This window comes from Tasmannia lanceolata, unplaced genomic scaffold (assembly GCF_043159265.1).
Source record: "Tasmannia lanceolata isolate RefF3 unplaced genomic scaffold, GAP_Taslan_0.1 ptg000011l, whole genome shotgun sequence".
In the NCBI taxonomy this organism is placed as follows: domain Eukaryota; kingdom Viridiplantae; phylum Streptophyta; class Magnoliopsida; order Canellales; family Winteraceae; genus Tasmannia; species Tasmannia lanceolata.
In genome coordinates this window covers 14,016,134-14,077,081 of record NW_027518688.1, presented here as the reverse complement: position 1 = coordinate 14,077,081, position 60,948 = coordinate 14,016,134, and the positions used below count along the sequence as shown (strand labels likewise).

Below are 60,948 nucleotides of genomic sequence, written 5' to 3'. Positions count from 1 at the left end.
TTTTGATTACTAGGGACACCCAGCGCCAGTGTATCAAGGGGGCCTTATGTACTAGACGTCAGAAAAATCCAGTGGGTTTGATTGCCCTGCGCTGGGGTACCCGGTGATCAAAAGGGGCGTAAATATCACTACCCTTCTTACAATTACAATAATTTTAGAAATGATATTGTTAAAGGTGCCTCAGTGTCCCATTTGCATATCAGATTAAATTAGAATTATCTTATTTAGAAATAAGAGTCAGAAGTCTCTGATTTAGCACTCAGATAGAGAACAAATAACAAATAAAGTTCAGATCTTCACACAGGAATTGTATGGTTCAGTGACACTAAAGAAGCCTTTGCATTCCAAGAGCAATCCACAACAATAAATAGAACACAAAAATGTTGAAGCACACAAGCATGGGAAGTGAAATCTGTACACCATATTTGCATTAAATATTTTGTAGTCACACATTACATTTGCAGAAAAGACAACAGCAGCCCCATTGCGCCAAAGGATGTACAACATGGAAGGAAGATTGACCAGAACCCCTGTTCTTGTAAAGCTAAACTGATTGTTTATGAAGAACTTTCATAGTGTAATTGGTCTTCACAAGCCCGCGGATTTCTGATCGATGGAAAATTGCCTTCTCCTTCCCACACGGCCGTCTCAATCGAAGATGGAAATAAACAAAAATGGGGTTGCAGGATTTGTAATCCAGTATATATAGGATCACAAGATTAATATCAGCTTTATCTCACTCCCCCTCCCCCAATATCCTCTTCAATTTCTTTCTCTCTCTCTTTAAATCACCCATTTATGATCTACGACTTCCGAGAATTTCGAAAACCAGTGGGGCTGGGTACATTGCGTGAGCTCAGGCTTGCAGTTCTCAGAAGTCTACGGAATTCTGACAAGCTTATCTTCCCATCTTTGTCAATGTCCGCTTCCTCGAGAAGTGGGTCTATCGAGCCCTTCAACCCTGTATGCTGCAAATAATTACCAATAGACTGTAAGAACATAATTTATGAAACTAATGTTTTTCACAAAAAAAACAACTTATTTCAAAATGGGTGCCACATAATCATTCTGTACCCATTTTGCATCCAGATGCCATGTATTTTTAGTGACCATTAAAATTAAATGAATGAGCATAAATTCATAATCAGTTTCCAATACCATTTTTAATTCCTCGGGCGTGATAAATCCATCTCTATCCACATCAAATTTCTCAAAAGCTGCCTGAGAGCGCTGCTGCCACTTTTCAGAGTCATGCTCTTGCAACTGATGCACGTGTAAAGCTGCTGCAACAAATTCTTCGAAGTCCACAAGCCCATCTGTGTTGCTATCCATCTGCCTCGATCAAACAGGTAGTGCTAATGTCAATCCTTCAAGTCATGATGTAAAATATCTGTTCTACGGGTCACAAAGTGAGGCAATGACCAGTATGCAGTATGTAGTATGTACATTAAAATCCTCATAAATAATATGCACTTCAGATTGAGGACTGTTTGGAACATCTATTGTCAGTATACATTCCTTAAACATGAAACTATAGAATCTACGGCAGTGTTTGTTAGGCACACATGGCAGAAGAGAGTAAAAATATTTATTTTTTTCCAGTGAGGAAAATATTGAATTTTTTTTTACAGTGGGATGATATCCACAGGGTCTACTCCAGGATAGTAATGCTGAATATGCAATGATTGTGGTATAAAAGTAAGGGCAGATAGTAGGTTGTGAAAACAGGATAATGATCTGACAACCCAATCAATAAAGCTGCTGGTCTGTGGAAATTAGAAAGTGTTAAGAAATTAGGGACCTTTGCCTCAAGATTGCCCCCCGCCTTCAGCACCTTGTTCGCTCAGTAAGTGGACAGGCACCCTTGCAAAAGACGGAGTAGATATGGATACTGTGGTGGAAAATATTGGGTTGGATTTGTTGTAGAGGGAGAGGAGATGTCATTAATCAAGGATGGACTTCTTACGTCAGTTGTCACATTCCCTCGAGTTGGAAATCAAAATTGTAAAAGGACTTCGTTTCCTTTTTTCTTATTTACTGTAGAAGTGTAAATGCAAAAAGTTTGAGATTCCAAAAATTGTGAATGCAGTGTTAAATTTCTAGAGTGATTGAATACTTAATTCAATAAATAAGACAATGAAACTAAGACTTAAATTATATGACAAATAAATACAAATACATGAAATATAAATGAGATGAGGTTCAGGGATATTGGCGTACCGCATGAAGAATCTCCAGAACACGTGGCTCCTTCATTTTCCAAGGAAGATCTTTTGCTAGAGCCTGCACGGTGACCAACACAATTATGATGATGAGAAAAGCAATACACCAAGATAGAACTTGTAGACAACAGTAGGTCCAAGACCTAGTCACTACCAAAACTAAATAATTATGTTCTCAATTCATGCATGGTTAGAACACAGCATAAAAAACTAAACCTAATTGCAGGTGAAATGAAACAAAAGGAACAGTTTAATTATAAGTTAATGCAGAGAAGAGAGCTCCTATCAAAGCATTTTTAGTGCAGAAATTTCCTACTAGGTGATAAAATAGACCATCTTTTATTATGAGTAGTTATGTATTACTTTGATATAATAGTCCCTGGGAAATTCGACTGGCAACCAACTCTACAATTTCACCAAGACTGCATCTAAAAATATAAAAGAGAAAAGAAATAGATCATACAATACTCCATTCTAACTGAGAAAATTTCCTAATACTGATCTCATATGCAGAGAAAGACCATTACAACCTCGAGCTATAACAGGAATAAACTTTCCTGAGACTTTATTCCTTCATTTACTCGTCAAAGAGTCACAAAGGAGCAAAAAATCATATGGAGAGACCTTCCACTGAACAATTAGATTCCATCTCTTTTCGTAAGGTGCATTCATAACAATTTAGCTGTTTGATACCTAACATTCATTTAAAAGGTAACACTGAGAAATGAAATCGATTTTATGCTTTGAGTGTACATAAGGCTATACTTTACAAGCCTATTCATGCAGGCCAAGGTAGGTTGCTGAAACAATAATATAGGATCTTTAGTAAAGTAGAGGAATGTGAAGATGAACACAAGGTATCGAACTATATATGCTTGAAATTGGGATCATTGGTTCCACTATTTAGGAGAATTGGCAACCAGGGTCCAAGTTTCATGCATCCCATAATAGATAAATGATGCACAAACTACTTTTGGTCAGCTGGAAACTAAAGAACCGAAATTAAGCAGAAAAGGAGAATCAGTTGAACCAAAATTAGTCATGCTGTGATACACTAAACATAAAGTCACTGCCAATATCAACAAACAACATGGAATTAATAAAAAAAATGAAAACTAAAAGGAAAATCCCCCAAAGTCAATGCTAGAACAGTAATCCAGTTCGAAAGCGCCATAAAACAAATGAACTGTATGGAAGGACCAATATAACTTATTGATAAAAGTAAATCACAATGTTCCACGAGGAGATTGTGAAGACGACATACTTGTCTCATTTCTTCAAGACTGATAGTGCCACTTCTATCCACGTCAATTGCATGAAACTGATCTTTGAGATCAGCAATTTCCTCTTCATTAAGTGTAGTTGCTAATGCCTTCACAAAATGCAAGAAACACCCAAATTAGAATCCACCCGACCTACTAAAAGATAAGTCACAAGAGAACTATTTAAGAGAAGTAATGATAATCAGAACAATGTTAAGTGCTCCCAGAATGAACTACAATGAAACATAAATTGTATACCCTTAGTGCAAATTGCTTCAAACGGCTGTATTTCACAAATTGGCGCATGTTGGATAGAACAGATATATCGACAGGGATTTCTGATGCATCTCCACCTTCTCTCACCCATGGATGTGCTACAAAAATAAGCATCAATCAGAAGATATTCCATAACACTTAAATATCAAATTAAAAGAGATAAAGCATGACCATAAAGTGCTCCAACACTATTAAGTTGAGGCTCGAGTTTCACTTAAATAAAAATCTTAACAAGCATATGTTATTGAAAACAATCATGGTTGGTTAACATAATAGAGATTCAAGTGTATTCTATTTATAATCGAAAATTTATCTCGAATAATTAGTTTAAGTCATCCAACAACTCATAACATGTATTCCTTAGATCATTTTACATTTTTACTAGCCAATAACAAGTTGCTTTACAATGCTTAATCATTTAAAGACCTCATTTCAAAAAAAAAAATCCTTTACAGACCCAAATTAGACACTTACACAAGGCTTGTGCCGCAGTCAGTCTTGCACGAGGATCCTTCACCAATAATTTCTTAACAAAGTCTTTGGCGCTGTTACTTATGCTTGGCCAGGGCTTCCTGCGGAAATCGGGTTTGTTCCTTAATACCTGCAAACCAACAACAGAGGAAGGAGGTTAGAGGGTCTATAATGATATAAACGATACTTTAACAAAGTACAATGCATGAAAATGTGACCGATGACAAACTAGCAGAACACAGCAATGAAAAACCACTCAGATTACATCCATTGCACTACACTGTACTCCACACATCTCAAAGGTTGACTTCCACCTATGCACCCATATCTATCCTTAAATATTTAATAGAAATAAAAATACAAGACTGCTATAATGGTATAATAAAGAACTTAGCAAAGTAAGATACACACAAATGTCACTTGCTGCAAAACTATCAGACCCTAGAGTTGGACGACTGTTCCAACTACATCCACTGCACCACACTGTACTCCATGCATCTCACGGGATGATTGAAGATGAACATCCATCTTTGATTCACTACTTTCCTTTTATTAGTTAATATAAATGGAAAGTATAAGATCATAATCCTGCCTATCCATAGCCATCTGGTTCCCAGTCAGTTTCATCGACAATTCACAGTTCACTATGTTATTAGTTAATTTTTTGAATGGTAATTCACCGTGCTATTAGTTCCTGGTGTATAAAGATAGAAATTGCCAATTGGGGTGGTGGATGCAATGGAGGCCGAGGTTCGTGCAGCTCATCAGGGCATTAAAATTTTGGCATAAAATAGTGTGGATAGCATGGTGGTTGAAGGGGACTCCTTAAATGTCATAGAGTGGCTTAGAGGGGTCCAAAAGCACCCTTGGAGGTTCCACAGATTCTTTGATGAGATTGGCGATTGCAAGAGATCTACGTCACTAGTCTTCAAGCATTTGCGTAGATTAGAAATGAGGTGGCCGATAGCTTGGCTAGATTAGGGGTGTCGAAAGAGTCCTTGGCTTTATTTGACTCTCTCCGCCCGTGACTTTATATTGTTCCCTCACTGTATTTTTTCTATGTTTTTTTCGCTTCTGTATTTTGACCATCTCAGTCTCTTTTTCTATGAAATTGGCGATCATTAAAAAAAAAAGGATAGAAATTGCCAAAACTAACCAACGAGATAGGTAAATCAGTTAGCAGCTTATGAACGACTAGAAGGAACGATAAACCGTGAAAAAATCGTAAAATTTTAATCGTAAAAATTTCATATATTCATGATAGGTCCAAGTTAAATGTATAACATGTTGAAGTTATTCTGAAATACCCTAAAATGAAAAGCTAGAACGCATGCACACACATATCCAGATATGTATGTTCTTAACATGCTATAGAATATAAGGTGGCATACACCGTGCATGGCTGCACCATCACACCCTCTTTTTCTTTTTCTTTTTTGAAAAAGTAGATTCACACCTTCAAATCTCAACCAAATATCAGGGGAAAACCTTGGTAAATCCACTAAAATCAGGATGATCCAAAATGTATAGCATCTTGGTAAAAAACTTATGACCATACAGCTGCTGTCGTAAGTCGTACGGCTTCCCTAGTTCATTATTTTGTCAGAAGTGTTCGTATTACTTTGTGTTATGCTTTAATACCAAGTAGAGAATGTATATATAGAAGTAGGAGATTGAGAAGGGAGGACAAAAGGATAGAAGAAAAAGGAACAATGACGAGATTAGGAAGAAAGTTAGGGTTAGATTACCCTCCAATCTTATTCATATAGAAATAACCAAAAATAACCACTATGCCCTTCTAGAGGTTATAATTCCAACTATGTCCCACATAATACAATATCTCAACATAGTTCATGTAATAACTGGGGAAACTTGAAAGACAAGCAGACGAACAGGCAGTCAATACGCTCATTAGCGCAATAGAAGTCTAATCAATAACGCTAAAAAAATCTAATCAATAACGCTAAAATATCAAATCATAATTTTAGTTGCAGTAATTATCATTAAAAGCTAGAGGCAAAAAATGGTCAAAACGTTGTTTGAATCATGTTACAGACTACCACCCTAAATGAGCAAACAGGAATTCAATTCAGTGTGATTTTCATTTCAAATAAGCAGCATATGTATAGCAAGCATGAAAATATTACTACAGAGAACTGGCCCAAAAAAGTGGCATGTATTTGTTATCTCAGAGTCGGAATGAACCATACCTCCTTGAATATTCCATCCTCTGTTTTATCCCAAAATGGGCGCCTTCCACAGAGCAAAATATATGTAATCACACCTATACTCCAAACATCGGATTGAGGACCAGACTTGCGTTTCAGTACTTCTGGTGCAACATAATAGGCACTACCAACGATATCGTGGAACTTCTTCCCTGCATTACGCCAGCATTATTTCAATAGTCACACATACAAGTTGTGAAAAGTTGTTACATACCTAAAACCATTGTTTTATTTTATTTTATTTTTGAGATCGACAAAGAGAAAAATATAAGCGAAAAAACCAAAAGAAAAGGTTGGTCAGCTAACCTGGCTTTATAAAGTCTGACAGACCAAAATCTGTGGCCTTAAGGGGTGAGTCCTCTTTTGTTGATTTGAAAAGAAAGTTCTGCACATTAAAAGTTAAACATCATAATCTTATATAGTAAGCAATAAATGGGAAACATTCATCTGTCTGTATCGCTATGACAAAAGTTTAAACATCTTTTTGTGATCTGATAATTACCTCAGGTTTCATGTCACGGTGTACCAAACCATGTAAGTGACATTGAGCTGCAACTTTGAGCATTTGACGCACTATAATTGCCGCATCTTTCTCTGTATAACGACTGTCCTTTCTGAATAAAAGGAATCACTTTCAGAATCAGTATTTCTGGAGATCTTCATAAGCTAATACTCAAATGAAATTAATATGGCAGAGCCACAAATACTATTGAGCTCAATATCTAAATTGAGTAAAATAACAAAAATATCAAAGGAATAAATTTCAGAATCAGTATATCAGGAGATCTTCTTAAGCTAATAAGCAAAAAGAAAGGATGGGTCGAGCGATCTTACTTGGCCAATATACGGTCCAGTAGTTCGCCACCCTCACATAACCTGATAAGAAACACATAAAAAATGGATTACCACACTAACAACAGTATCACCCTATTTTTAACTACTTTGATCAAAGTAGGCATTAGAAAGCACAACAAACCCATAGAATTATAAGAAAAATGCCATGTAATTCATTCTTTTTTCAGAAATACATGACCTTCATCCAATGGCTTTAACTTTTAAACAGTAAGACACCAGAAAGTAAACTACAGAGAAAAACTCCCAATCAAACAGGTGGCAACATGAATCCTACACTAATAGTGCAGATGTTGCTGATGAAGATTAGTCGGAACTGATAAACACTTGCTCTCTGCATTTTTAACGGATAATTCTGTTTTACTGACATAAAATACTAAACATAATCTCGTGATTCAGATTTTCCTTTTCTGCCGAATCAGTATGAGATAAAGGACCCAAATATGTACAGTAATTGGGGCCATTTCTTTGGTGGTCCACAACAATAGCATAAATTCCCTGCAGGTGCAACACTGAATGGAGACGCCACCCCGTCCTCGCAATGAAGGCCTGCAAATACCCTGTAGGGTAATTTGATCTCTGTGGATCAGCAATGGTGGACCAGTCTTGTGGTGCCCAGATCATCACATGCGCCATGTGCACAGTGGAAGAGTAAAGGCCCAAAATGGTAGGGAGACGAAGCCCCATAGCAAACCAAAGCATAATAAGGAACATAAACTAAAATCCCAAAAATAGTCTCTCTTTTGCCCTTGCTTAAATGAACTCATCTTCATTCCCATATATTAGTATGACATGCAAAAGGAATATGATTTCAGTAAGTTTGTAGCCTTGGTGAAGTAAACGAACTTCATAAGCATTCATTTAAAAAAAATGAACTTCATAATCATAACTATTAAATACTTTTTGCATCAAAATCTTATGGCTGCTATATTTTCAAAAAAGGTCTGTGGAGATAACCAGAATCAAGATCCATGGGAAAATTTCACGGTTCTCTAACTCTAAACCTGGTATAAACTTGAAGTCCAGATTTCACAAACAAACATATGTGCCTTAATTTGATCGATCATTCCTAAAGAGGCATCACGCAGTAAATTGGGTTAGGTCATTTCCTTAGTAGTTCATTTTGACGCTCTTCTACATCTTGCCTACAACCTTTAGGGGTGGTTATTCGGTTATAACCGAACCGAAATAACCGAAATTTGATAACCGAAATAATTTCAGTTATCAAATTTCGGTAATCGAAACCAAACCGAAATTTTTAAAAACCGAACCGATTCGGTTATTCAGTTATAACCGAATAACCGAATAGTGGGAGAAAAAGGGGGAAAAAAGCAAAATCTTGGTTTCGATCGGAGGGCTAGGATCATCCAATCGAAATGATTTTTTGAGCACAACCTAATTAAGTTGTGATCAATCAAATGGACTGTTTTGATCATCCTACGGAGTGGCCATATAGCACTTTTTTTTGAAAAAATAATGGTTTTTATCATAATTTCGGTTATTTCGGTTAACCGAATTTTTTTTTTGAGATAACTGAAACGAAATAACCGAATTTCCAACAAAAAAAAAACCGAAACCGAACCGAACCGACCGAACCAATTCGGTTCGGTTATTCGGTTTTAACAGAATAATGAACAGCCCTAACAACCTCAACAGGCCAGCCTAGTATTGTATAATGCTTGAACTGGACTAGAACAAGGCAAAATGGCTTTGAACTTAAATTACTGATTTAGTTGAGAACACAATAGATGTTCTCACATAAAAAAATCAGGATTTCTTTCACATGGTCAATAAATAAAGTATGAAAGATACAGAAAACAAGCTTCGACCTAAATGACGATGGAAGGAGCAATATTAACCATCCAGTCCACAAAATAAAATTTTACGTAGAATGATTGTATAGAAGACAAATACTTAACAGTTAACAACCAAAACCTTAAAGGGATAAAACTTACTCCATAACTATAAAAACATAAGAATCATCTTCAAATGCGTTGTGGAATTGGACAACATTCTCGTGGCCTGTCAGGGCATGTAGTATCTTGACCTCTCGCTTAACATCCTCAACAGCAATAGGAAGGATCATCTGCCACCAAACAGAAACAACCTTTCAAAACATGAAAAACAAATACTTCACGAGAAATGACCACAGCAACAGCAAAGATAGCCATGATGGGGGGCTTTCTTTTAAATGCTTTGGACAAAGTAATCTATCTTACAGAATGAGGTGGAACTTCGTGCCATTCACTAAGGGAATAAGTTGCTATAGAATGAGGATTTGAATAGGGTGGTGGTGGAAGGGGATTCTCTAAATGTCATTAGGTGGCTTAGAGATTCCCATAGTGTACCTTGGAGATTCACCGCATTTTTTGACAAGATGTAGGATAGAATGGGATCTTCCTCGATCTCCTTCAACCACATTAGGCGGTCAGCAAATGGAGAGGCTGACAAACTTGCTAGAGAGGGAGTCCCAAGGGAAAGAATCGAGTTATTCAATTATCTTCCTCCCTAGTCTTTTATCTCTGTAATTATTTTTGTTTGTTGGAGCATGTTCTCTGGTCCCCTCTTTTTGTTTTTTTGCTGTACCTTTAGGGACCCCCTCAGTCTCTTTCGTTTTAATGAATTCTCATTTGCCATTAAAAAAAAGTAATCTAGCTTACAATGGGATACCAGGAATTGCCAATACAACTTAAGTGGAGTTGTTGTGTTAGGGGCAGGAATTAAGATCTTAGTGGAAATGGAATCTCGTCAGTGTAAATTGAAGAGGACTCCCTTAAAATCATAAAATATCACAAGGTAGGTGGTCATAGCAGTCAAAGCTTCCTTCACATTCATGCCTAAGTTACTAAAGATGGATCAGATATAATCACCCAGCACTGTTTACCAGGTTTCCTATATTCATGGAGAATGAGATCACAAAGCAGAAAAGCTATCAAATAAGGTGGTACAAAGCACAAATCATAGATCTAGAGCTATATGTCAAACTTTGTAGATTATGTTCTTGGAGCCTTCATGGCGCATTTCTTATATTTTTTAGACTTAAAGAAACCTTCACTTCATAAACAATAATAATAATAATAACAAAAACAACAATAGGAATATTAAGATCAAGGATAATAATAATTATTATTAGTGGGTTGTCGTGAATATGCTATTCACCGGTGAGTCAAGGGAATAGCTAAGGAGGACATGTGACATCTATTGCATTAGTGTCTTTCAAGAGGAAACTTTGTCTCCCAGTTGGTCTCCTCCTCTAATTGATTCCTTTAAGCTGAATTTTGATGGTTCTAGGTCAGGAATCCGACTCCGATTGGGATTGGTAGAATTACTAGAGATCACTTTGGTGGGCTAGGGTAGCTTATCTAGGCCCTATCGGGTTAAAGGAATCAAAAGAGGCTGAGTTGGAGCTCAACCCTTTGATTGTGGACAGAATGTGATTAGATGGCTGAAATCCAAAGGGGAATATCCTTGAGATTTGCAGACGTCACTAAGTCCTGAATCAGAAGATCAAAGGTTTCATTTCATCATGTTAGACAATCGGCAAACATGGTCGCAGATGATATAGCTTGGGGTTCCTAGAGAAGCTATGACTATTTCCCGAGTCTTATACTATTTATTCTGCTCTTTGAGTTTCATGTTCCGATGTTCCTTTTCTCTGTGTTCTCCCTTGAGACCATCTCATTCTTGTTGTTATAGAGTCATTTTCTTCATAATAAAGCTCAACATTCAAATAATAATAATAATAACAGCAACGACAACAACAATAAATAAGAACAATGCCACAACTTTTCATTGTTATTTTGATGGTGGCAATTTTATAGTCATTCTAATCTTCTAATATTTCCTTTTTCCTTTTATAACAATCCACAAGAAGAAAGTTCATTAACCAAATGTCATATTACAAGAAGGATCTTTTGAAGATCAATGCTTATAAACAAAGCTCTTGAAGCTCCTCACCTTATTGGTGATATCAACAGACAACAAAAAACAATAGGATTATTGACCTTCACAAATCACGTGCCATGATGTCACCACCAGCATTACACCTAATGATTGCAAAGAATTTAACTACAGAGTATAATTACTCAAGAATTAATAATTTGGTACAACCCAAAGACAACAAAAGGAAATAACTTTGATATAAATCGAATCCTAGTTCCAAAATCTGAATCTGTGGTCAAATATTTCAAAGAAAAGATAACATGTGTTACAATTACTGGGTGAAACAATAAATCCAATCAAGTATCTTGACGTGTTAGAGGCAAGGTTCTATGTCCTCCTCTTGTAACTATTTTTTCTTATTAATAAAATTTCAGGTATCTCAAAATCCGGGTTAAAAAAATCCACTCAAGTATCTAAAAATCCTATAAAAGCAACAAGAATTTGAGACTTAAAAGATTGAATTCCATGATCTAAAAAAACATTACCCCTCAGAATCAACCAAAATAGTTCTCCAAACCAAATTGTTTCGTATGGTAAACCAAAAACAACAATCAAAACATCAATCAACATCCAAACCATCAAAACAAACAAATCCAACAGAAATAAACCATAAAAATCAGAACCCAATTGAAGAAACAAACGAATTGCTGGCAAAGACAAACAATCAAAACAATCCAAATCAAAATCTCAGCAAATAAGTCACCAATTGCAACAAAATTCAAAACCCAATACGAGAATACCTTATTCTTCTCAATCCTCTTAACCGCCACGCGATCCCCATTCGCCTTATCAGTGGCCACATAGGTATAACCAAACTGTCCATGCCCTAACAACTTTCCAATAGTATACTTCTTATCAAAATCCTTAGCATATCCAAAATCAGTCCTTTTTCCACATGGAATTGCACCACTAGAATGTTTGACATGCCTCTTATCCTTCTGATTTTGCTGTTTGGATTGAATCTTAGAGTTTTGGTTTTTCTGCTGAATTTGTTGGCTTGTTGAAGGCTTGTTGTTATCTTTGTTATTGCTGGATGAACCACTGACCTTTGTGGTAGAGAGACAGAGGCCCATGATTGGTAAAAAGAGTGTGTTGGATTTGGAGGGGAAACCATGAAATTAATAAAAAGGGGAGAGGGAGAGATTGAATGGAGGAAGGAAGGTTTGAAGAAAATAGAAGGAAGAAGGGTAGAAAGAGGAGATGGAGGTGGTCAAAGAGAAGAATTTTTTTGAAGGAGAGAGGAAGAGAGGCCTTGGAGAACCTACCTCTCTCTCTCTCTCTCTCTCTCTCTCTCTCTCTCTCTCTCCTGTTGAAAATGAAATTTTGCACTTTTTACTTTCTTTTTGTTTTATGCTTTTTTTAATCCTTTTTGCTATGTTTGGTTGCCAGGTTTTTTTTGTGCCTGGGAGTTTTGTGGGAGAGTAAGTTAAATTTTGGTCCCATCCCATGTTTGGTTGCCTTTTAGCACTAGGTTTATTTTAATCCCACTCTTGTAATGATTACTTGTGGGGTGAATTTTTTAATCCCACTTTTGTAATGATTGCCTTTTCATCCCATCCCAAGATAACCCCAGGAACCAAAATAAACTCAGGAACCAAAAATAAGCTTGAGAAGAATTTTTTTCTACCCAACAGTTCAAGCAACCAAACAAAGGTTTTTTTTTCTCCCACCATATCTCCCAGGGTATTTTTTTCTCCCACATAACCAAACATGGGATTTTTATTTTACCAGGATACTTCCAGGACTCTTTTTTTCCCACCTATCTCCCAGGGTATTTTTTTCTCCCACATAACTCCCGGGAACAAAAAAAACCCGCCAACCAAACAGAGCATTTAAGACAATTTTTTTTGGTGGCAAATGATATCAGCACAACAATATTTTTGATATCTTCACTAACTCATCTTATCTTTTGGGTGCTGATATTAGCACTACTTTTTTTGATAATTGCACTAACTTACCTTGTCTTTTCCTTTTTAAATTACTTCTGAGAGGTTTTTTTTGGAATTGTTTGTTACTACTTGACGGATCGTTACGTAGTAAAAGGCAAGGCAAGGTGAGTCAGTGCGATTTCCAAAACATGGTAGTGCAAATATCATTGGCCTATCTTTTTATTATTTCCGTTTGGTTGCCGGTATTTATTTGGTTCTTGGGACTTCTGTGGAACAAAAAACTTCCTGGGAGATTGGTGGGAAAAAAAACTCCCTGGAAGTATCCCGGTAAAATAAAAATCCCATGTTTGGTTGACTGGATTATGGTGGGAAAAAAAATCCCAGTAAAATAAAAATCCCATGTTTGGTTGCTTGAACTGTTGAGAAGAAAAATGTACTTTTAGTTATTTTTGTTCCTCGGATCTCGTCCGGGATTATTTTGGTTCCTTGGATTTTTTTTTTCCAGCTATGGGTTTCGTGCGGGGTTATTTTGGTTCGTGGGATTTTTTTGGGCCCACTATATAACCAGCAGCCAAACGTGGGTTTCCTGCGGAAATTCCACATAAGTCCCAAGAACCAAAAAAATTCCGGCATCCAAACGGTCATGTGCCCCACGTTCGATTAAACTCTCATTTGAGACCTTTGTTCTGTCAAAGGTCATTGCAGTTCCCAAAAGCTCTCACAAGCCAATTTAAAAAAAAGACAATGTGGGTTTGTGCAATTATTAAAGCATGGTTGTGTTGGTATCATTTTTTTTTTTTTTTACAGTACCAAATGTGTGTTACCGGAGTTTTTTATATGGTGCCAATATTTTTATATGGTGTCCTAAAAATAATTTCTATTGGATGATCCTTGCCCTCCTATCTATAGAGGAACTGTATATTATGGAAACCTTTATAGATCGGAGGGTTGGGATCATACTATGAAAATGATGCGTTTGGGACAACCTATTTAAATGGATGGTTTAGATCATCCTATGGTGTAGGCCGAAGTTCTTTTTTGAAAAGTACTGGACTATTCGAGCTTACAGTTGCACCATATAAAATCTCGTCTTGTTGATGTATTCTTGGAAAAGCCTATGGCCCACATCTGAACGTTGATCTGACCGTTGATAATGTTGGTCATCACTCTAACAATCCATAACATAAAAACAACGAATCTAAACCATCTGATCTTTGCAGTTATTTTCCGCTGTTTATTTGTAAGTGAACAAGTTCATCTTTAACTTAACCATCCACTTTGTCTGTGCCGCATGAATCGTGTGGCTAAGATCTGTTATCAATTTCTAAGCTACAATCAATACACATGCGCCCACCAGATCAACGGCCATCAATTTTGGAAATGTCTGCAAATTCTTGATCGTTCACTTTCATTAGCAAATCTCCTCCATTTTTTTTGGCTACATATCGGCACTCTTGTTTTAATAATTGCATAAGCTCAGCTTGTCTATTCTGTTTTAATTGGCTTTTGAGAGCTTTTTGGAACTGTAATAACCTTTGCCAACTGTTTAAATAATAAAGGACAAGATAAGTTAGTACAATTATGAAACAATAGTAGTTCTTAGTATCAAAATCCTTTTTTTTCTAATTATGAAATTTTGGAAAAGAAAAACTTTTCCAAAATTTAACGCTTTTCCATTGTTTTAATGCCTTTAATTTATGAGAAAAGCGTTCCTGCGCGCAGGACCTTCCCTGTGCTTAAGTGGCTTAAAAAGCCTCCAATTATTCACTTTCTGTGGACCCCGCAAAGGTGGACCTGTTATACGAACCAATGGGAGGCCTTTTAAGCCGTTTAAGTGCTGGGAGCTCCTTGTGCAGCTTCGCAGGAACACTTTCCTGTTAATTTATAACCATATCCCTAAATTGGGAGTTGCTAGCCACTTTCTTGAGCCATTTCGTGCCTGGCTTTTGCATGTGATGACAGCCACACATGTTGACTTTTGGGCAGACAAAATGGCTTTCCGCGAAAGTGGCTAGCAAATCCCCTAAAATTTATCATTTCCCTCCGAGCTGTAAAAAAAATAAAAATCCTCAAGAGATATTTTTCTTGCAATCCAAACAGGGCCTAGCCATTTTCCAGCATTTCCATCCACCCCTTTTGTTTTTTTCCTAAAAAATGACTATTTCTCAAGAACAGACAGTAAGAAGAAGCTGGAAATGCTTAATTATTGGAAAAGACAAACAAAATGGATTGGAAATATCCTTTCCCTTGTTTTTTGGGCTTTCCACGACAAGGGGCGTATATTCCGATGTGAAGTGGGAGAGGTAAGAGGTTGACCCGGTCTTTCTTTCTATATTCTTTTCATTTGTTAGTCTTTCCTCTAACAAAAAAAATCTTCTCTTGTATGACAACTAAAAAAAGCTAGATGTTTGTTCTACAGTTCCTTGAAGCTATCAACAACCAATGAAAAAAGTATTTTAATATGTGTGGAGTGTCATTATCAAAACACGGGAGTGACGAAATGATTCCTTTCAGAATGATAGAAATATAAAGAATTGGATAACAATAAGGATCAATTACCAGTTGGGAACAAAAATTAGGTGAAATTATCAACATGACCCATGCTTTTCAAAAATTATCAACGGGGGACAAAATATGTCTTGTCATTAAAAGCTGGACGAAAATGCCTTTTTCTTAAGCAACACGTTTTGCTTTTCCACTTTTCCATCTTCTCCCTTCTTTCCCTCTTTTTTTTTTTCACTTTTTCATTTTCAACTTTGTTTTTTTCTACATTACCAGTCATCTTCCTCATCATTTTAGCCACCATTAGAGGAGGGAAAGCTCGAAAACTTGAAACGTGAGTTCATTCCCATCTCTCTCTATATCTAGGTTTTGTTTTTCATTTGTTGTAGGGTTTTGTATTTCTCCTTCTCCCTTTCAATGGAGGATGAGGAAGATGAACCGTACGGTAGAAAGAAAAAAACGTGAAAATGAACGAGTGAAAAAAAAACAGGAAGTAAAAACGTGTTTATAAGGGACTTGATAAGCCCATTCGGAATTTGGTAACCCCATTTTGATACTGGATAACCCCAACCCCAGAGACTTGAAAACCCCCTTCCAAAACTCCAGTACCCTTGGGCAATTTTAAGGGACTTGATAAGCCCATTCGTAAATTGGTAACCCCATTTTGATACTAGATAACCCCAATCCCAAATACTTGAAAACCCCCTTCCAAAACTCTAGTACCCTCGGCCAATTTTCAGGGACTTGATAAGCCCATTCTGAAATTGGTAACCCCATTTTGATACCTGATAACCCCAATCCTAGAGACTTGAAAACCCCCTTTCAAAGTCAAAACGTGTTGTATATGCGAAATGGTATTTTCGTCCAGCTTTTACTGACAAGACCTCTTTTGTCCCCCGTTGATAATTTTTGAAAAGCATGGGTCCTGTTGATAATTTTGCCTAATGTTTGCCCCCCATTGGTAATTGGTCCTAACAATAACATGACGAAGTCTAAACTGAAGGGAGCCCTTGCAAAAAAGAGGTGAAAGGGCTCACCCATTGGCTGCACATCACCATCATGTTTGACTTTTCAGTAGGGGTGTAAACGAGCCGAGCTTGGCCAGGCTCGGCTCGGCTCGTTAAGCTCAAAAGCTCGGCTCGGTCAGGCTCGCGAGCCTTACCGAGCTTGGGTTATATTAAGTTCACACCCCTCATCTTTTATGGACAGCCCTATATAGTGTAATTTGACTACTTTTTTTACACTATGGGGGGTGGTCCAAGTAACAAATGGGGTTCCTAAAATGAAGTGACATATTTTGCCTCCCCCTTTCACTCCCTGGACAACCCTTTTAGTGTATATATTAATTATATATATATATATATATATATATATATATATATATATATATATATATATATATTAAATTCTTAACGAGCCGAGCCGAGCCTGGCCTAAATCGGGCTCGGCTCATTAAGGATTCGAGCCGAGCTCGAGTGAGCTTCCGAGCCCGAGCTAAAATTGACACCCTTACTTTTCAGTTGTTATTAATGCATGATGGTGATGTATAGCCAATAAGAGAGCCCTTTCACCTCTTTTTTGCAAGGACTCCCTTCAGTTTAGACTTCCTCCATTAACATATATGTAAAGGGCGGAGAGAGAAAATATCAATCCCTTGATTTTTTATCAAGGGAAAAGTCAAAAAAGGGGGTTTGGCCTTGATACAAAATTAAGGGGGAGAGTTTTTTCTCTCTCACCAGTGTTGTTTGATGGTCGGCCACCATATAAATTCTAACATAACCAAATGTCCATGTGATCATTTATTATGGAAGAGGAGTAGTTTAGATCTTAAATCTTAGAAAGAGAGCCCAATCCTTGACTGGAAAAAAAATTCAATGGAAAAAACCCAATTGTCCCTTTTTCCAAGGAAATTTCCAAACCTAGCAGGCCCTGCAATTTTTTCATATAATTTTTTTCAAAGCTCTGTTTCTTTCTACATAAAATGGGTGTAAAAAAAAATTTACACCCATTTTAAGTGGAGAAATGAGAGTAAAATTTGTTTTACGCCCATTTTACATCCAGAGAAACGGAGCGTCAAGGGTCAAAATTAATTAATATTTTCCCTATATCCAAAAGGCGTAATAAAAGTGATAAAATGATGGTTAAGTTTGCATGCATTTGCTAGATTAATTTATTTTTTTCGTGTTAGATTTCTAGTTGCGTATACAAATAATACATGAGAATTTTAAAAATTAATCATTAAATTTGTGTTTTTAGATTATTATGAATCTTTTAAAATTTAAAAAGGGGGATAAAAATTCAATACTATTCATAAACTTCTTGGCAGAATTTTGTAACTATGGCCCCACATTGCCCAATTTTCTCATATTTGTCCCACAGAACGATCTAACCGTGAATTTCACGGTATCGATGTAACCCAACCTCACCATAATACGGTGCAAGCACGAATTGAACTGTGATGTCTAGTATTTTTAAAGAAGTAGAGTGGGGCTACACTCAAAGAAAGATCCAAACCGTTCATTTTTTGGGCCACAACATATATAGGTTGGACCCCACAAATAATCTTCGTAGGATGATCCTAACCCACCGAAACCTCTACAAATCAGAGGGTTAGGATCATCCGATGGAGATTATTTAAGAGGTACAACCTATTTACATTGTGGCCCAAGCATTGAACGGTTTGGATCATCCTTTGAAGTGGGCCCACTGTACTTCTAGAAAATTACTGGACTAGTTCGAGCACACATGGTATAAAATCTCATATCTTCTATTTTATACCGCATGAAATGATATCAGCACAACCATGTCTTGATAATTGCACTAACTCGTCTTTTAGTATTTAAAGAGCTGTTAACTGATGGACCAATTAAAAAAGAAAAGACAAGCTGGGTTTGTGCAACTATTAAAACATGATGGTGCTAATATCAGTAGCCAATTATAATTTGTTAAAAGCTGTAGACAGGTCACCTGATTATACTTTCCGACACGAATCCAGGATTTCCTTATTTTTCCTAACAACCCACCTTACAAAAAAGCTGGAGTGTTGCAGAAGAAAAAGAATAACGTGTTATTTGAACAAATTTCCAAACCTTTTTTTTTTATACTCTTAACAGAACCCACATAAGAAAAAAGCTGGAAATCTGTTGTAAAAGGTTAGATAAGCGTGTTGTTTGGGTCAAGAAGAAGAGGAGGAACTGAGTTTTCTTTTTTTCTCATATTTTTATGAGTCTCCAGATCAAAAGAATGATGCCTTTTGACCTTTTTTGGCCAATCTTTCTCAAACCAAATATGATAATCTCCTAGACTTAAGCAATAAAAAAGTGATTTGGGGGCTTAAAATTTTACTTAGACAATGACATTTTAATGCATAAAATGATTATACATAAGTTTCTTTGTATCTTCCTTTGATCCTGTCCATGATCAACAAGCATCTTAGAATTCACCCATTTCAGATAAAGCATCAATTCTCCTTAGACAATGGCATTTTTATTCATAAAATGATTATATATAAGTTTCTGTGTATCTTCCTTTGATCCTGTCCATAATCAACAAGCAAATTAGAATTCACCCATTTCATATAAAACATCAATTCTAGTTAGACAATGACATTTTTATTCATAAAGTGATTATATATAAGTTTCTGTGTATCTTCCTTTGATCCTGTCCATAATCAACAAGCAATTTAGAATTCACCCATTTCAGATAAAACCTCAATTTTGCAGTATTTATATTAATCAAATGATCCAGATACATGTATATTCTCTTTTGACTACTTTACGCGGAGTAAATGAACGAGATTAAAAAAAGAAATTCAAAAAAGGAAGACAGGTTGATCCTGTCCATGATCAACAAGCAATTTAGAATTCACCCATTTCAGATAAAATATCAACTTTACAGTATTTATACTAAAACAAATGATCCAGATACAAGTATATCCTCTTTTGACTACTGTAGGCGGAGTAATGAACAAGATTTAAAAAAAAAAGATATTAAAAAAAGGAAGACAGGTTGTGTCTGCTGAGTCTTAACCAGAAACTTTCTGTTTTTTTATTTTTTTTGTTGACCAGAGTGAAGTCTCCGTCTTCATTCCCTGAACTATTTTCCATCTTGTGCTTCTTGGACGACTTTGACACGGTTTTTGGCACGACCACCTTCTTTGAAGAAGCCTTTGATGTCTTCTTAACAGTGGCGGACTTTACCGGCGAACTGAACTTCTGATTCTGATTCTTTTTCATCTTTTTATTGAACACTTCTTCCGCTTCATCTGGTGGTAGCAAACCCCACTCCATCATCCTGCAATCACTAGCTATGAGTATTTTGTACAACGAAATTCAGACTATAATGAAGTAACTCACATAAGAGATGAAGATATGCAACAAAAATGGCAACAAATTCACCCCATAAAAGAATATATGAAGCAATGCAGTAGATAGACAGCAGAGAAATTGGACATGCCTCCAATTGCCACATAATAAGAGTTCTTTTCGGGTGTATTGCCATGAACCAAAATGGGTCCATCCATAGTTTCAAAATTCCCCCACATCATTGTGGACTCGCCCTAGTCGACTCCTCTTTACCTAGGCTATGTTCTTGTCCGAGTCCACGTTTTTTCCCTACGAAGTCAAATAAAACTCATTTGATTCTCCCTGAGTTGACCGCATCAACCAAGTACTCAGTCACGTCAACCGAGTATTTGATTGCACCTCGCTGAGTGGACTAGGATTTGTCTTGGGCCTTTTGGCCACATTTCGCCCCGCATCCAAATTTTGAAGCCCATCACTCAGTGATGATGGGCAAGAACCTTATTCCCGGTTCATGGCAATGTAACTCAAAGACCAGTTCATGTAATAATTAACTTAGAATCTAGAAGGATGATCTCCTGGTCTAGTCAATAACAGAGGCAACAATGGCTAGTGGCAGTCAGTGCATTATCACTTTCCAATATTGTGGTCTCTGGTGGACAGTGGAAATGAACAAGTTGCCACGCTACTTTATACACTAACAAGGGGACCAAAATCAGATAAGTGGCCTCAATGACTTGTCATTGACTGAGATTGTTCTCCACATTAGCAAGCAGAATCTTTGTATCACAAGCAAAATATTTAGATTGGAGCCATGTCACTTGGGCAATCTAGAATCAATAGTCAGGCTGAAAAAGTGTTATGATGAAAACAGATAAATGACTATTCCCGACTAAATTGTTCTATATTACCGAGCCGCCCCGACATGAATTGTTTTCCCCTTTTCAAAAATCCATGTGACATGGGCATGAGGACCCCCATATCATACGTTAATTATAAAAGCAGTCATAAAACTATTTGGCACAAAACAGTGGGAGTGCAAGTGGCAGATGAGAAAGAAAAATCATAAAGAAAGTTAAGGGTTTTTAAATTTTCAAATTACCTCCTTTTTTGAAGAGAATACAATAATTTTATCAACAAAAATATAGGAAATTACAAAAGGGGGAAAGATTGCCCCAGCTACAGCGAGTCTCTATGAAGACTGTTTTTAGTTAACAAATCCGCTAACTCATTAGCCCCACAACCATTCAAAAAAAAAAAAAATATATAATTGGCCCCTTTAAGAAAGAAAAAGCATGTCCTCTAAAAAGACCATTATTCTTACCAAAGATGTGAGCCAGTCGCCACAGTATCAGGCTACAATGCTTTGCCATTAAATGACATGTTGGGTTTCCCTCTGCATGCAAGTAACCTCCATTATCTACAAAGATTCAAGCTTTCATTCTGTTAGAGCCTGTAACATCAATATGGCTCGTGAATGCCATTACAATATTCCCTTTATCATTCCAAAACACACCATCCATTCCCACCGGCCCCAAGTTCCCCAAAGAAGAAGCATAGAAATTAAACTTGATGACATGAAGTGGCCTCAGATTCAACTTAACAACTCTGCTTTTGAATTTCTATATGGTAAAATTTTTAACCAATTTCTACAGATATTTTACATTTTTTTCATAAAGTACAGATTTATTAATGGCTGCTGTTAACTTACCAACTTCTCCAAAAGCTTAAGCTGTTGGAGAAAGGCGTTATTTATCTTTTATACTTTAACACTCCCCCGCACGTGTGGCCAACTTGGCAAACACGTGGAACATGTGGTCCCACTTTGGGCCGACCATCGCATGTAGATTTTTGCTATCTGGGATGTTTTGAACTCGAGACCTTTGGCTCTGATACCATGTTAACTTATCAACTTCTCCAAAAGCTTAAGCTGTTGGAGAAAGGCGTTATTTATCTTTTATACCAATCCAGATTACAAAATGGGGATAGGACGACCCACCATTGAAAGCAAAATTTTACAACAAAAGCCCACTAAGGTCTAAAACGTCACCTATTTCTAGAGATCTCTTACATTGTTCCATAACCTTTTATCCCAATTCATGTCTTTCAAGATCTCCAAAAGAAGAAGACGATTGGTTGAGTGTGTGAATCTGGTGTCTCATACTACCTGGACAAGAAGCCAAAAGAGATTGGTGTTGCCCTTCATTCTAGTGTTTCTGCACATCAGTGGCATTTTCGACTTGGTCATCCCTCTCCTCATAAGATCAAGCAAGCGAGACCCACTATTCAATCAATGTCTAGTTTTGAGTGTGAATCCTATGAATTTGGTAAACATCACATGTCAGTATTTAGGTCTCGAGTCAATAAAATGAGTTTAAATCCTTTTGCTTTAGTCCACACCGATGTTTGAACTTTGAAGTCTTTCACGTGTGTCTAGACTTTTTGCTCCAAGTTTTTCATTATTGGATGATTATTTTAGAATACCATGGCTGTACTAGTAACCATTCAGGGGAAAAAACATGGTTGTATTAGTTGAAAGAAAGGTCAGAAGTTGATTCTATTTTCAAATCATTACATAAAGAAATAAAAGTTCAATTTGGAAAATATTTTTGTCATTTGTTCTGACAATGCTTTAGAATAGGTGAAAAATGATGCTGTTACTTTTTCTGTTGAGAATAGTATTATTCACCAAACTACCTGCGTTCATACTAGTTGATGATGAAGGAGAAAAGTTGAGAGAGAGATGAGAAAGAGATGCAGCAAAGCGAGAATAAAAAATCAGATCTCTCACATAATATGATATATATTACAAGGGTTTTTTTTTAAATTAGGGTTGTACAATGAGAAAGACTAGAATACCCTTAGACGAGCACAAAATTACTTAACCCTTCTAACACCTCCCTCAAGCTGGAGTGTATATGTCATACAACCTCAGCTTGTTACAAATATCACTCAACTTAGACTTTCCCAGTGGTTTAGTAAACATATCAGCCAATTGATCTCCAGATCAAGTAAACACAGCGCATATTTCTCCCTTTTGAAGCTTCTCACGAACGAAATGACAATCCACTTCAATATGCCCAGTTCTTTAATGAAACATTGGATTTGAGGCGATATGAATACCTTTTCTATTATGACAGTACAAGGACACTGGAGATGAGGAAGGAATACCAATCTCAGACAAAAGGGACCTCAACCAAGTCAACTCCTCACAAATGTGAGTCATAGCTTGATACTCTATATCCAGACTAGATCTAGCCACCACATCGTGTTTCTTACTCCGCCATGATACCAAATTTCCCCCAACAAATATCCAGTAATTGACCACCTGTCTGCTGGAGATCCTGCCCAGTCTGCATTAGTGAATCTATCCAACTCCATGTGATTATGTTTTCTGAAGAACAAGCCTTTCCCAAGAGCACACTTCAAGTCAATGATTCAAAATGCAGATGAGGGTCCAATGCGTTCGAAGTAAATCCTAGTCAACTCGACATGACGCGATCGAGTATTCGGTCATAACTCGGCTCGGCTCGTTAAGGCTCGTTAAGAATTTAATATATTATATATTAATATATACACTAAAAGGGTTGTCCAGGGAGTGAAAGGCGGAGGCAAAATATGTCACTTCTTTTTTGGAATCCCATTTGTTACTTGGACGACCCCCCATAGTGTAAAAAGAGTAGTCAAATTACACTAGATAGGGCTGTCCAGGGAAGATGAGGGGTGTGAACTTAATATAACCCGAGCTCGATAAGGCTCGCGAGCCTGACCGAGCCGAGCTCGAGCTTGGTTCGAGCCCGAGCCAAGCTTTTGAGCTTAACGAGCTCGTTTACACCCCTAGTCACGTGAATGTTGCATATTCTTTTAAATTGTTCATGGAAATTATTACTCTCATTCTCTATATTAATACTGTTTCGAAAATGGATAGTTTACAATGGTGAATGCATAAGGAAATTTATTGTAATCAGTTAATTACAGTTGTATTATTATTCCCTATTATTATGTTTGAGTCGCTATATGATATTTCTCTAACCTTATTTACTCTACAGATTTTGTAGGTTAATGACATAAACACAAATGAGAGAGCTTAAAGGGATCGAGGGAAGAGTATTTGGCCAAGTGGCTGTGCTGGGCAGTCAGCCTTAGGTTAATTTGGTTGTTATATCAAATTTCAAGAATTATAATTGGTATTTTATATTTGCGAGTCAGCTCGTTTCCCTTTGTGCTAGTGATTTGGATTTTGGGATTTTAAAAAAAAATTGTCCAAAAAAAAAATTGAGTCCAAAAATCCGGGTCGTTACAGGATGAGTCACAATCAAGTAGATCAATTTGCCAACCAATCTCCTATACATGCCTATACATGCCTGGATCTTCCAACAACTCTCCTTGATCTGCATAGAACTTCACATTAGGGTCCATGGGTACCTCAGCAGTTTTCATTCCCAAGGATCCCGTCACCCCTTGAGCAACAGACCCAGAAGGTCGCTCCATATAGACTTCTTCAGTCAGGTCACCATGCAGAAAGGCATTATTCATATCCAACTGATACAGGGGCCAACCCAGTTTAACAAGTAATGAGATAAGAACCCTAATATATGGAATTTTCGTAAAACGAGAAAGTGTCTCAGTCTAATCAACCCCAAATGTCTGAGTATAGCACTTCGCAACCAAGCATACTTTCAAATGCTCAGTTGTACCATCCGTCAAATACTTAACTGAGAACATCAATCGACATATATACTACGGCTTGAGGGAGAGTGTTAAAGGGTAATTTAGTCTTATATTATCTTGTGTAACCCTAATTATATATGGTCATTAATTTTTTTTTGAATGATAGCCAATTATTTTGGAAAAAAGGGGATCGAGATGGTCAAAGTACAACACAACCGCGCATGAAAAAAACACCTAGAAGAACAATCAAAGCAAAAAAAAAAAACTCGAGGAAGAAAGTCAAACATAGACAACGCTTCTTTCTACACCCGAACTCTAGCAAGGCGATCCACCGCCTCATTAGCCGAACATGATTGAACACCCATGAAGAAAAACCCGCCCAATCAAACAACTCATCAAAGAAACTATCAAAACTCCACGGGTGGGAATGCCCTCCTTGAAGCCACCAGATTACATTCATGGAATCTCCTTCCACAACCACATGACCACTCAATCTCTTGCCAGTAATTTTAATCATTGGTGCACCACATGCACCTCCGCCTTCGTCGCATCTACTACCCCAATAGGACTCGCGAAGGCCCATGATATGCCAAATCGACAAAGTAGTTTACTCCATACCTCCATGGCTACTTTGCAGTGGATGAAAATGTGGTTCACGGATTCTCCAGCCTCTATGCATGAGGCACAATGGTCGACTATTAGCATTTTTCTCTTTCTTAGAAGATCGATCGCTTGAATCCTTTCACAATAAGTCGCCCATCCAAAGGTGCACACTCTTGGGGGAGCCTGGATTGTCCACACTCTTGCTACCTTGGAAGACACAGGGCATGCTACTAAAAAATGTGAGGTCGTTATAATCTACTTACTTTTCTCCATCTCTCGTCCTCATCTCTCTCTCTCTCTCTTCAACTTTTCTCCTTCTCCATCATCAACAACTACTTTTTGATGCATTAAATTTTGAAAGATATATACGAAGATGATTAGAAATTACTATTTTTTGATGTACTTGAACATTGGAAAAGATATAAAGAAAATATTACATAAACGCTTACATGATGCTCCAAACCTTAGACTATTCTAGACACACCCCCCCACCCCACCCCCCCACCCCCACTTCATGCTTCTAAGGTTCATATTACAAATACTTTTCAGGCTAGATGAAAAGACTGTGGAAGACGAATTACTCCTATTGGATCAAGCTTGATTATTCTCCATTGCAAGTCCGAGGATGATGCAGTCTTCCTTTCTTCCAAAAGTCCCTAGAATGTTGGAAGAGCAGAATTGTCACTATGGTGATGGGAGGAGCAAGTTAAGGGTGTTCAGATCCAGAGATGATGGGTTAGCGCGGAGACACACTCCCTCATCCTTTAGTGTCATCCGATGCTTTCAGTTTTAGCTAGTATGAAGATTGGTTTATATTTCCTAGGGTCACCACCACTCTAGTTACCCGGAGGCAGCATAGATATGGGTCGAAATGAAAGACTGGTTTCCTCATTTCAAGAATGTCAAGGTTGTTTACAAAAAGAAAGTAACCTTGACTGTAGTTGAGGCTTCCCTTCCTCCGGTTTCTATCGGAGCAAACTCTCAAGCCCAATCTTCGGCTGCTCAGTAAGACCAAAACCAGAGATGTTGATCTGTGCCTTGATCTGCTCTAAAAGCTAAATGGAGAGAGACCCATACCATCTTTAAAAAGGCGATGTCAGAAGGTTGTTCACAACAATCCTATGGCTGATGGCTTTGTATCCGACCAAGTTACATACTAACAGCAAGCTCAGTGGATCGCAACTAGGAGATTGTTCGACAATAAGCATCAAAAGGAACCATCCTCCATCTCTTTCTTCAATAATCCAAATCACTTCGAAGAAGATGATTGGCTTATCGATTGTGGACTGTGACCCAGTCGCAAAAAATAACCATTGTCGAAAAACTCAATTTTTTTACTGTTCTAATATCTGGTCACATCAAAGGCAACCCGTACGTCTCATTTACAAGATTGTTTTTTTTGTTGAAATGGTAAACAATTTCATGAAGAAAAAGACTGAGGAGGTCTACAAAGAAAGGAATACAAATGCGGAAAAAGGAAAGATAAAATAAAACTACCGCCAAAACATTGTGAAGCAAAGTTATGGTGGAAAGTAAAAAAGATCCACCCTTCCCTCGGACACCCCATATCTTGTTAGTTTATCAGCCACTTCATTAGCCAATCGCCTGACATGATGAAATGAGATTGAAGATTCCCCCACCTTGTTTTGAATTTCATCAAAATAAGGATCGAACCAGGGACATAGAGGGATCCTCTTAGCCACCTTGTAACATTAAGAGAATCCCCTTCCACCATCACTTTGTTCAAGTCTTCAGAGCCAAGGAACATTATACCTTGATGGATAGCACACACTTCTGCTTCATTTGTGTTCTTTACGCCAATCGGTCCTGAGAATGCCCATCTTACTAGTCCAAATTCATCACTAAGCACTCCGCCAATACCAGCTGGCCTGGGTTACCCAAACTGGATGCATCAAAGTTTAATTTCATGCATCCAGGAGCAGGGGGCTCCCACACTTCTACTATCTTGGGAACATGATTCGATTCTCTACAAATCTCCCTCCATCCATACCAAAAGTCGTGAGCTGAGACAAAGGCACGTGCATTGCCCTCACCCACGATATAGTCATTGCTACTATCTTGTTGTAGAGGAAATGCTCCCCCCCCCCCCCCCCCCCCCCCGGCACGAATATCCCTTAAACACATGCATTGCGTTCCTTCCACAACATCCAAATCGTAGCAAGAAAGGAGACCTTCCATAAGACCCTCCCTTTTTTCCTCCATGGAACCAAAGACCAACTTTCCAATAGCTCTATAAGTTTTTCTGGAAAGACCCAAGCCATGTCAAACCTGGCCAAAATTTTGCCCCATACTTCTCTAGCCACGCTACAATGCATAAGGATGTGGTCCGCCGTCTCCCCAGATTCAATGCAAAGGGCACAATGATCAATAAGCATCATCCCCCTAACTCCCAAGAAGTCAATCGTCTGGATTCTTTGGAGACTCGCTTCCCAACCAAAAACTCATACCCTAGGTGGAGCTTGAATGTTCCATAAAGTGGCTACTTTGGAGGTATCAGGGCAAGAGACTAGTTGTTGATAGACGGATTTGATAGAGAATTCCCCTCCTGTATTCTAGATCCAAATTCTTTTATCCACACCCGAAGCTTTAATATAGCACCTCTCCAGTATTGCCAAAAACCTACCCACCTCTTTAAGTTCCATATCAAAGAAATTCCTTCTTGTTGACAGACGGATTTGACAGAGAATTCCCCTCCTGTATTCTAGATCCAAATTCTTTTATCCACACCCGAAGCTTTAACATAGCACCGCTCAAGTATTGCCAAAAACCTACCCACCTCTTTGAGTTCCATATCAAAGAAATTCCTTCTAAAACCCGGAACCCATGTAACCATGTTATTCTCTTTGACAAAGCCGTCTTGCACAAGAGCCTCCTTGCAAGAAGCCAAGGTGAACAAACCACGAATCACAACTTTAGGGGAAGGGCAGAAAAGCACTTATCAAGACATAATCTTATACGGTCCCCAGCATAGCCTGAATTTGATACCTTTTGAAAATTTCACCTTAAATTTCATGATATCCTGCCATACTGTCACACATGATTTTCTGAAACTGTCCACTGATTCCCATTTTCCTGGAGCCGATCCATAAATGCTTTCTATTACTATAACCCATAGCTGTGAGCCCTTCTCCCCACATCTCCAAAGCCATTTGCCTAGGAAAGATTGATTAACTTCCTTAATCCTTCTAATACCAAGGCTTCCAGCCTCGAGGGGTTTGCAGACCTTTTTTCCATCTAACCACCCCACAGGAATCTTCTCTGTATTTTCTCTAAGCGTTTTATGTTACTCATTGGGCATTAGGTGGAAGGAGCTTTAAGGATGTCCTTGTGGCAGGCTTTGGTGAGCCTAGGAAGCCAAATAGATAGGCCCATGCCTTGAACCGATATGAAATTTTGTTGCACCGGGCCAGCTTATTGGCCAGGCCCACGGAGTAGTATTACCAAATAGGCTTGCTTTTTCAGCCCATCTATTAAGAGGCCTTTCAGGCTACCTCAGCCAAGCCCATTCCTATTATTTAAGCAAGTGCCCAAATTATTTTTGAATGGTAAGATATTTTATTTAAAAGAGAAGGAAAAAGTAGTGACCAAGAGAGTCGAACAAGAAAAAAAAAAGTGAATACAAAATACAAGAAAGCATAACAATCCGAACTCAGGGTGAAGTCAAAAACCTCCAAGCAAGATCTACCAACCCCGCTTGGGCTAGCCTATCCACTTCACTATTGGTAGTCCTTTTAACATGCCAAAAGGATGCTGGAAAGGCCCCCACTCGATCCTAAATCTTATCCACCAAATGTGCAAACCTCCAAGGGAGGGTGTGGCTCCTGAGCATCCATCTAATCACATTGAGGGAGTCCCCCTCCAACACAAGAGAAGACAGAATACTCTCATCAACAAGCCAGATGCCCTGAGGGACCGCCCTTAACTCCGCTTCATTAGAATTGGCTCTCCCAATCGGTCCTGAGAAAGCCCACTTGATGCTTTCCCTTTTCGTCCCTAAGGAAGCCAACAACCTTGGCCGGCCCCTGGATTGCCAAAGCTCGAGCTGTTGAAATTAAGCTTATGCATCCCGAAAGGTAAGCAGGGAGTGGACCCCTACACCTAATATTTGTCAGAACCTATGCCAAGGGGCATCCCTCAATGGTGAACTTTCCAGTTTCCACCTAAATATCATATCACTGCAGAGACTTCAGGCGTGCCTCCCTCTTCATCATCTAATGACCAATGTCGCCTTTTTTTGCCTTTGGAACTGAGGAATCAGCACTAGTGATTGGTCTCCCGTCTGAATTCTTCATCAAAGAAAACCTTTTTATTCTTCAACATGAAATTATGATTGAAGCCCAACAGATAAGATCTAGGTTTATTACAACAATAGATCAATGCCTGGGACACCTTGTAGAGATCTAAAGCAAAGGCTCTCGAAAGTGGGAGGCTTTCTTCAAGAAAGAAAACAAATGATATGAAAAAAAAAAACTGCCGAAATTTCAAGAATAAAAACTGCAAAAAAATTATACGCAGAAACAAAACTCTCCTTTTATTATAATGTCCAAAGTGTCTCCAAAACCCACCCAATACACAAATAAGACCCCCCTCACAATTGGATTTGATTTTCTGAAAGAAAGAACTACTTCAAATAAATAAAAAAATGATGGCTTTCTAAACTAACAGTCCCACTAATTTTCAAGCAGCAAAATATAACAACAGAAAGATGAAAATAAAACTAAAGTTGTGTCACACTAGAGTGGGCCCCATTTGCGTCAAATATCCTCCTCACGAACAAAGGCTTTGAAGCGGGCCCATCAACATGGAGTTCTTCCTCATGAACAGAAATTTCTCTTCCTAGGCTCATATTGGGGGTCCAATTCTGGGTTACAAACTACCCCTTTTTTCCCGTATTCTTATGTATGTTTTGGGTGCTCAATTTGCCGTACATGCTTTCCTACTTCATCTTCAACCTCAAGATGAGGTTGTACTACATCAATCAACCCTTCCCGAAAAGAACTCAACCACTAGTTCTCGCCTTCGTACTCCCCATAATAAGAAGAAGGACGCCTGATGATGAAAGTATCATTATCGTGCAAATCCAAAGGCAACTTCACCCAGCAGGCGTTGTCATCAATCTTCATCAAAACTTCACAAGGACCAATCTTCTCAGGCTTAGTTTATGATACTCATCACTAGGATACTTTCTTTCGAAAGATACACGCATACTTCGTCACCAACTTAAAATTAAGCTCTTGGCGACGAAAATTGACATTCCCTTTGTATTTTGCATAGCCAGCCCTAATGTTAGTCGTCACTGGTTTATGAATAGCCACCAAATCATCTATTAACCCATCCACCTTTTTATTTACCTTCCCAATGCTAAGAATAGAAATAAGATCAAGTGGTTCTTCTGGATTACGGACAAGAACTTAGAATGGAGAGAAATCAGTTGTGTGATTCTGGGAGAAACTCAGCTCAACTTCAATCTTCAAAAGTACAAGATCCCAGTTTCCCATTACTTTGACTTGGGACCTCAACATGTTTCTCAATTGATGGTTCATCACCTCTATTTGACCATCGGTTTCAGAATGATATGAGCTGTCTCGAGTTTCCACCACAATAAATCGATTTGTCGTGGTCCAATGTAATAGTCTTCATCAATCCATGGTACCTTACCATCTTTTTACACAATAAATCGAAAACCGTGTTGACATAGTGTATAGATTTGCATGGAATGGAGTACGCCGTCTTTATAACCAATCAACAACAACAAATATGTTATCTCCACCCGTTGATGTCAAAGGAGACCAAGTACAATATCCATGAAAACATCAACACAAGGGTGAGTTAGAATCGGTTATGGTGTGCACAACCTAGTATTAATGGAATTACCTTTGGATGTTTGACAAGTCTTCTTCACTGAGAAATCTCACGATCCAAGCTCAGCCAAAAGAATCTTTCTAATACTAAGGGAATAGCCTTGCCATTCCAAAGTACCCGAGTTATGTGCTTCTTTGATGATGACTTGGCGGAATGATGTATTAGGAACACACAGGCAATTCTCCTTGAATAAATACACATCTATTACTAAGTAGTTGAGAACTTGAGATTATCTCCAAGTTCAACTTCTGCCACTATCTTGCCAAAAAAAAATCTTCCATAATCTGATTTTTAAATATCTCAAACCCAAAGACATTGTCAAATGTATGTTATATCATGTAAATGCCTAAGGGCATAGTAGTCACTTTGTAGTGTTCTCTCTCTTATATAAATATATCAGTGAGGGGGAGATTTCTCCAACTCACTTTCTGCTTCTCCATTCTCTCTCTAACAGACATCAATGGTCATTGACTTCACAAGAATTCGTCCTCTACTGAAGGCATCACCTACAATGTTCTCTGTGTTGACAGAGCAGTATAGTGCAGAGTCAAAGAATCATTTCACAGAGAAAAAGACAAGGTGAGCTGGAGGGTCCATTTCCGCAATAACTAATTCTATACAGAGCTTGAGAGAGTAGCTAGTTTCTTGGGTATTCTGGACTCGATTTTTCGTAAGAAGTCTTGTGAGGATAGGAGAGTTTGGATCTGGGACACCGACAGAATAATTTTTTATTAATTCCTTCTACTAATGTCTTCTTTGCTTGTAGTTTGAGCTATGAGAACTCCTGCCCTCCTAGAGTTTGCGCTTTTGGCCTTGATGGCCTACCTCGATAAATCCTTACGACAGTTCATCTGCTTAGTTGAAGGATGATAAGGGCCTGTTTGTTTTAGATTATGACAACCGATTGTGGAGTCCCCAACTGATTATTGGACATAAATTTAGTGAAATTTGAGTCCAATAATCAGTTGGGGACTCCACAATCAGTTGTCATAAACTAAAACAAACAGGGCCTAAGTATTGATCATAATGATATGTGGTTTGAGGCAGGTGAGTCCGTCGAACACATTTTTATTCATTGCAAGGTGGCCAAAGATAATTCAATCCTTCGTGTTACAATTGTTTGAAGTTGCTTGGATTCTACACATTTAAATCCAAGCTAAGCTATTCAAATCAAAAGGCCAAAGAGAATGAAAAGAAGAAATACACTGAGTAGATAAAAGAAAACAAACACCCAAACAAAAAACTCTCACCAGATCGCCGCAATTTCGCTTCCAGGAAGCTGCTTATTGAGTGTTTCATAGAAAATTCTTAGAGGGTCTCTCTGCAGTTCAGAAATGCAACAAAACCATCACCTAAAATAACCCAAAAAAGATTTGTTATAAGAAACAATTAAGATAAAAAAATAGAAATACAGCCCTACTTCCATAGCAGAATCATACTTCTGACCAGGCAAATGATACACTTTCTTCTCCTTCTTATCTTTCCTCTTCATTCTTTTTTTTCTTCTCCTTCAGCCCCAGTCCCTCCAAACCAAAACAAACCCACACTACAAAAAAAATGAAAAGCAGGTAAAAAAAAGATGACCCAGATGAAAAAATAGGGAGAAAAACCTTTATGCCCCTCTGGGAAGACTTTTTGGTGATGAGTTTAGCCGTCCTTCAGTTGTTCCAATGCCTTGAGAGATGCTGTTTGGATGCCATTTATGTGGGTTTTCTTCTTCGCATTAGGGGAGACAGAACTTCAGGGCGTTTTGCTTACATAAAACTCTGGACACACTTGAAAACTTCCCCAGAATGATATCTTACCCCAAGATTTTGCCTGGCCAGCCTACCTTTTTGGTCCCTTCTAAGGCTGCAACTCGGTCGGGTTCAACCCAAAAGAACCAGCGTAGTCATAAATCGAACCCCATATATCTTAGAGAATTTATATGGCCCGACTGTTAAAATGACAAGGGCTTTGATTTTTGATACGGTCAAAACACTCAAAAAAGATGTTTTAACCGGATAAAAAATCAAGGGCCAGGTCTGATCCATTTGTAATACGTGAATGGGATAAAAACCCAATTATGACATCCCTTCTCTCCCACTTCACACCTCGGATCGCACTGTTCTTATAGAGAGAAACACGCTTTCACACCGGAGCCGTAGCGAAAGCGAGTTTTCATAGGGCAATTGTCAATGCTTATGGACCCGAACCTGGGTGATCTATCCAGGATGAAGCTTGGGTGAAACTAAGTGGAGGTCCGAACCGACTGATGTTGAAGAATCAACGGATGAGTTGTGGTTAGGGGTGAAATGTCACCTAGCCCTTGTTACTTTGACGGTTGGGCATCATATAAAAACTCTATATCTTAAATCGGATTTTTATATGGTGACCGTCCACCATCTCACCCTTGATTTTTTATCCAACATGAGCCCCTTTTTTTGACTTTTTGTTTTATCAAAAATCAAGGGTGGTTGATATTTTCTCTATCCGCTCTTTACATATAAAGGGCGGCCACCATATAATTTCTCCTAAATCTACCTTCTGTTTCTGTTTCTCTCTCCTCTGTTAACCCAAAAAAATCAAGGCAATGATAAATCGACCACCATATGTCCTAAAACGACCCAAAGACAAATGGGGTCAATTGATCCAAAAACAAAATAGGGCAGTGATAAATCGACCCCCATATGTCTTAAATCTACGGTCGATTTATCACTGCCCAAAATCCCGGGTCATATTTGTTCTAGTCAGGTTGGTCGAGGAAGTTGAACCGGAGTCGGGTCGGGTTGGATCGAGTTGATCCAACCCGCATCAAAACCCAACATTTAAAAAAAATTAAAAAATTAACCGCTCGTTCTGTTTTATTTTTTGGTCCGTAAGATGGGTTCTGTTTTATTTTCTTAGAACATAAAAACCTAATACGTAAAATGGGATCAAAAAAAAGTTTACGCCCATTTTTCCGCTTGATAGTGGACATAAAATTTGTTTTACACCCATTTCACGCCGAAAGAAACAGAGCCTTGTAAATTTAAACAATATTTATGGAGGAATTGAAGTATGAACCAGGGAAAAGTGGCAACCTTTTGAAAGTTCGGCCGCTTTGGAGCTCCAAAGTGTTAGTTTTTTTTTTCCAGTTGGTGGCCTTCGCCGTTGGATTGGGTTTGTGGGTCAGGTCTATTGGGCCGCTGTTGTTGCACCGACTTGGTTGGAGTTCATGTAAATGGACTGACAATTAATTACTTTGGACGTAAAATCACATGAGAGAAATGTCACATACAATTTGATAGAGTTCACACAACCTTCAAAATCCTGTGTAACCAAACCCCCCAAGGTTAAACAATCTCTTGGGAAAGATTTTAAGTATGCAAATAAGCAACGGCCTTGAAAAAACCTAAATGAACACTTTAACATGGGTATTTTTTTCTCAATACATTTTCCAAGGATGACATTACAAATCATCTCATTTTGATAATCATTCTATAAAAAAAAACTACATTTAGATTGCATGGTTTCTAATAGACCTAGGAGACCTTGTGTACCATATTTCGGATATTGATTTGTTGTTGCACCACCAGCACTGAAACCGTACTGCACAACAAATCCGGCGAGGCGAGCAAGTCCCCGATCACCCCTAACTCCGGGCACTCGCTCCAATCGGAGAGCTCATCAGTGAGCACCAATTTGGATACATGTTCCCGGCCGGTCATGATAAGATCGTAGTCATTCCCCATAGGGCGTATCAGAGTAACCATCTCCTCTAAATCTCTCACAACTTTGTCTCTATAAACGATACTATCATTTCCCTCGCACTTTAACCGAAATTTCTCCACAGAGGTGTCGTCGAGCTGCCTTTCCTTCTTGCGATCCTTAATCTCTTGCCCCGAAAGGAACCTCACCACAGTGAGGCTCAGTTGCGGGTGGTTGGCCATTCGGGAGGCAAAAGAAAGTGCCTCCAGATCATCGGCCCCACCCAAGAATATAACAAGGGTGCTCTACTGAGACAACCACGATCAACGAGGATCCCGATAGAACAAGGTGCCTTTTCGAGAATGTTAGGGTTCACAATCGGTAAGGCCTTGTTTGTCGCACCCATCTGGCTGTCAATTGTCTGTTGCTTGTGGAAAAAGAATATTATGAGTGACACCTTCTTATCCAAAGCAAGCTTGCGTATAACTTCATGCATAGTCTTGCAAGGGGATACAATGGTGAATGGTTGGATGCAAATGGCTCCCCCCTTGTGTTGCTCATAATTTAGAAAGGCATTAATAATTGGGTCTTTTTCGGCCGATGATCGCCTTCCGATGTTGTGAGCTATGAACATGGGTGCGGCCCGGCCCACGAGTTGGACAAGGTGAATTACATGCACACAGATGGGGCTTTCTTTTGTGGAGTTCGAGGCTTCGAGTAGATTCATAATGCTAGGGACACTTTCTTCTCCATGGATGTATGTTAGTATGCGAAGTTCGGTGTGGGGCTTCGAGTGTTCTATTGTTCTCTGACTGTAAGTCATGAACTGCCTTGAATTGTTCGTGAGGATACTCACTAGAGGCTTCGCAATGCCAGTCACAATCACCGTCGACACCATTAGAGATGAAAAAAAAATATTATCTATGTCCTGAAAATATTACCACAAAATCCTTAAGTAAGATTCTATTTCAAAAATAACAAATTAATAAAAAAGGTTTTCACCATCCTAGCAACAATGTTAATTCGGATGATTAATTACAAATCAATACCAAATTAATGTATGAAAAACCATTTTAATGTTGAGGATCAGAGCTCCTTCTATGTTCCTACTAAGCACATGAAGATTTTTTTCCCCATGATTTTGGGCCTCTTTGCTTTGCATTTTTGTTGCCCCTCTCTCTATCTTTGCTTGATTTCTTGCTGTCTTCTGACCTTATGAATCTTTTCTTCCCTATAGGTGATGTTATAAGTTTGATGAGATATTATAATTTTGAGAGATTACAGATATTCTATTAACAAGTAATACATAATTATTATTCTTATTAGTAGGATTAATGATGGCTTGAAAGATTCAAATAGGAAGGGCCTTCAACTGGTAATACATTATGTATTAGAAGGAGAGGAATGCTAGAGCTATTTAAAAATCGTGCCAAAGGCCCTATATTCTCCTGTACAAAGATTATCACCATCATTAGATCTTGGGTGAGGGTTCTCCTCCTTTAAAATTCTATTCTACTTCTGATCTCAACAGGTATTGGAAGGAGATACATTCCGAAACTGAGAGAGTGGTGCCCGCTTCTCCTGGATGGAGTCCTCCAAACGCTGGTTGGCTTAAAATTAGTTGTTTATAATTTCCTATCTTTGTCACTTGTTGGGTCTAACAAGTACCATGGAAATAAACACAGGTAAAATAGAGGTCCTAGTTTTAAGTAGATTGGAGTGAGAATAAGAGGTAATGAAAATAATGAATAATCTGCTTAGCCATGTAAATGAACAAAAAGGTAAAATATTAAGAAATAAGGTATATCGGTCCTCTACTTGACTGTTGATAGTAGGCTAGTGACAGATTAATGATTGCCAACCTCATAGAGCAGTGGTACGGGTGTAATTACCAATATAGAGAGAAAGAAGAGAATGAGAGGAAAATGAGAACAAGCAACATTCCTAAGAAATCCAAGCGAAATTTAGGCTTTTTGTGGTTTTGGGCTTGGATATATTATAAATAGGAGACAATGGTGACACATCAGCAGCCATGCAATGCTTAACCAGGAGACATCTCTCGGAGTCTCTAGGGATTTCAATGTTATATTGGCAACCAGATAAGGAGTTTTGCTGATGTGGCACCCAAATACCAAGCAAAACCCCTAAGTCATTTTGGCTTTTGTGCAACCAAACATACCCTAAATGAAGATAGATGTTGGAGATACAAAACTGATGCCTTGGTGTAGAAGATTGCAGGGAAAGAAGACAAATGGGAGTTTTGCTTATGCGGCACCCAAATATCAAACAAAACCCCTAAGCCATCCTGGCTTTTGTGCAACCACACACACCCAAAATGAAGATAGATGTTGGAGATACAAAACTGATGCCTTGGTGTAGAAGATCGCAGGGAGAGAAGACAAATGGTGAAAAGATGATGCAATTAAGACAAATTTTAATTTCTGTCCATTTTTTAAGGGAAAGAGGGAACTTTGGAGAAGGAGTTTTGTAGGGTTAGTTATGAGTGGCATGCTAGTAAAGAAATGAATTTTTTCTATATTAGGATAAATACATAAGTATGGGTTTTCTGGGGAAGAAAATAGGTTTTAGAAAGGAAATTTGGAGCGTCCATCGCAAAAGGCATTTCACAGATGGTTTGTTGCATGTGAGAGCAGCCACCTTACGAATGAAGACAAAACCTGCTGAAAAGTGAGCTGTGTGAGAGCAGCGACCCCATGAGCAGTATGCCTAATAGTGGACAATCTAATAGCTATGGTTTCTGTAGCTTCTAGAAAATAAAAGATTTACAGATCATTTAGTATTTATACTCAATATTAGGTTAAGTTTACCCTAAACACTAAATTGACCAATTTACCCTCAGAATATAAAAGATTTACAGATCATTTAGTATTTATACTCAATATTAGGTTAAGTTTACCCTAAACACTAAATTGACCGATTTACCCTCGGAATATGAAGTTTTTACAATAAGGGACCAGACAAAAATGCCCCCCCACATGGTGTTTGGGGTATTTCATGAAGCATTTATATATATTATCTCTTGATACCCATTTGCAAATGAAAATATCTATTTTTATTTTTATTCTTATTCTTATTCCAAATAAAGAAACCCACATTTTAATGTAAGTAGTCAAAGCCTTAAATTCCTCTATTTTTTAAAAAAAATATGTCTTATTCATCTGTCTAAAACCCCTTTTCTTTAGAATGTCCACTATTACCCACACCGCTCACAGTTGGAATATCAAGCTTGCCAAGAACTCCCAATGGAAAGGATGCAATATGGGTAATAGTGGATAGACTGGCCAATTCAACGTATTTTTTGGCAATCAAAGTTAGGTTTACATTGGAAAGATTGACCGAGATGTAAAGTGAAGAGATTCTAAGGCTCCCGGTTTGCATTGTATTAGATAGAGATACCAGGTTTGTTTTGAGGTTTTGGGAGAGCTTACATAACGCTTTGGGAATCAAGTTGGATTTCAATACCGCCTTTCATCCATAGATGGATGGTCAATAATAAAGAACTATTTAGATATTGGAAGACATGTCTAGAGCGTGTTCTTTTGGCCTCGGTGGTTCTTGGGAAGATCATTTGGCTTTAGTAGAATTTGCATACAATAACAGCTAACAGGAAAGCATCCAGATGGTACCTTAAGAGCAATTATACAGAAGAAAATGAAGATCCCATATTTGTTGGAATGATGTAGGGGAGAGAAAGATTTTAGGCCCTGAGATCGTACAACAGACAGTGGATAAAGTTCAGTTAATAAGAAAAAGACTTTGTACGGCCCATAGCAGGAAAAAGGCTTACATTGACAATAGACGGCGGAAGTTAGAATTTGAGGTGGCAGATCTTGTATTTTTTAGGGTGTCTCTACCAAGAGAGTTATGAGATTTGGAGTTCATGGGAAGCCGAGTCCCAGGGTATGTCGGCCCATTTGAGACCTTGGATCGAGTTGGAGAGTTAGCCTATTGAGTTGCTTTGCCGCGAGTTCTGTCTATAGTTCATAACGGATTATATGTACACATGTTGAAGAAGTACGTTTCAGACCCCAGTCATGTGATTGAGCCAGCTCCGTTGGAACTCAAAGAGGATCTGACCTATGAAGAGCAACTGATCCGCAATGTTGATTAAAAAGATCAGGTTCTAAGACATCGCATCATTCCCTATGTGAAGATCCAATGGAACAACCGGAACAACCATCAGAGCGGGAAGCCACTTGGGAACTTGAGAAGGTGATAAGTAAAAAAGTACACTTATTCGATACTTAAGGTATGTTAGTGTTCATGTCAATTTCAAGGACGGATTTTTTATAGAGGGGGGGAGGATGAAATACCCCAAATCATATGGAGTGTATTTATGTCTGGTCACTTAATGTAGAAACTCCATATTCTGAGGGGTAAATTAGTGAATTTAGTGTTTAGGGTAAACTTAACCTAATATTGGGTATAAATATTAAATGATCTATAAATCCTTTATTTTCTAGAAGCAATAGAAACCTTAGCCCAAGTGGAGAAAACCCTAGAATGAGAGAGGAGTTCGAGGAGAATCCATTGCCGGAAAACTAAGACTAAGTTGAGAATCTTATTATTTTTGCGACGTTTTATGGTTTTCTGTTATTGCGTGAGAGTATTAGGTTATTTTGAGCAAAGAAAGTCATAATTTTCATTTTCATCCCATCGCCCAGCGTGTTTTGATGATCTTGTTGGGATTTCCTCGTCAAAAGCATTCCAACAGGACTGACCTCGCACGATTCCGATGGGAGATGAAGTAGTTATGACCATTTAAAGACGAAAAGGCAAAAATATTGCTATTGGAGAAAAAACCAGAATCGCCTCGGCCGGTCTACCGAAGGAGTGGTTGGTCGATCGACGGAGAGATTATGTTTCTAAAAATTTTTGGCCGGTCGACCGAAGAAGGGGTCGGTTGACCAAGCAAGAGGTTCTGTTCAGGGGTATTTTACCCCAATTTGAGTGCCGTGGTGCACTCCCTTGCGTCCAAAATTGATGTTAGATCACCTTAAGTGTACTTAAATTATGACAACCTGTGTTTGATAGAATTTTTTATTTTGATACCCAAAGGATTGGAAATAAACCCCTCTTTGAAGAGTTGTTCACAGTTTGTGAAGGCACCGAGAAAGGATTTTCTATAAGTGATTGTATATTTTATCTAGTAGTTTTTCTACGTGCAGCCCCTAGAACAAGTTATATGAAATAAATTGTAAGTAATTGTATTTGATTTCGAAATGGTTATTCCTTCAAAGTCAATTATTCACATGGAATGGATTTGCAACATGTTTTACATGGCTTTGGGGAAGATTCTTTGTCCATGTCATTGGATTTCATATGTTTTGAGCCTATGATAGAAACCTATTTTAAACTCTACTTCGAGCCAAGCATGCACATGTTACTAAAATATACAATTTAGCGTGTCTCTGGTATTTTACTTACTGGTTCTCAACACGTTCATCTTATTATACCTATGTCTTGCCTAACGCTAGGGTTGCAACTTGGGTAGAGTTTTACCTGACCCGCATCGACCCGACCTGAAAATAACATGGGTCGAGTTTAGAAATCATGGGTCTTGTGTTGGGTAGGGTTTTAGGTTGAAAAACCCGAGCCAATCTTGGGTCGTGTCGGGCTCAAAGAAAAAAAAAACCAAAAACCCGAAACTCGACCCGACTCTTTATAGGTGTCGTGTAGGTTTCTTAAATATCTTTTGAATCGCATGACAAGTTGTTTTCAAATATATTGATATAATTATTTCATTGATGCGATCATACTTGTGCTGTGTAAAAATAGTTTCCTTCTTAGATTTATGCACTCGATGGACATAAATTTAGAGAATTTTGGTGTGAAGATTTGTTGTTTTCTACAAACTTTGAAATTAGTCACTATCCAACACTAAACATGTTAAACAGTAAAAACCCAACCCGACCCGAGATAATTTCTCAGATAGGGTAGGGTTCCGGGAAAACTAGACCCGCCTGCCCAAGTTGCAGCCGTACCTGACGTGTTCCATTAGCTCTAGAGGTTTTGGCGTATTGGTAAGGTACCTAATACAATCACACCCAAACAATTAATTACTACTACAACTCTTGTTTCCTCTACCAATTAGAGAAGATATGCCATCTATGCTACCTAGTCTGCCACATCTCTATGGTACCTTGTGTATCTATAGTTTGGTTTACCTTATGGAAAAAGATCTAAGATAGCATAGTTGTAAATGATATATAATATAGTTTGATATCAATGAAAGTCTTTATATATCATGGATTATTTATGTTCTCTCTATTTGAGGTTTGTGATGCGTCTTGCTCCCTTATTTGGGTTAACATTCGAGTCTCCAGGCTTGACAATCTTTCCCTGACACATCCTCCTCACAACCCACCATGCCATCCTCTCCATCTTGTTAAACCCCAGCCTTCCTCATCTCAAATGCCCCCTTCACCTCTCCCTCCATATCATCTCTACCAGCCCACACTTACCCCTAAGATTTCTCTATCCCTTCTTCCTATTATAGCATATGCCCAACCACATTATCTGAGATTCAAGCACTTCTATTTCTCTTGGTCCGTAAATAATTTTTGATCCACCAACTTCTATACCAACCTCTGATATATGCCCAGTGACACACAATCAAACCGATACTCATAAATACAAAGCCTTTATCATCACTGATTATATCATTGGAAGGATGGCATGAGAATGAAGTATGATGATATGATTTTCTCTATCCAAAAAAGAAGTAGGCAGCAAATAGATCTATAAGAGTAAGTGATAATCAAATGTTTCTTTTGAACAATACAAATCAAGGATTGATTCTCATGACTTCTCTCAAACTCCTGAATTTGACTTCTATTTAAGACCTTCACTCATGTGGTGAAGCCGTTTACTATTCGTACAACATGTAGCATTTAAATGATTTTAGCACATTTCTTCAAAGTCATCTTGATGCAAGACTCTCCTAGGATTCTTCGACTAAGGATCGTGAGAGTGATAGACACACACTCAATTGCTCAAAAACTCGGACACAGGAAAACATATTTACATAGGTTTAGTAAAATGAGCGTATCTCTTTCGATATAAGTCAGAATAACCCGATTCCAAAGCTAAAATTTCTAGGACTCACGGATCTAAAACTTTGATGAAGAAAGTTTTCTCAGAAAAACACTTTAAAGTACTCAAAAGTATGATAGAAGTGGGTTGTCCAGCAAAGATAAAATTTTGCTTAAGATAACAACTTCAATGGCTACTACTCTTCTAGGTTGCCAAGGAACGTAGATGACATCAATTCTTCTAGATTGATGGTTGCAACTCTTCAAGGATACAAATGATAGGGGAAAGCTCATACTCTTCAAGGAAGGAGTGAAACTCTTCTAGGTTTCAAGAATGAACTCTTCAAGGTTCAAGAGAAAATACTCAAGGCAAATTTTCATTCAATATTCAGCTTCTAAACTTCATTACAGATGTTAGTTGGACTTTTATAGAGAAAATACAATATACAAGACGTTCAAGCTAGCCAGATAACTGTTTTAGGGACTTACAAAACTCATAAATAACTTAGGAACTCAAACACATTGACTAGTCAAAGACCTACAAACACAGTCTACTAAAATGATCATAACTTTCCATACTTAGCCATATGAAGATCATAAATATCCGTTGGAAACAGAATTCAAAGAAATGACCAGAATCATTATGACGAGAATGCAACTGGATCAAGCCTGAATTGGTGTGTCCATGATCTTGGGCTGAAGCTGGCCTTTATGCTCGGTGGATTCAAGTTGGGCTTGAATGCAGGACGATTTTCTTAAATCCATTGGATGTCCATCTTGTCTCTCACATGGATAGGGGCTGCATCACATCTCAATGGAGTTGTGTATATTGAACGTGATTGTTATGAGATTCTGGAAACTTCCATATCCTACTAAGATAAAGATTCGAAGAGATCTCTCAATTGCTATTTTTCTTTGAGTGTTGCTATGGGGACCGAGAGTGGAACTGAGACTATAACCAAACAAATCCCCACATTCCACATGGCATGGGAGGGGTAGTTTTGCCATTTTCATAGAGAAAAAAGCCAAAAATCAAGGGAAAGATTTCTAATGTGTTAAGAAGCTATTTGTTCGGTTACATTCTTGGTCCCCGAATCGGTTACCATATCATTATTCTTTTCCTTTATTATCTTTCCCTTCTTATTTTATTTTTCCTTTCTCAAGCTCCTTTCCCTTTTTCAAATTACCTTTTCTCCTCTCATGATGAGAAACGATTGCTTGATGTAACTGTGTATTGAATGAAAATAAAGAAGAAACAAACATCATTAAATCGTGGATGTAAGCTATCGCCGAACCACTTAAGAATCCGTCTTGCATATTTCATTTTCTCTTTATTTTATAGTGTATATGTGTCAACTATTGCGTGCTTTGTTGAATGCATGATTTCAACATATCATTAAAAGAACTTGGCCGAGGTCGAATACCTAATTCAAATAGTTCATTCACATCACATAAGGGCCTAGTGGTTAAGGCAAAGCACATAGATCGAATTAGGAATCTCAAAGAAATTTTACAATTTTTTGGACGTTCGGACCCCTCCTTCGGGCGTCTCTAAGAAATTTGAAAAAAACCAACTCTAAGGTTCCGAACCCAGTGAATTCGGGCACCCGAGACCCAATTCCGGGCGTCCGAATATCGGGGCTGGGTTTTTCTCCGAGTTGCGAGTTTTTCCAGGTTTTTACCCGATTTTACAAAACTTTCATAAATCACATCTTTTTCATCCGAACTCCGATTTATGCGTGGTCGGATCCATTATACTCGTATCGATGAGAGGAATCTAATAGGTCCGATTTCGCAAATCCGAATCACTATGATTAATTATTATAAATTAATCTAATTTCTATGTTGAAACCTTCAATATCGGAATTTCTATGAACAAAATCAATTGATCTTAAGTTCTTTGGGGATTCAACACAAAACGGATCCCAAGGAAATCCAAGTTCTATCACGGAGTTTGCCATAGATCAAAATCAAAGCTCTAATCACATCTCTTTTCACATCAAATCCTTAGTTTAGGGCTCTTATTATTCATCTTATCAATAAAGATTACAAATCTTACCTCGGTTTGCGATCTGTCTTCCTGAATTGTGTTCTTCCTCTCCTTCTCCTCGAAGATCTTCTCTTAGGGCTGCAAAGACTGTTTAGGGTTTCTTAATCTCTCTTAAGGTTATATTTATAGGCTTTTCTAAAAAGCCCTAATTCTAAACCAAGTCAAATGACAAAAACGCCCCTCAATAATAGAGGGGGACGAATTTCGGAAGGAGGGGTATTTCGGGTACTTACATGTACACTATCAATATAGGCATCGCTTGTACATGTGAAACTGTCATTTGAGGATATAATAGGAATCTCATAATTTTTGTCTTCTGAAAAATTTAAGTCATGCTCATCATATACCATATCACTTACATCAATAACATAAATCTCATCATGGTCCTCTTGCACATAAGCATTATGTGTATCTTTACTATCTCATTGAGCTGGGTTGTTTATGTCCATATCATGTGCAATGATATATATATATATATATATATATGAGGAAACTGTTGGTGAGCTTAAGCTCACCAAACTTATGGTGAGCTAGCTTGCCCAATCACATGGGGGCCCACTTTCTTAGGATGATCCAAAGCATTCATTTGAAAAATCTGCCCCATTTTTGTCCTCCACAAATGGAGGGGTTAGGATGATCTTATGGAGCTAATTATTGGTACACCCCCCATCTATGTAAGGGACTTTCAAATGAATGCTTTGGATCATCCTAACAAAGTGGGCCCCCATGTGATTGGGCAAGCTAGCCCACCATAAGTTTGGTGAGCTTAAGCTCACCAACAGTTTCCTCTCTCTCTCTCTCTCTATATATATATATATATATATATATATATATATATATATATATATATATATATATATGATGAGTTATATATATATATATATATGATGAGTTATATATATATATAACTCATCATATTTTTCATTTTGAGTCACATCAAACATTTTTAATAAGACATCAATATCATTACAAATGATCATCATCAACTTCGCTGACTCTGTACTAGGCATTTTGTAGGTAGAGTTGGGGGATAGTTACACAACTTTTTTAACTCTTCTACTAGAGTGACGTATTTCATATTTCCATACATCTCAATGCATGTTGATTTTCTTCCGACACATACACAACCACTCAGACCACGATAGAAACTCCATCCATAAGGCAATGATACACATCTTAGAGAATCAAGTGTCATCCTACGTACAAAAAATACATATGAAACACATAATTAAGTATAAAATGATGTATGGATGCAACAATTCTTATAAATGAAAATATGTAAGCCCATGTAACATACCGATCAAAACTGAATTGAACTCAAATTAAATCTCCATAGATATAATTTTGAGTCCAATGATCAGTTTTGGACTCACAATTAGTCTTCAAAATCCAAAAGCCTTAGCAAGAAAGAGGGGCTCATTTTCCATGCATCCAAACACTTTCTCTGGAATGACAATTTTTCTAGGAAACAAAATCAGTGAATTGGGTAAACATGGGATGTACATGTGAATGGTTGTATATCAAGTTTGGCGATCCATTAATTAAAAGGGAATTGTGGTGGATTTTGCTGAAAGAAATACGACGAGTACAGATCTGTACTCTCAGTTTTTAACTGCAATTTATACAAACCGAGATCCCAACTCCTTATTTTTAGAATTTTCTTCTCAATATTGGTGCTAAGAATTCATCCCTATAACTTTGTTTTCTGAATTGGATACCTTGACAGTGGCTTTATAACTACCAGAAGTTGCTTTGTTGAAGATTCAAGGCATAACTGTAATAAACGGTCCACAATTGTGGTATTTCAATTGAGGTTGTTGAATGCCGTTTCTTAGACCTGGAATTTGTTTAAGACATTTTCTTTCTGTCATAACTTTTAAGGTTTTTAATTCACATGGATGCCTTTAGTTCCCAGTGAGAGAATTGCTAAAGATAATAGGTGATTGAGCCCAATGAAATTCCCTCCTTTGTTGAAATTGACTCTTTATTGTTAGTTCTTGAACTGTAATCGGCCCAAGAAAGCAGTATTGCTGGATTTCTGAGCTGAATCTATTCAAACTTACAGAGTTTTAGGACCTCCAATTTCTCAGGAGTCAGAATATAGAACTTCTATAGGTCTGAGCTAGACCTCCAATTTCTCGCGAGTCAGAAGATAGAACTTCTATAGGTCTGGACCATAGGAGCCTTCATGAGTTAAAAGTTGCTGAAGCTTGTTTCCATCCACTATAAACCTTCTTGTCTTTTGAGCAATTCCAGGACATTTGACTGGTCATGAAATGGGTTGTTGAAAGGGATTAATGAACGAGAAGACTCTTAGACCTTGGTATTTCTTCAGTAGAATCTGAAATTGGACTTATCAGTTCATTGGTGAGACTATTCATATAAACTTCATTAAACAGTTTTCCTAAGGGGCTGGAAGCTAATGTTAATTCAAAGGAAGTGAACAGTCTACACTTCTCTTATTACTAAACAGCCTTGACTCTTGATTTGGAGAAGACTCATATGTCTAGTGAGGAAGGAGGACAGCCAACTGACAGCCTCTTCTTCATAGTGAAAAATTCTGCACTCAAGCCTAATTTCCCCATTTCAATCCATCAATTCATTAATAGAGATCAAGGATGGCCAACTGACAACCTCTTCTTTCATAGTGAAGAATTCTACATTCAAGCCTAATTTCCACATTTCAATCCATCTATTCATTAGTAGAGTTTTCCTTTGCGGCTCCGAACATCAGCCTCGCGGACATTTGCATCAAAACACCCCAATGGAAAAATGAGAATTTCATGGTGGTGATTGATGGATAGAGATACAACTCTCTGTCTGTATTACTACAGGAACTTTTCACTTATGGGAGGAATTGGGATGCCTTGCAGGTTCAACAATGTGATTTTTGTGATGAAGAATCTAACGGCCCTCATACACAAAAATCCAACAAGAACAGCATGCAGTAAAAAAATCACAGCTTCTAACTTCGATTGTTTGGTAGATTCAACTAGGGGTGCAACTTGGGTCGGGTTCAACCCGAAAAAATCATGGGTTGGGTTGTGTTTGAGTCTGTAACGACCCGATTCCCGTGACCGGATCGCTACAAGCAAACACCTGTCAAAATACTCGCAATAAAAATTTTTTTTTAAACAAACATCTATGAAACTTAAACAACTGCCATTCTTATTCCATAACTAAAATGTTCCTTACAATAACATCGACATTTCAATAACATGTTCTACTAAATAAAATCCAAACTAGAAATTTCTTAAATAAAACTGAGACGTCGACGAAAGTATCATCATTTCAATTATTTCTCCCATCGCTCTATGCTCCTAAACGTTCTTGTGCGCAAACGCACCCTCGTGGGCATCCTCTAATCCTGGGGAGAAAACAACGTCAAGCAGAGTGATAGTAACCTGGCAGGTATGATAGTTCAATCTAAACAACAGATCAAGATCCATTTTTATTTATCAATTCAAATAAACTGAACAAATACTTTTCCAACATGATAATTTATAGAGATTTTCTAAACCAGAATAAGAGAATTCATTTTAAAGAAATACAACTACTTGCAAATTTAAATATAAAAAGATCATTTTTAAAGTGAACAACTTACTGAGAACTGAACGAGAATAATTAACTAACAACCAGAATAATTACAAATCCGTTACGTTCTCATTATAACGATTTAATTTAATTCCCAGGGCACTCCAGCTCCCACTAGCTTGTTGCCCTTGCCAACACGGTCGATTCCGCGGGGACTTATTACGATAGACCATACTGCCTAGGGACTCTTGGTCTCCGTAGGATTCCGACATCAACTTGGAGTTGCACGGTTCTCCCAAGTTGTATACCTTTGTTTACGGGGATAGCTCAATGGCTTCCCATCACCCTTTCCCATTTCTTCTTTGGTATTTCTTAAGTGTACATACGGCTTCCACATTATTTCATATGATTAAAAGAAATACAATTTAAACTGAATATTTTTATCAGAATTCAGAATCCATTTCAACATATAATATAAAAGACATAATTTCATTTATTTATAGAATAACTTAGAATCAATATAAATCAAATACTTCACCATTCTTGTTGGATAAATTGAAAGCCATACGAGCAAAGTTAGGTATCACCTGCCTTGTAAAGACCTCGGATGTATATATTGGGACGGCCTCTAAGTGAAAGTGTGAGGGGAATCAGCCCGAAGATAAAATCATATCCATGTTCTTTTAAGTCGATGTAAAGAATTGATAAGGGGTTGAAAAGTCTCAACGCACACAAGGGTTTTGAATTGATGAAATAATTCAACTTTGTGTGACGCTCCAAGATAAAACAGCCAAAGTTGGCTCCAGTCCACGTGCACTCGCTGACTGGTCCACCCAGAATCACCGTAGAACTGTGCTCAGATCAAAACGGAGGAAAGGAAGAAGACAAGCAGAAACTTTGATGTTTTCTGTAAAAACTATATCTCCAATGGTGCTGTTCTCTTCTTTTTATAGATGAGAATATGACTGTTGGAGGATAATTAATCACCATTAAAAGACCAAAACGTTTCTCTTTTAATCACCATTAAAAGACAAAAAAACGTTTCTCTCTTAATCACCATTAAAAGACAAAAACGTTTCTCTCTTAATTACCATTAAAAGACAAAAACGTTTCTCTCTTAATCACCATTAAAAGACAAAAACGTTTCTCTTTTAATTACCATTAAAAGACATAAACGTTTCTCTCTTAATTACCATTAAAAGACATAAACGTTTCTCTCTTAATTACCATTAAAAGACATAAACGTTTCTCTCCTAATTACCATTAAAAGACAAAAACTTTTTTCTCTTAATTACCATTAAAAGAAAAAAAACGGTTTTGGTTTTGAAAACACACCACAAGCACATTCACCAAGGTCTTGGGTTCAAGTCCCCACATATGCAAGTCTTTTGCTTTAAAACAAGAGAGGGAAACATAATTTGAATCTTCCCTCCAAAATCTTTTCAAATCTTTTTATTATTTTGTTTAAAAATTCTAACAATTCAGTCTTGAAATTTAGATCCATCGATACAAAGCCTAAATCTTAGGGTTATTAAAGAAAAGTTAATCGCAGTCATTACAATCTACCCCCCTTAATTGAATTTCGTCCCCGAAATTCCGCTCTTTCTTATTCCAAGCAACATATTGAACTATCAGTTATGATGTAATTAAAATTAATTATCTACCTTTCAGTTACTGCCACTGTCGTAATCGTATAACTTAAAGGTGTGACATATCATATGTCACCTATTAGCTATCTAACCCAAATTAACGACTCAACCCACAAGCATCAGGTTCTCCGTAAACCCGGGCTCTGATACCACAACTGAAACGACCCGATTCCCGTGACCGGATCGCTACAAGCAAACACCTGTCAAAATACTCGCAATAAATTTTTTTTTTTAAACAAACATCTATGAAACTTAAACAACTGCCATTCTTATTCCATAACTAAAATGTTCCTTACAATAACATCGACATTTCAATAACATGTTCTACTAAATAAAATCCAAACTAGAAATTTCTTAAATAAAACCGAGACGTCGACGAAAGTATCGTCATTTCAATTATTTCTCCCATCGCTCTATGCTCCTAAACGTTCTTGTGCGCAAACGCACCCTCGTGGGCATCCTCTAATCCTGGGGAGAAAACAACGTCAAGCAGAGTGATAGTAACCTGGCAGGTATGATAGTTCAATCTAAACAACAGATCAAGATCCATTTTTATTTATCAATTCAAATAAACTGAACAAATACTTTTCCAACATGATAATTTATAGAGATTTTCTAAACCAGAATAAGAGAATTCATTTTAAAGAAATACAATTACTTGCAAATTTAAATATAAAAAGATCATTTTTAAAGTGAACAACTTACTGAGAACTGAACGAGAATAATTAACTAACAACCAGAATAATTACAAATCCGTTACGTTCTCATTATAACGATTTAATTTAATTCACAGGGCACTCCAGCTCCCACTAGCTTGTTGCCCTTGCCAACACGGTCGATTCCGCGGGGACTTATTACGATAGATCATACCGCCTAGGGACTCTTGGTCTCCGTAGGATTCCGACATCAACTTGGAGTTGCACGGTTCTCCCAAGTTGTATACCTTTGTTTACGGGGATAGCTCAATGGCTTCCCATCACCCTTTCCCATTTCTTCTTTGGTATTTCTTAAGTGTACATACGGCTTCCACATTATTTCATATGATTAAAAGAAATACAATTTAAACTGAATATTTTTATCAGAATTCAGAATCCATTTCAACATATAATATAAAAGACATAATTTCATTTATTTATAGAATAACTTAGAATCAATATAAATCAAATACTTCACCATTCTTGTTGGATAAATTGAAAGCCATACGAGCAAAGTTAGGTATCACCTGCCTTGTAAAGACCTCGGATGTATATATTGGGACGGCCTCTAAGTGAAAGTGTGAGGGGAATCAGCCCGAAGATAAAATCATATCCATGTTCTTTTAAGTCGATGTAAAGAATTGATAAGGGGTTGAAAAGTCTCAACGCACACAAGGGTTTTGAATTGATGAAATAATTCAACTTTGTGTGACGCTCCAAGATAAAACAGCCAAAGTTGGCTCCAGTCCACGTGCACTCGCTGACTGGTCCACCCAGAATCACCGTAGAACTGTGCTCAGATCAAAACGGAGGAAAGGAAGAAGACAAGCAGAAACTTTGATGTTTTCTGTAAAAACTATATCTCCAATGGTGCTGTTCTCTTCTTTTTATAGATGAGAATATGACTGTTGGAGGATAATTAATCACCATTAAAAGACCAAAACGTTTCTCTTTTAATCACCATTAAAAGACAAAAAAATGTTTCTCTCTTAATCACCATTAAAAGACAAAAACGTTTCTCTCTTAATCACCATTAAAAGACAAAAAAGTTTCTCTCTTAATTACCATTAAAAGACATAAACGTTTCTCTCTTAATTACCATTAAAAGACATAAACGTTTCTCTCTTAATTACCATTAAAAGACATAAACGTTTCTCTCCTAATTACCATTAAAAGACAAAAATGTTTTTCTCTTAATTACCATTAAAAGAAAAAAAACGGTTTTGGTTTTGAAAACACACCACAAGCACATTCACCAAGGTCTTGGGTTCAAGTCCCCACATATGCAAGTCTTTTGCTTTAAAACAAGAGAGGGAAACATAATTTGAATCTTCCCTCCAAAATCTTTTCAAATCTTTTTATTATTTTGTTTAAAAATTCTAACAATTCAGTCTTGAAATTTAGATCCATCGATACAAAGCCTAAATCTTAGGGTTATTAAAGAAAAGTTAATCGCAGTCATTACAGAGTCGGGTCGGGTTCGGGTTCAGTTTGAGGAAGTTGAACCCGAGTCGGGTCGGGCTCAGGTTGAGGTGTTGGGTTGACCTGACCCGCTTCAGAACCTGACTTTTTCTATAAAACAAATTTTCTATTTATTCTGTTTTGTTTTTTAAAATATAAAAACTTAAAAGGAGAAAGATCTTAAAAGGAGACAGATATCACCATAACAGTGTCAACCAGGCTCAACTCAACCGGACCCGAATTGGGAAATCGGGTCGGGTTTGGGTTGAGATATTAATTTTTTGGGTCGGGTTAAGTTAGCCTTCATCAGGTTGAGAGTCGGGTCAGGATCAGGTTTGGGTTCGGGTTGACGGTTTAGAGTTTCAGGTTGTGTACGGGTTGGCTTCAACCCGACCCAACCCAACCCGGGTTGCACCCCTAGATTCAACTGATGATAGTTTCATAAAATACTCGTATAGAAAACATATATTAAAATGATAGGTGAACAATAAAAAGACTAAACATATAATTAAACCCCAAAAACCAAAAACAAACACTCATGAACAAAGAAAAAAAATCAGAAAAAATACATTTTTGGGATTTGCTAGGGTCCATCGCAGAAGGCATTTCACGGCTGGTCTATCGCATGTCAGACCAACCACCTCGTGAATGAAGACAACAACTTTTGTCTCCATTCAAGAGGTGGCTGGTCGGATGTGCGACAGACCAGCCGCGAAATGCCTTTTTGCGATGGACACTAGCAAGTCAGACCAGCCACCTCGTGAATGAAGACAGCAGCTTTTGTCTCCATTCAAAAGGTGGCTGGTCGGATGTGCAACAGACCAACCGCGAAATGCCTTTTGCGATGGACGCAAGCAATTCCCGATAATAAATTAAAAAATCTAACTACCCATGTCAAGAAATTGAAATCTAGAAATGAATCAGTGCAAGCTTGGTGGAAATGACAGGGCAGCCCCCCTTTCCCTCTTCAGGGGTCTCTCTGCCTCCAACTCTCCTAAGTGGATTTGGAAAATAGGGTTTTAGTCGTTTGGGACTAAAGGGCTTTTTTGTCATTTTCTATGTCCGTCATCTGCTTTCCATAAAGACATACGTGATTTGGAAAAAAAAAAAAATGAGATGATTTTTTCACCTCCGTAGGATGGCACACACCCCTGTTAAGTGAATTGTGGGTAGGGTTGGCAATTTCACCCGTAAAACATGGATACGCCCCGCCCTGCCTGGGGCGGGGTGGGGATTCCCCGCTTTGAGCAGGGTTGGGGACTTAAAAAAAATTTCACCGGTGCGGGGGCGGGGATGGCTCTGGGCCCGCCCCGCCCCGATTCAATATCTTGCTTTATACCGTTATCAATACATAATTGCATTGTCAAAAAAATTTATAGTTTTAAAATTCCAAATCTGCCATTTGGACTTTTGTCTTTTAGTGTGCAGGGCGGGGATAGGGCAGGGATGGGGATTCCCCGCCATCCATGAAGCGGGGACGGGGAATGCAACATCAAGCCCCGCCGCCCCGCCCGGTTGCGAGCCCTAGTTGTAGGCAGACTGCTTGATGATTCCCTCAGGATAATGCGTGTTGTCAAAAAGCATTAAAGTCTACCCACAATTCCCGTTTCGGGGGTGAAAAATTCATCGCACTAGGTTAGTACTCTATTTGCAAATATTGCATAGTGCGATGGGAGGTGATATATCCGCCCCATTTGATCACCAGGAACACCCCCTGTAAGTGTTTGTGGCAATCAGGGGCCTTGAATTCTTCTGACATAAGTACAACAGTCCCTCTTTAGTCACTGATACACGGACAGGGGGTGTTCGTGGTGATAAAAGGGGCGGATATAATCCGGAAGGGTGTGGCTCTTTGGCGTAAAGTCATGGGTTTGCTCCCCAGTGACGAGCGTTCGAATGCCTTGCTTACCCGATGCGCGTGGTTTCCGGGTGATTACGCGCATCCATAGGGAAATAGTCCTAGCCCCGAAGGGGGTGGGGACACCCTTCGTTACCCAAAAAAAAGGGGCGGATATATCGTTTCCCAATTCTCTTTTGGCAAAAACCCCATTTTAATATTAAACATTTGTAGGTCACTCGCTCAGTTCACTTTCACACTGTACATGTATGACTACGCTTTTAGTCTTTTACACTACAAGGGGTGGCCCGAGTAAGAAAGAGTGAAGAATATATCATTTTCCTTCTTTAGAAGGGCAAGGTCTTTCTTTCTTTTGCGATGACCTCGATGAAGAAAATCTAAGCCGCTGATGTTTGTAAAATTCTATTATCCGGATGGAATGTCCGTTAATCATGCTATGATGGTCTACACCATCAACGGCTCACTACTCATTCACGTCTAGGAGTGTAAACGAGCCGAGCCGAGCCGAGCTTGGCCAGGCTCGGCTCGGCTCGTTAAGCTCAAAAGCTCGGCTCGGCTCGTTAAGCTCAAAAGCTCGGCTCAGGCTGGGCTCGGGCTCGAACCAGGCTTGGGCTCGGCTCGGCTCGGTCAGGCTCGGCCAAGCTCGCGAGCCTTACCGAGCTCGGGTTATATTAAGTTCACACCCCTCATCTTCCATGGACAGCCCTATTTAGTGTAATTTGACTACTTTTTTTACACTATGGGGGGTGGTCCAAGTAACAAATGGGATTCCAAAAATGAAGTGACATATTTTGCCTCCCCCTTTCACTCCCTGGACAACTCTTTTAGTGTATATATTAATATATAATATATATTTAAATATATTAAATTTTTAACGAGCCTTAACGAGCTGAGCCGAGCCTGGCCTAAATCGGGCTCGGCTCGTTAAAGATTCGAGCCGAGCTGGAGCGAGCTTCCGAGCCCGAGCCAAAATTCACACCCTTATTCACGTCCTCATGTGGGGCCCAAAAACTGACATTTGACAATTGATCCTAACCGTTACTTTTCCTCTAGTCTGAGAAAAATTAAAATGGCAAAATTCCCTTTTCTCCACAAATGTCAGAAGGGAGATGATAAATTCTCACTTCATCATATAATTTCTCCATTCCATATTCCCATTTTTCTAGTTTGGCTGTACATTTTTGATGACTTAACTAGTAAGGTTGGTGTCATGCCACGTTTAGTTGTAAAAAGAAGCCAAAAATCCAGAACACTACTTGCCCACCATTCTACTTGTCAGATGAGGTAGCACCCTTTTAGCTCTCCTACCAAAAAACTTTTAAAAATACAGTCTCTTGATAGTAGAGTTGTGGGAATTATCCTATAAAGACACAAAATAGGTGCGAATTATCCTACAGGGGGTGCGAATTTATCATTTCCCATGGCAAAATTCCACTTTTCTCCACGAACCATCCTTTTTATTTCCGTCCCCAGACAACAGTTAATACTTCCCTTTTCCCCAGGACACAACCGTTGCCCTTTCAATTTGAATTTCAGCCTTCAGAAATCTCTCTCTCTCTCTCTCTCTCTCTCTCTCTTGCAATGGCTAGTGATTCTCTTCAATGGAAGAAAATATTCAATAGCCTAGTCCACCTTTTAAAATCCCAACAAACCCAACTCGTAACCCTAGCCGTTGAGCGGAAGATTCTAGAAGATCGGATCCAAATCCAACACGAACGATGGGTCTCGGACGTCCTTCTTCTCAAAGATCATCTCTCTCAGGTAAACCCATCCTCAAGGCGAAAACTCATTTCATGAAAAAGAGCTTTTCTATGTGATTTTGTAATTTAGGGTTTGGTTTTGGTCGTTAGGGTTTTAGGGTTTTCAAACCTAGCCTCGAGGAGAAAACCCTTTAATTGAAAAAGAGCTTTTCTACGGGATTTTGTAATTTAGGGTTTTCAAACCTATCCTCGAGGAGAAAACCCCTTTAATGGAAAAAGAGCTTTTCTATGTGATTTTGTAATTTAGGGTTTGGTTTTGGTCGTTAGGGTTTTAGGGTTTTCAAACCTAGCCTCGAGGAGAAAACCCTTTTAATGGAAAAAGAGCTTTTCTATGGGATTTTGTAATTTAGGGTTTTCAAACCTATCCTCGTGGAGAAAAACCCCTTTAATGGAAAAGAGCTTTTCTATGTGATTTTGTAATTTAGGGTTTGGTTTCGTCCTTACAGTTTTAGGGTTAGGGTTTTGATTCTTTTTATTTTCTGTTGTCAATTTTCAATTCAGATGGAAATGGCCTTCTCTGAGGCGGATTTAGGTCGTGTGCTCGAGTCGGCTAAGGCAGAACTCATGGTTGGAATGAAGAAGAAGGAAGCTTTTCTCTATAAGCTGAGATCAGGTCTGGATTTAATCTTAAAATTTTAGGTTTTTTTTTATGTTATTTTTTATATGTTGCTTTTGGTGTTACTTTTCTTTCCTTTTCTTCATCTGGGTCTTTTGGTTTTTCTCTGTATTAGCAGTTGTCATGGTTGTTTTTGTATAATTGAGTTGTCAGAGGATCCGGGTTTCATCTTATAATTTTAGGGTTTTTCTGTTATTTTTGGTGTTTTTCTTTTGGAGTTACTTTTTCTAGCCTTTTCTTCATCTGGGTCTTTTGGTTTTTCGTTGTTTTATCAGTTGTCATGGTTCTTCTTGTATAATTGAGTTGTCAGAGGGTCCGGATTTCATCTTAAAAGTTTTGGGTTTTTTCTATTATTTGTTATATTTTGCCTTTGGTGTTACTTTTCCTTTGCTTTTCTTCATCTGGGTCTTTTGATTTTCCTTGTATTATCAGTTGTCATGTTTGTATTTGTATAATTGAGTTCTCAGAGGGCCCTTTTTAAATCCATTGGATAAGAGCCCTCAAGAACCATTATATTGTGTTTGGGTCTTGCTCTTCTTCTCTGGCAAATATAATTTCAAGCACCATTCAACCTGAGAAGAAAGAAAACAAGAAAACAAAAATGTTCATGTAAAAATATGCGACGGGCTTTTCACCATGCCAAAAAAAAAGTGACTGGCCTACGGCACTCCCAATGTTGTTCTAACCATCAGTTTGTAGCACTATTCAGGCCACTATAACATCTGCTACAAAATTTGGTGCATTTTCCTTACCTTTTACTTTGAGAAAAATAAAAATTTTCTAGCATTGTTAAGTTACCACAACTGCCGTGTAATTGGTAGGTGTATCATCCACTATGAAAGGCAAACTTGTATTTTTATGACATTATTGTGATGTCATCCACTTTGAATGGCATTAATGGGATTCATTGATGCTTCATTTCTGATTTTTGTTTAGATTTCTTATCAGTTCTTTGATCAGTTGATGCTTTTGATTGTTTATAAAAAAGCTTTCATTGGTTTTCACTTCGGAACCCTTTTATACTAGTGCTGCTGATGGATCTCCTGGTTGTATTCTTCCCTTCTTCTCCGCATTCCTTGCTTTTAACTTGTACTTGACCACCTCCGTCATTTGGTTCTGCCCATTTATTTATAAATTTTACCAGTATTCAATAAAAAAAAGACAGCACTGTACTTTTCAACAATTTGTGCAAGGAAAAGTAGGAAACTGCTTATTGTTTCTTCCGTAGACTGCAGATTTTATTGGGTTAGTCTTTTTGTAGGAATATCACAGAAATGGGAATGTAGCAAGACGGAGAAGGAAAAAGACGTGATTTTTTGTCGTTCTCCATAAATGATCCTCATGTCTAACTAAGATAGTGTGCCTTATAAAGCCGTCCATCTCATTGATAGCCTTTTACAGTATTTGAATATATTTTTTATATGGGTTTTGAGTTAATGCCGTTAGTTAATTAACTTAATAATTCTTTTTCCCCATACTGCACCGAGCAGATAGCTCGAAGAGTGATTTGGGGGATATGCAACGGGTGCTTGATTTCTTGAGCCACAAATATTCAGAACAGAAGGTATGATATCTCTTTGATTGTGAATGCTGACGTCCTTCCGGAATCTTTCTCCATTGATCATAGCGCCTGATTTTTATTGCTTTGTATTGATTTAATAGGAAAAATCTGAAGAAACAGTTAAAGAGATTGACAAAGGAAAGGGTGGAGATGGTGAATTGAAGACAGTGGGAAATACCAAGGAAGAGGATAGGAATTCCAAGATCTTACGAGAAGACATCAGAAAACTAAAGCACACAAATAAAAAGCTTTCGTCTGAGAAGAATACTGAGGTTTCTGCACTTGTTTCAGAGAGGAATTTCGTATGGAATCAGTTTAAAAAGATGGAAAGTGACTATATTAGTATCTTGAAGTCTAAGCGTGACGAAGTTGAACAGGCTAACAAAACTATAGAGACACTTCAACTTAGTATGGAGAAGTTGAAGTCTACAAGCAAAAGAAAGGATGACGTCATTGTTAAATTGAAAGCTGACCTGGCTGAACGTGAGATGGATGTGGAGAAACGAACTAAAGAAACATCAAAACTTGTTAAAGAATTAGAGTTGCTTAAAGGCTCAAGAATTGCTTCCTTGACGCCAGTGGTAAGTTGTCCCAAGGTGGGGTCAAGTAATCGTAGCTTTAAAAGTGAAGACAATGTCAAGAATCAAAAGAGACATCTTGTTAATAAAGACTCAAATGGATTCCAAGCATCTGATCTGGCTAAGAGCACGGACAAGGTAAGTTCCAGATAGATTAGTGCATGAAATTATTTAGGTCTATTCTTTAACATGTTTATTAGAGATTGGTATTATCTGCTTTCACATAATATATGATTAATTCTACAATTCCTGTTTATTGAACATTTTCAAGTGATGGCTAAGAGGTCTTAAATTGCCGGTTTTCTATATGATTTTCGGGGGACACACCGTTGATTATTGGTGCATATAGGGGTGTCTGTTGCTTATTTTTGTTTCAATGTTGTAACATGCTTTTGTTTAAATAAATAGCTATTGAATAATTTATGAGTAGTTATAACGATGGTTCTGATTGTACCAAAGTAGATGATATAGAAAAGATGGATACAACCTACATAATTCATAAAATTTTAGTTTCTCTTTGTCTGCTCCTTTTGGAATTAGAAGCTAAAAAAGCTCATTTTTCTTGCATCTTTTATCATCTGATACTGCTTGAAAACCTCTAATTCAAGTGTCAACGTGTTATCATGTTGGTGTAACCTTATTGTCTTGAATCCATGAAAGATAAAATCACCAAAGGTCAAAGCATAAAGCTAGAAAGATACTTTACAAAAGCGAAGTGGACCTAAGGCCTAACAACATAGAAAGTTCTTTGACATTCCATATCAAGATCAATTCTGGCAACACTAAACAAAACTCCAAAATTTGGTAAACCCAAAAATCACATTATATTGGCCCTAATATGATTCATATCAGAATGGATTCAAAAAACAGTATATGATATTATTATGATTCATATCAGTTGGTATCAGTTGGTTGATACAGCCAATTTGACACCATACTGGCCCAATAAGGTTATTCACTCAATTCAGGTGGATCTTTTAGCATATTTGACACAGGGGATTCAGATTGCTGCAAGCCCAATACAAGTTGGTGATGCATATCGTTTGGGATGTATTCCAAACAATGTTACTTATAGGAAGTTTTCCCAGTCTGTTTTTTTTAATAGAGCTCGCCCAATCTTAGTAAAAAAAAAAAAAGAATGGTAGAAAAATGCCATAATGGAAGGAAATATCAGTATTGTATCGCCCATATTGGCCACTATGTATCCTTATTAGTCTAGACTGATACGATATTTAGGGGTCGATATGGCAGATACATATCGTCTAATTGGTCAATACATATCATTTTTATCTTTGGTCGATATGGTAACCAATACCAATATTTTGAACCATGAACTCCATAACTAAGTTTTCTACCTCCGAGACCCAAGAATTATGTATTTGGCATATTATCGTATATTGGACAATATTTCCAGATCTCTATGATATCAACCCTATTATCATGTATTGTCTTATAGAAAATCCAAGATTTATTATCATATGGTGTCCTCATTCAAAAACTAGAACCAATAGTCTAAATTCTTGTTGGTTTTAATCTTCAATGTTCTCCAAGTCCAGTCCATCCAATAGTTATTTAGCTTTAAAATCCTCCATCATTTTCCATATCATGTACACTATAGTTTTGTTGTGTTTCTTTTATGTGTCTTTCTATTTTGTTTTCACTTAAGTCCCTCACTAATGGCATCCTTGTAATATGTATCTTTTTATGTTTATTATCATATGGTGTCCTCATTCAAAAACTAGAACCAATAGTCTAAATTCTTGTTGGTTTTAATCTTCAATGTTCTCCAAATCCAGTCCATCCAATAGTTATTTAGCTTTAAAATCCTCCATCATTTTCCATATCATGTACACCATAGTTTTGTTGTGTTTCTTTTATGTGTCTTTCTATTTTGTTTTCACTTAAGTCCCTCACTAATGGCATCCTTGTAATATGTATCTTTTTATGTTAATTAAAGGGGCTGATGAATTTTCTCTACTCCTTCCTCTCTCTCCCTCTCCATTGTTTTTCTTCTTTCATATTTCACGTGGTAATAGAGCAAGACAGCGAATCCTACTGGTGAATCATAAGATCAAGATAAGGTACACTGAGTTTTATTCTTCTTTAAAAAACTGTAAACCAGATCCAAGGGGTTCTCACTATGTCCGTACAGCCATATGGCTAACATCATCAATCATATGGCCACCATTCCTTGAGGGGTGTACTAAAAATTCCTTCAGATTGGTTGGATAGATCTGGTTTTTTAGAGGATTGTAGTTTTTTCTTTTTTGTGGAATTTGTTATGGAGTTTGACTTGTGGTCAGTAACTAGGAATCGGATGATGCTTTCGAGGGAAGTGGGGTTACGATTTGGAGGGATGTCCTACACATTAGAAATGTGTTTAGAACGGGTTGCAAGTTCAGAGTGTATTCTGGAAGGCGTATCAGGTTCTGGCATGATGTTTGGTGCGCAAATGAGCCATTGGGTTCGCTATTTCCAGATTTACTGAGAGTGGCTGCAGACAAGAATCCTTTTGTGTGCGACTGTTTTGAAAGAGTGGATCAGAAAGGTGATCTGGTGTCCACGGTTTAGAAGAATTTTTTTTTAACGAGAATTAGAGGATCTATCTTCCTTGTTTGAGGTGATCAAGAAATGCTATATTAAGAAATCGGTGAGGATAAAAGAATCTGGATTTGGAATTCCTCCGGAATCTTCTCTGTGAAATCTGTATATGCTAAGATTGTTCCGGGTAGTGATGATTCTTTTGTGGCTAAGGTTTGGTCCTTTCAGTGCCCCCCTAGAGTGTCATTTTTTGGTTGATCTGTTAGTAGTAGGCGTATCCAAACCATTGAGTTTTTGAGAAGAAGGGGTTTATGGTTGATTGATCACTGTCCGTTATGTCTGGAGGATGGAGAATCTATTGATCATTTGTTTATGCATTCTAAAATATTAAGGGTGATATGGGGTTTAGTCTTGGTAAGATTTGGTATCTAATGGGTTTTCCCTCAATCAATCCCTATTCTTTTGGAATGTTGGGATTTTGTCCGTTGGAAAAAGAAAGGGAAGGTGTTGTGGAGAATTTGCCTTTTAGCTCTATGGTGGTCGGTATGGAAAGAAAGAAATGGTAGGGTTTTTTATGAAAAAGCTTGTTCAGCCTTCTGTATTTATCAGAGGATTATTGCTCTATCTATTCAATGGGCGAAGAGTCTTCCAATGTTCAGATTCATGTCGGCTTATGATTTGTGGGAAAGATGGGATTTCATCTGTATGGAAGGGGGTTAAGAAGGCCAAAGGGAATTCAAGTGGGTTCCGCTGCCCGTGGGTTTCTGCAAGCTAAATGTGGATGGAGCATCCTTTGGAAATCCGGGTTCTTCAGGTTTT

The 60,948-nt window shown here is 37.9% G+C and overlaps 2 protein-coding genes, 1 long non-coding RNA gene and 1 pseudogene across 5 annotated transcripts in view; 1 reads left to right on the top strand and 3 right to left on the bottom strand.

The window, feature by feature from the left end:
* Window positions 1–401: 401 nt before the first annotated feature.
* LOC143886456 (calcium-dependent protein kinase 28-like) lies at window positions 402–12,545 on the bottom strand. Its single transcript, XM_077390428.1, has 12 exons — window positions 11,994–12,545; window positions 9,267–9,397; window positions 7,294–7,335; window positions 6,962–7,073; window positions 6,766–6,844; window positions 6,442–6,611; window positions 4,235–4,361; window positions 3,743–3,858; window positions 3,487–3,594; window positions 2,221–2,283; window positions 1,159–1,332; window positions 402–968 (listed from the first exon to the last, which is right to left on the bottom strand). Exons 1-12 carry the CDS (start codon window positions 12,324–12,326, stop codon window positions 804–806), a joined length of 1,620 nt encoding a protein of 539 aa, XP_077246543.1. The 5' UTR covers window positions 12,327–12,545; the 3' UTR covers window positions 402–803.
* Window positions 12,546–19,491: 6,946 nt separating this feature from the next.
* LOC143886455 (uncharacterized) lies at window positions 19,492–33,017 on the bottom strand. Of its 3 annotated transcripts, XR_013253824.1 has the most exons (5): window positions 32,713–33,017; window positions 32,523–32,648; window positions 32,353–32,423; window positions 21,270–21,365; window positions 19,492–19,937 (listed from the first exon to the last, which is right to left on the bottom strand). It is a non-coding gene; the product is annotated as an uncharacterized LOC143886455 (long non-coding RNA). The 3 variants fall into 3 exon arrangements; XR_013253823.1 differs by having other exon boundaries at window positions 32,353–32,454; window positions 32,542–33,016; XR_013253822.1 differs by having other exon boundaries at window positions 32,523–33,008.
* Window positions 33,018–34,605: 1,588 nt separating this feature from the next.
* LOC143885904 (cation/H(+) antiporter 15 pseudogene) lies at window positions 34,606–35,669 on the bottom strand (annotated as a pseudogene).
* Window positions 35,670–54,496: 18,827 nt separating this feature from the next.
* The window catches only part of LOC143886161 (uncharacterized), a 13,689-nt gene continuing 7,237 nt past the window's right edge, over window positions 54,497–60,948 (top strand). Inside the window, exons 1-4 of the mRNA XM_077390115.1 lie at window positions 54,497–54,834; window positions 55,335–55,446; window positions 56,940–57,013; window positions 57,112–57,726. Of these exons, the coding sequence (XP_077246230.1) occupies window positions 54,655–54,834; window positions 55,335–55,446; window positions 56,940–57,013; window positions 57,112–57,726 (981 nt within the window). The 5' untranslated portion in view covers window positions 54,497–54,654. The remainder of the gene's footprint in view (window positions 54,835–55,334; window positions 55,447–56,939; window positions 57,014–57,111; window positions 57,727–60,948) is intronic.

What these genes read in the sequence shown, in the direction of transcription:
- LOC143886456 (XM_077390428.1), bottom strand. Translation starts at nt 12,326, where the DNA reads ATGGGCCTCTGTCTCTCTACCACAAAGGTCAGTGGTTCATCCAGCAAT. An exon ending in GTCAGACTTTATAAAGCCAG is followed by an intron (nt 6,612 to 6,765) that starts GTTAGCTGACCA and finishes GGCGTAATGCAG; the next exon opens with GGAAGAAGTTCCACGATATC. An exon ending in AGGATGGAATATTCAAGGAG is followed by an intron (nt 4,362 to 6,441) that starts GTATGGTTCATT and finishes GTTGGTTTGCAG; the next exon opens with GTATTAAGGAACAAACCCGA.